The sequence below is a fragment of the Ptychodera flava genome, chromosome 22, assembly GCF_041260155.1.
Source record: "Ptychodera flava strain L36383 chromosome 22, AS_Pfla_20210202, whole genome shotgun sequence".
Lineage (NCBI taxonomy): Eukaryota > Metazoa > Hemichordata > Enteropneusta > Ptychoderidae > Ptychodera > Ptychodera flava.
In genome coordinates this window covers 27341235-27402182 of record NC_091949.1, presented here as the reverse complement: position 1 = coordinate 27402182, position 60948 = coordinate 27341235, and the positions used below count along the sequence as shown (strand labels likewise).

General features: G+C 37.0%; 1 protein-coding gene across 1 annotated transcript; it reads left to right on the top strand.

Moving 5' to 3' along the window:
• Positions 1–340: 340 nt before the first annotated feature.
• Positions 341–55267, top strand: LOC139123098 (substance-K receptor-like). The gene is made up of 6 exons (XM_070689086.1): positions 341–500; positions 37384–38335; positions 46066–46476; positions 50737–50955; positions 51518–51804; positions 52455–55267. Exons 2-6 carry the CDS (start codon positions 37823–37825, stop codon positions 52513–52515), a joined length of 1491 nt encoding a protein of 496 aa, XP_070545187.1. The 5' UTR covers positions 341–500; positions 37384–37822; the 3' UTR covers positions 52516–55267.
• Positions 55268–60948: the final 5681 nt, after the last annotated feature.

Here is a 60948-nt window from a genome sequence, read left to right as displayed (position 1 = left end):
AGATTCAGCCGTGTACGGGTGCTCCGCTCTCTCCTGATTAGGGTCGGAGTTGGCGTAAGTATCCATACACATGTCAATCTTTCAGTCCATCCAATCGTAAGTGATAAATTATTGCGTAAAGTTTTGCCAAATAACGAATCTATTAATTCTCACGTCATTAATGTTGAACGTGTCCATAAATGGTCATAGCTGGTCATCATGAGGACTTTCCCAAATATTAGCTTGTCGCTCTATTGTGTAAAACGTCCGTGCCATTGGTGACCGCGAGTGTACAGAGTGCATTCCGTGTACGCATGCGCACGATTACTATACATGAGTGGGCAACAACACAGACCAAATCAGTCACATCAGCGGAACTCGACTTGATCATTTCAACAGTTGTCTCGCTCACAGAACGTTTTGCAGAGGACATCGAAAAGACGTCTGTCTCTCCACCGTAGGAGTGTTTGACCAACGGCAACCTATTCACTCAGGCTGATGCTGTTCAATATATTGATGAGGTAAGGATTATGGCAACGATACATATACGAATCTTAATAAATAATGAATTGTATTTCAGATTTGGTAGCAACCGTTAATTTGCAGAGCTGACTTCAGGCATTTTGCTCGTGAGCCCAGATTTGAAAATACCATCGTAATGTAGATGTACATACAGACCATCTGCACAGCTGCGACGCAACAGCAAACACTCAAGCCAGGTGTATGTAGGCGAGGCATTGCACTCTGTTAAATATGCAGGTGTTTAGATCGCGTCCTTTCACAAATCACCCAACTTTACGCTGTTTGCATACCGCGGAAAAACGCGTGGTCGTTGGCCCGAAGAACCGCGACTATGAGAGATGCTGCCTTTGTTCGAATTGGAACATCTTCACCTGTTCCCACTACCTTTACGATGTTTTCAGGGGTTATTGACCATTTTGAATATTTTCAGGGCATGTTGTAATATATATTGCAGACAAAGTATTTAAATTTAATTGCGACGACTAGTGACACCGTATGGATAATACCAATGTCGTTTGAAACGAATTTATTAAAAAACAAGCTTCAGTTCTACATGAAGGATACTAAACACGATTTACACATTTGGAATCGAGTTTAACAGCACCAGTGTTTTCCTATAACGTTAATTCCTCCATACACACGAACTCCCGTCTGTACACTCTCCGGTACTTACAAATCTAACAGTTTTGCCAAAAGAGATTTTCACAAACTGTAAACCAGGAAAGTGAAAACAGCACGTAGTCAGGAATACGTGAGGCTCTATGTCAGGTCATCGAACGAGACACCATCTTCGGTTTCAAACTTTGAATTTCCTGTTTAGCGACACATTAAAACCAAATACTCAGTAAGCCCAAAGGAGCAAATAAGACACTCAGAATACCGTGACGTAAGACGGCGGAAAAGTAAACTTTCCTCCACGATGCGGAGTAAAAACCAGCGTCGTTCTTCTTTCTTCTATACAACTCTTACAACCATGTTGACGATAACATAGTTTCATCGTTTTGTTTTCATCGCTGGTAAATAATTTCAGTTTAATTTCCAACACGCCTGGTGTCTGATTTAAAAAATTGCTGCTCATATCCTAATAATTAATGGCTTTTAACCATCATTTATCGACGGACAATTGTCGACATACGCGTTGCAGTACCCTCGATCATAGACTTAATCGACTCTGTGAAAAGACACGGTATAATAGGCTTTGTTATAAAGACAGGATATCATGCTCATGTCTAAAATATGATGTTGTTGTTTTTTTATTTTGCGCCGAGAGCGTCCTCACATATACCCATTGCAGAATGTCAGCGACGCGTAAAGACATGTACCATCAGAAAGCGCCAGTGTCTATTAGAGTGAGACATGCAACGAGACCGATCAGCGCCTCACGTTATGCAATATTCATCAACCTCCGTGTAACAATATATGGCGATACGGCTGTTCATTCGTTACTCAGAATGATTTGTTTCACATAGAATTGACCTAATATATCTTACTACTGATTAGTGTACCTGTGTGAAGCTTGAAAAATGAGATGACACGTTGATGCTACGTCATCATAAAAAGGCGAGGCCTTGTTTCCTACTATGTGTATGTGCATCTCTCCGTGTTTCTCTCTCACTCTCTCTCACTCTCTCTCTCTCCTCTCTCTCTCCTCTCTCTCTCTCTCTCTCTGAGTCCATCAATAACTATAACTTGCATATCTATACTCTGGTAGTTTCGAGTTTACAGTACGTACAAAACCATTTCTAGTTCGAGTGCATTTTCGTGTCGCTGTTATTAAGTACTTCATTAGGAAGGGTAGTGCATGTATTGTTTTCAATTACATAAACATAGATAGCATATATCATTCGTCATAACGCTCGAAGACTCTACAGTACGCACTCCTCCTGTTTTAACACAAGATTACTGTATTAATTATTTAATTTTGCGGATAATATGTTGAACTCCTATAAGATCCCTGAAGAACGAGTGACTAAAACAGCTGCATGCTGCAAGTATCAAACGGATTTGACGGCTTTCTTGTCGTGAAGCAAATTGCGTAATTTAGCGTAGGTAGATGATCTGTATTCCATTAGCGCGGCTGTTTACAAGCCTAGCCGATTAATTTTGTAATCTCGTCAGCAGTGGACACATACTGGCTGAAGCTTGACCATTTATTAAGATAAATTCCTTTTTTGCAGTGAAACGTCCTATATTTCCCATTAACCCGTTAACCTTCTTCGCATGAGTAGACACAGCTATTGAAAACGTCATTTTTTGTTCTTTTCAACTGTCGAGTGTTTACCCCCCACAGCTACAAACCAGAGTATATTCCTCCGCCGAGACAAAATACTGGAAAAAATTTGCGTTTCAAAACTTAAATGATTTGTTATAGTAATCAAGCGGTGGAGGAGAAAGGTTGCCACTTTTGATTATCCTCACATATGAATAGAATTACAAAAGCTAATTTGATTTTGTCTGGGGGAGCTTTCAGTAATTACAGGGGGGTGGGCCGGGGGAATTTCGCGCACACCTGTACTGTAAAATGTGACCCTCCCCTATCCTCCTGTCTAAAATGTGACCCCCTTGTCCGACATTCTAAATGTTGACCCTCCCCCAACAACTGCGGTATTCTCCCCAGGAATAACTGAAACAGTATCAGCTAATTTACATAACAATTGATTCAATTGTTTTGTTTGGACAAATTACAGAGGGGAGGGCTTGTGTTTTTGGAGGGACAGTCGCAATTTATCATGCAAGAATTTTTGAAGAGATATGGTATGTCGTACATTTTAGGGAGGGTCACCATATTTTGTGCAACTATAAGAAGGCAAGATGTGGCTGATTTAAAGTTTCATCCAAAATATCAAATCATAATACATGGAGTCTATCAGGCAAATTATTGACAATTTTCCCCCACAAAACATGCTATATCTGTATATTATATACGTTTGATAATGTATTTAAATGTACTGTGCTTGAATTGGGAAGTAAAATGTGCATTTGTGTACAAGAAATTGATTTCTGAATTTCATCTAAAAAGTTGGTTCATAATCCATGGTGTCTATGATGAAACTATGAATAGTTTTTTCCAACACAAAAATAGCTAAATCTTTGCATTTGTGTACTCTTTATTACTGATATTAATGTTCTTGATTAGACTAGAGTCCACATGGCTACAAGTCCATGGTTGTGCAAGAAATTTGATTTTGAAATTTCACCGAAATGTCGATCCACTATGCATGGGGGTCTATGATGAAACTATGAATAATTATTTTTCAGTACAAAATTAGATAAATCTGTGCATTTATGTATGCTGGATTATTGACATTATTGTTCTTGATTAGACTAGAGTGGTTACAAGTCCATGGTTGTGCCAGAAATTTGATTTTGGAATTTCACCGAAATGTCGATTCACTATGCATGGGGGTCTATGATGAAACTATGAATAATTATTTTTCAGTACAAAATTAGATAAATCTGTACATTTATGTGTGCTGGATTATTGACATTATTGTTTTTGATTAGACTAGAGTGGTTACAAGTCCATGGTTGTGCCAGAAATTTGATTTCGGAATGTCACTGAAAAGTTTATTTACTGTACATGGTAGAGTCTATGAGAGAACTATGCACAATTTTTTCCAATGTAAAACTGACAATATCTTTGCATTTATTTACATTTCATAATTGATATATACTTTTCCACCTGTTGCATATGTTTTAGTCGCTTGTCTTTTATCAGTTTTAATTGTTCAGGGTGTTTAATGTAGGATACCACCGCATCTTCTTTGCTTATGAAACTTGTGGATAATGTGTACGTATTTTGTTGGTGATTTCCTATTCAGGAAATATCACACGGACAATCAAAGTTTTGGCCATAAAATCAGCTACGGTCAAAAGTGACCCTCCCCCAAGATAGGTTTATAAAAAGTGACCCTCCCCCTTGAGCTGTTTTCTAAAAAGTTACCCTGCCTCCAATTCCCCCGCCCCACCCCCCTGTAATTACTTAAAGCTCCCTAATGCAGACAGGATGTTGAGGAAATTGATGTCTTGACGTAGTAAGTGATGCTAATGATAAATTAGTGCAATGTAGACATTCAGTACGTCAAAATACTACATCTTTCAAGATACAGATGTTTTGCTTGCTATTGCTTTAAAGGAAGCATTCAAAATATCCTGATTATTAAATGGCAAACAGACAAATTTTCTAATTGCAGCTTGGGAAGTATCATGTGTTTCGAAATGGCAATTACTATTTAATGAAATGAAAGATGTAGATTCATGCTTACATTGCATTATGCGTATTTAAAAATCGAAAAAGCATTTCTTTGTACATGTAAATATCTGTGAAATAAAGCTGTCTGAAGGCCTCAGCGTTATATCACGGACATTGAGTATTGCAAAAGAAACTCACACTAAAATCTACTTCTGCTGTAGATTTTGAACTTGATACCCATCGGGAACAGATATTTGGATATTTCAAAGCACTTCACTAGTATACTGTTTGAAGCTTGTGGAGAAAATACAATTTTTTACCAAAGTTGAAACCTATGAATCTCGAGGCGCATACTATGAGATATGCCATCCACAGCCAGACTTTCAAACCATGCCACAATTATTCTAACTCCAGAATGTGATCAGTTTCTTAAGTGTGATTTGATAATACATACGATATTTCGCTGTTGTGTCCGCTTCATGTTGTGAAGAAAAGAACTGAAAAGTTTCAATAGAGCTACGTATCAACTGACCCTTTTAACTTCCAATCATCCCAATGATGCTGGCGCCATTGCTGATCCTTTTATTTTGGTTTTTCTAAATGTTGTTGAAATTAAGTGGTATCTTTAGATTATTCTGGATAAAGAGAACCGACATGTCTTTTTGCCGAGTCATAAAACTACCACTTGTCCAATCATCTCGTAAATATCTATACAACGCAAACTAAAAAAAACAGTTCAAGGACATCGGGCTTTTGATAACATTAAATCATATAATGGGGAATCGGATAAGCTATCATTCAATGAATAGTTGTCGCTCGGCGTGTACTAGTTAAACATGATTAATGACTTTTGTTCCTCTTATTTTTATCTGTTTTTATCCATTCATGCATACCTGTTTTGTTTTATACTATCGGGTTATGCGCAGAACACCATGCTGTCTGTCTGTCTGTCTGTCTGTCTGTCTGTCTGTCTGTCTGTCTGTCAGTCAGTCAGTCTGTCTGTCTGTCTGTCTGTCTGTCTGTCTGTCTGTCTGTCTGTCTGTCTGTATGTATGTATGTATGTATGTATGTATGTATGTATGTATGTATGTATGTATGTATGTATGTATGTATGTATGTATACGCCAGATTGTAGATTTCACAGTTTGTCTAGTCGTCATTTGTTATGATATGTACTTAGCATATGTTTTGTCCCGCTGTCTGAGTTGGTGCGAAGATCCGTTAGATATTCTGCTATTCCCCGGAACCACAGTACCAAACTGTTCAGATGTGATTGATAATAAGAAGGTATGAAAGACAGTTCATGATTAATGTTCGAGGGAAGGTCATTACATGGGCATTTAATATGTCATACAACTAGGAATGTGTAAGTTCGAGAGAGTATAAAGACCCTCTCACAGGTATTTCTCCGTGACCCATAACACTCCACTCCACGAGTATAGTCATTAGGTTATCATTAAATTGTGAATGGCTATAGCAACACATTACTGGAAAAAAAAAATTAATGGCAGGGAAAGTACTGCCAAAGTTGTCCCTAATAAATTACCTTGTCCTATTTAATTGACAGTTTGCATTTTTAATCAAAGTCAACGCTCTGGAGAGGTTGTACGATGGCAGAGATCACAGTTGCCTTTCTTTTTTCTAGTACTTAAGATCTTTTGAAAATGATAGATTTTGATTCTCAATTGGACAATGTATGGTAAGAGTAAGAAATCACACATGCATACAAAGGTTCAATGCCCAAACAAAGTTAATGGGAAAAACTTCTCAATAAACATCGCCATCGTGAGATTTGCACTTACATTCGAAGTTGATGGCAAACTCTCTCAGGTCAAAGAATCCATAAAATTCTTCAACCTTATGGTCATAAAGGTATCAAATTGCCTTTATAGCCATTTAAATCCGATATTGTCATGTTTATATCGTCAATAGTACTATCTGTAGCGAGATTTGAATATGACAACCTGTGCTAGAGTAGAACAACATTATGTCAAACATTGTTTCAGTTTCTGCTTTATAAGAGCCATGATTTGATAAAAATATTTTTCTCTCATAAACATAATAAAGTGAAATCATATGAATATTCAAATTTGCATTATCATGTTTCTTAAGGATGGTTGCATCTCGCAATTAATATTTTCATCATCTTCTTCGCGAAATTAATACCGACAGATAAGCTGAACGGAAAGTTTCTATCAAGAGGGTACGGTTCAAATACCTGATCGATTTTATAAGCGGTTACTTTGTCAGGAAGTGGAGTCGCTGAAATGCATACTGTGGTAGATGTAGAAGTTTAATTTGCCATTCTGCGCTGAAATATAGCCTGTCTACTCAAATAATGAGAACATATGGCACTTTTGAATGCTCAATATTTGACTGTAGAATTCGATCCACGTTGCATATGCCCCACTCAGCAAACACTCCATAATGACTTATTATTTGCTTCATATTCTAATGTTTCTGCGGTATGCGATACGTATGAGTTGTATTTTTGACTTGAAAATGCGCAACGGCTCCTGACGTTATGTGTGGAACAATGTTTTGTTGAGCTGACTTTATCCCACACAAACAACATATTCCTCCCACCATCTCTTTATAATATTACCATTATTCAAAAGAATATAATTATGGCGAAGGAATCACATCGATGTGATATTATGAGATGATTTCCCTTTTGATTCAGGTATCTTCCTTTTGTAATATGACTTGAAGGGACCAGGTGCTTAAACATATTCACAGCTATACTAAGATATGAGCACATAGTGTTCCGGGGGGAACTGCATAACACACGTATATCGTCAAAAAATTACGGATAGGATTACACTCTCTCATAGCCCCTCGTTCGCCACGAAGCTCTTCCTAGCAGTGAGGTTGACTGGGCCAGCCAGACTAACGAGTAGTGTAACTTGCTTCGCCGGCCCGTCTAGCTATTCTCGGCTGAATTGCCTAGGGTGCTTGCAGGGTCTAAGGGGTAACCGTCGAGGGGCTGTAAGAGATCCTAGAATTAGTTCTGCAACATTTTTATACCTTTACACTACTCTTGCAATTTTCTCCCGCTACCCAAATACTCCCTTTGTCCGCATCAAGCTAATCTATGCTAGTAGAGGGAGAAGTTTTAGCAATGTTGAACAATATTTTACAACGACCGACGTGAGCTCTCGTTCGATCAGAACGACGCATTAGCGTGACTAACACGTTGATAAAATATAAAGATTTTAGTGCTTACAGGGTTTTTCGACTGCCGCTCCAAATGCTCTCTCTTCGTGACTGTATTTTATTGTTTTACATGGTCACCGGCAAGGCTTCATACAACCGGTGTACACTTGTTGTCCTTCTTCCTAACTACACGGGGCAAGGACGATTACAAAGCATAGGGTATATGTACCATACGGAACCGACAAATCCATCTTTAAAGGGACATAAGCTGTAACTTGTGGCACGTTTTTCAATATTCTGCTTCTGTATATCATCTACCGTGTCTGGCCCTAATCCGTTTGTCATACTGAAATTTCGAGTATTCTTTTTGTCAACACAGCTTGTATGTGTGTAGTGATCATTGTTTACAAATGAATTCTAGTCCGGACTTGAATACAATTTTCAACAATAAAAATGTATATTATACTCATATAGGTTGTGTTGATATACTAAATACTTGGCATTAAATTAAAGTTTAGGGATTCAATGCAGAAAGTGTAGGGAAACCACAAAACAATAGTTCTGAAAAAGGGGCCAAAAGATACAGCTTATGGAGCTTTAAAAAACGTTTATTGATAAAACATTAAGATCTTAAAATGTTCTGCTACTACAATACTACTCAATGACCAGCGATTCCTGGAATTGCCAGGATTTGAAAGAACCAGTTTGCTGTCTTCCGATTTTAATGCCACTTTGTTCATTATTTTTATATTCTTTTAAGATCAAACGCGTGACATCATAGTCATTTAGAGTTTGTAAATGTACACTCAGTAGTCGATGTTTGCAAAGGGTTAATTTATATTTACTATAATTACCTATGTGGTAAAACGGCAGCGCTACTAATTGAAATGAAAAAATAATGCTTTGATTTTTCAATTTATTAATTGTTTGCAACTTAATAACACTGAACAATGAAAGCGTTGACACAATTATCTGTTATCCTAATATCGTGGTCGTAATTACATAATTACGCAAACCACTAGCACGATGGACTTTCAATAAAAAAGCTCAATAAAGAACATTCAATTAAATTTCTGTTGCAATATAGCGTTCAATCTATAGGTCATTTTCTAGGCCATGCATTGTTCTAACTTGATGATGTTTGCGCAATTGGATGAGCGTTTAGTGGTAGACACTGGAATACGCGCCAAATTTCGATCTTTTCTCTCCGTGTTCCGATTTCCCGCCATTTCAAAGTGTCGTATAAGATTTCCCATTGTTTTGTACTCGAGCATAATGACTGGACAAACGGTCGACAATTGCTAGGGACAGACCTGTGTGAGTGCGATATTCCGCATTGCAATCATTTGGTTAGAGAGGTATGACGAACGGTGAGTTCTGTTTGACATGCAAAATTACGCGCTGTTGCGACTTTTCTCTGCCAATATTGTATAGAGGAGGGGTCGACAGCAGATATCGCTTAGACGGTTATAGCTCTATGCACCTGTTTAAACAAATTCACCGGTACGACGACTTGTTAAGGTAGACGCCATATTCGATTACTGATCTACACCAAACTGAACGCATGCGTCCGAGTTAAATTTTACACTCTGAACAGTTTTCCCAAACGCACATTGCTAAAATACACATAGACGAAAGAATTGTTCACTTTAATAACACTCTTTTAAGCAGCGTTAGGAATAGAAACAATGCAAAATAGAAACTGTTGGTAAATGCCTTCTCACATTCTTGAAATTAAAGTATTATTAAGAGAAATTATATCTACTCGCAGGCTCTCAAAGGGAAGCCAGGAATTAAAGACAAATACTTAGACTATTGATAATGCTGCATCGGAAAAGAACTGACACTTATGAAATGGAAAAGACATATTGCGTACCCGGTCTTTTGAGTTTTCATCAAATTTTCGTAACGCATGATAGTCTTCTCATGTCTGTTTTTACAGTATATTATTCCGCAGAAATGATACTTTGAACTCACTTTCATGTAGTCTAAAAGTATCTTCAAACATGCAATGAGTTACACTAGCGCACTGCTTTTATCATAAAGGCGGCCATAGATAATTGATTTTGATAGGAAGATGAAAACAGTGATATCGGCACTGAATAAAATGTGAAAAATAAACGCAGAGCTCTCATCAGATAAATCACGAATTCTTTACTTCATAAAGGTGTTACTGTGGCATTTAGATGGTGTAATGATAGATGGCTTTCACTGTGTGCAATTTCAGCATATTGGGTTGAATTAACAACGTCAGGCTATATGAAAAATAAACGGCATGCTGCTCATATTGAAGAGGCACAGGCAGATGGTCGTAGCCTGTTTATGCTTTCAACTGCAAAACATATTGACCATCAGAAAAGATAATTATGAATGGGCATTTGCAAGGAAATCAGTGCCTTGGGTCGCCAATACCACATCGTTGTAAAAATGTTGAAGTGAATGTCGGTATGCACGTGTTTTAGGCATGGCTTGTAATACTGCAGTGAATTGTAGTGAAAGTAATAATGGAAAGTATTTACGTAAAAATATTAAGTGCACGTCGTTGCTTTACATATTGATACAGTGTATCAATATGTAAATTTCATAAAGACACACGTCGTTGGCGTACTGTAAATTGCAAACCAATATACAACAATTTCCTAGTTTCAATAGCGTCGGAGAAGCGAGCGAGGGAGTGTTATGCTTTTCTAAAAGAATAATCAGCGATCGTAGGTCTCAGTAAAACACTTTCAAGACTAATATAGTTTCATTTCATTAGCTACGTATTCGAATCAGTTTCTGTGTGCACGACTTATCGATGTGGGCTGAGCGATTTGTTTGATGTTTTTTCTATTTTTGCGGCCTAATTGAAATCCTCTCATTTCTGGAGTGAATTTTAAATTAAAATTTGAATCGGTTGACGTGATTAATGGGAAGATCTTCAGCGAATGCGCTGGAAATCATTGCAATTTACTCACGCGGAAATAGATCCGGAAGTCCCACATATTACGTACAGTTAAATGGTACTTTGCCAAGCAATTGCTTCCTGGACGTAATAATAATTGGTTACCTTCAGGCGTAAAATAATAGAACGTCTGGACAAGTCAAACAACATTAAACATTAAATTTACAAGTGTTATAATACATATTTTGAAAGAAAGAATGGGCATCAGCTACGGATTTTTGTAGTTTTTAGCTCCCATGTCAACATATGAGAGTCGTTCCGCTACCCGTACGTGCGTCTGTTTTGTTAGTTCGAGTTCGTTATCTCAAATACATTTGATTGGATTGGAATATGACATCTAGTACGGTGACAACAGTTTTTGTCGGGAGTGGATATAATTTGTTAAATTTTGTTTTCTATTGTGGTAATATTACGAAGTCGTCAACGCTCGCACTTTTTACCATAACGGCTGCCTATTGCAGCACAAAGAGACTTTGTACTATTGATAAATAAATAAATCGAAAAATAATAAACAAATAAATAATAAATAAATAATAAATTCTTAAAATAAAAAATAAGTAAAATAAATAAATATATAAGAAAATATCAATAAAAACGACATAAATTAATGAATAACGTAAATGCGTTGAATCTTGCTTTTCAGGTTCTCTCTAGTCTAGTCTCACTTCCATTGCCACTGCAAATTGCCAAATGACGTCATATGTTTTCTAGGGAAATCACCAGTAACAAAGTTGCCAATCTAGATAAATGTCCTTGTTGAGCTCCTCCTCGGTAAATTAGGAGCAGAATCCCGTGCGGCCCCTTATTAGTGCCTTCCGCACTTCTGTTGATTTTGACGAGTTTTGCAAATTATGGACATACATGAAAACAAAGGGGCTAACTAGCTCCCCCGTGTAAAACACAGCGAGACTTGCTATAGAAACAAATTGAATTTCATCTGCATCAGGAGATTAATGATCTATTTAAATAAAAAGGAAATCATTCAATCTGCGCTCAGATTGCTACAGGCAAATATAATTTATTTAAAGGTTAAAGCTCTACATGCCAAAAGAGGAAACTTTTAAAGATTTACACTATTTTCCACGGTAATAATTAGGCTATAAAATCCTCTCAAACCCCTTGTGAATATCATAGAAACACAACTTAGAGCTCAGCAATCTTAAAATAACTAGTGGCTAAGATCAACACAGAAGTTAGATTGGGTAATAACCAGAGTCGTAATTATCTTTTTGCCTGCTCGAAAAAACGAAAACTAAGAAATGAAATATGATAGCTTCAGTAGCTTTCTGTACTGTCGTCCCTTCCCAGCGGACGTAGATTGAAATATTCATTGCCCTTTGAATGCGGCCTTTGTAAAGATCTAGAAAACCGTGGGACTTCTGCGTACAAATAACACCGGGCACTTACGCTATGGGAAGATCACGTGTGCCTTCCGTAAAAATTGGCTCAGATGTGTATGGTGGATCTTCATTGACAAAAGATAAAGTAATGCGGAGATGCATTTCTTTCGAATTATCTTCAATGATTTCATTCACCCTCGTTTATTGGTCCTATAAACTTCGAGCCAGCTGAGTCGCTGAAGGATCGTCGATATTATAGCTTTTGTGTTTGTCCGGTCAGAAATCATAAATTTACAGGAGCAAACGCATTCGACCTGAAATGACATTGCCAATGCACTGTATGGAATAAAATATTGCTTTTACGTGCAGAATATCACACAGTATTAATGCATTTTAAAATGTCGCACGTCCTTCCTAAAACGTGGTTTCTATTCGCAGAGTCCGTAACTATTCTATATTGTGTTTCGAAATTAATGAACAAACATGCACAATCCTTTGGCCCTACAGCCATAACAAGGCAATCATATTCTAGCCGACATATAGCTTTATTAGGTCTTGAAGAATATTGTGGCTGATGATCCCACAATATAGACATCGAACAACTTGTTAGTCAAAAACAACACTCATGAAGTTGAACTTGGTTGGACAACAACATTGCTGATATTACCTCAAATAGAGTAAGCTGATGCCTCTACTAGTATGATTATGATTTATACGTGTAGACAAAATACACGTTTACAGTACCTACACTGTTTCGTCAAAGTACGTAAAATATAAAAAGAAACACTCTTTTTATATGCACTTTTTAAAAACACGGCTTGTCTTTCTTTAAAGCAAAGGAAAATAACATTGTTAACATTTGTTGGAAGACATAACATCGTATCAGTCTATTTGGTAGGCAAATAGCATCTTACTGCTAGATGACTCTGCGTTTACAAAGTGTTGAAGGTTATAGGCATCTGTTTAATTTCAAAACTGACTGAGCTTTCAAAGAACAGTAGTTTGATTGCCAGGTCCTGTCAAACCCATGACGACCATGTTACCCTGGAGATAGTCATCTGACATATACGATATATTACCAGACTCATCGCGCTGAGTTAATGCACTCATAACCAACATGGGGCTATGCATAGAGTGGTACATTTTATCTGTATGTATATCATGTAGCTGAATAAAGTGGACAGTTACAGATAATACGTCAAAATACTATTAATAAAACAAATTCATACCAAGAAGTACATGTTTCCATGGTAAGCCCAGAAAGAGAACATTCCATGCATCAACGGAGTGAGTAATGGGTTTTCACGACATGTTTTTATAAGGATTTTAACGTAAACCTTGCTCTTTTACAAAGCGTTTCGTGATGTGTGTCTTTTTCACATGTATGATGCTTGAGAGTTAGGAAAAGAGGCTTTCGGTCGCTGAAGTACTCGTTTTATGTAAAATGGGCCCAGTGGTGGTGAAACATTTACCACGAGTTGGAAAAGTTTATTACCCTTGCGAATCCTTGTTTTATACGATTTTCTCAATCGCAACATTGGCCTTGATCACACGCATTCAACATGACTAAGGAAAATCTTCGCCGGTGTTTAAAGATATTTTTATTTGGTTTATCGTTTCATGTAATCTCAGGGCTGACAAGCTAACCGTATCATCGTGTTAACATTTTATGTGGTATCAACGTCACGTCTATCTAAGGGTATCCTTAGTAACAACAAACAATCATATTTGTGTCGATCAATCGATTAAGTTTCTATTTGTGCAAAAATATAATGAAACAAAGATTCAATAGAGACACCAAACCGTTTGAATAGTAACATACGTTGCGAAAACACAATGTTAGTCTTTAAAATACCGTTGATGGCGCACTAATCTGAAGGGATGGAAAATCAGTTAGCAGATATGCCTGGAAGCTGTGAAAGAAATTTTGATGGTAACTGTCTATTTCGTCGGTCTTACCGTAAAGTTGCCAAATCCCTGGTTAAAATAACTGATTAACTGTGAGCAAACACTTGGTTGTCATTATTTTTACCAATTTTACCGAGGCGTACATTATCGCTAGGAGTACTGTACAACACAATAGATCACATTTTTATACCATATTGTCGACAATTAGACCATGTTTACTTGTATATATATATATATATATATATATATATATATTATATATATATATATATATATATATATATATATATATATATATATATATACATATATACGAATATATATATATTATATATATATATATATATATATATATATATATATATATATATATATAATATATATATATATTATATATACAAAATTTATACAATGTGCCCTCCTGGTTAACATCATAACGGCATTTTGGCAACCTCTGAACTTGGGCACAGAGAGTACGGTGTATATATATATATATATATATATATATATATATATATATATATATATATATATATATATATATATATATATATATATATATATATATATATATATATGCACACACATACATATACATACATAGTATGTTCAGACTTTCAAAGTAAGCTTCAACCATCTAATTGACCACATTGTTGGTTTATGTCAGCACACTTAAAGGTTAAGTTGGTAGGTGCAGTCGCCTCAGCTTGTTAAATATAGCAATTGTATCGATTTTTGTGTGTATTTTCATGGAGTAATGCGGTTTTCGTTTTAACATGAGTCATGTTAAGTATCATGCGATTCGCTTTTTCAAATCATTATTCTAGATTCACCGCAGGGCACCATTATCAACTTAACTTCAACATCAACAACTATTCTTTTCCTCAGCACGACATTTCACTCCCAAATTAGCGCATACTTTTCCGGAAATTTAACCGAAGCGCCTTGAAGTGTGATTTTTCGTGCGGCTCATTATTTTGTCTGCGTACATAGGTTAAGGGAATTATATCACACTAATAAAGCGATTCGGCAGACACAACAGATGTGACGGGCCTATTTTTTGTAAGAAGGTGTCCACACGTCTAAAGTGGAATGACGTTGACTAAAATCCTTGCAAGAATATGATGGGAGTTAATAATGCCATCATGAATTTGTATAATAACTCAACCTCTGCAGAGTTTGGACCATTTAAATATTCCATCACGGAAAAATGCAGCGTTCATATATGTCGCGAGTGCCTTGTTTGTGCTAACCACTATCATATGAGAAGTACACATCATAATATGAGCTAATTGGAGAGAACATTACAAGAGCATCTTCTCTGAGTTTGGTCAATGTCAAAAAAAGATAAATGATATGGAGACTAGATCACGAACGCTTTAGTGAAATATTGTCATATAGTACGTGTCCTACGAGTAGGCCTTCTTGTCAGAAATCATACAGATCACAGAATCCCTTGATTTGAAGTTTCTGTGCAGTAGAAGTAGCGAGAAAAAATTTATTCGGGGCGTAACTTTCTATATCTTATGAATGTGCACTGTGGTAACGTTGTATGTCGGTACTGGTGGAGTTTTTAGTCAGCTTCGAAGTTATATTTCGAGACACCACGACCCAATATCTGCGTGTATGACACTAATGTCCATTCAGACATTCACTTCACTGTCAGAAGACAGTCTCCTGATAATATGGAAACTGAATAAATAGCTTATGTAAAAGCCCAATTAACGAAAGCAATGTAAGGAAATGCAGTCGCGTAATTGAAACACTAAAGTGCGCAAGGAGGAAGAAAAGAAGCGCGTATGGCGCAGCTGTCGAACTGTTTGCACAGAAAGGATTGTGACAGACTCCGGATGCAGCCTGGCGGTTGCCAGGTGATTCGGCGGTCGTTTCCCTTGTACCAGAGTGTCAAGTGTTTAGAAACCTGCATAACCCACAACAATACTCAGAGAACTATTTAGTCGCAAGACATCATGACAATGCCTTACATCTGAATAAGGCTCATTAGACGCATTTTTAACATTGACAAACTACTCACATCTTCCGGCCATATTGTGGAATGCAATTTGCTAGAATGTTGTTCTGTCACCTTTCTTTACATCGCGCCTGTATTTCCCCTTGTAATATCGACTGTTCTAATAATACTCTGCATCTTACAATGTGCGGAGGGGATTGGACTATAGGTTCACCTCTTTCCGTGTCAACCTTAAGCTGCATGCATAACTTTGCTTTATTTCAAATGTCAGCGCGTTTCCGAATATGATCAGGTACAGCACATTGACAGGTCGTTAACATTTCGACCCCTTTTTATTAGTTTGATTTCTTTAGTTTTTTTACAAAGACTTGATACTATAAATAATGGCGGATCGCGGATAAACAAACTGCACAACTACAAGCACAACGGCTGAACATAAGCAATGTACCTTTCGCCATAGCGACATATGTAGTAAGGCCTAGGATTTTTGTTTTATAGGCTTCTTATAAAAAATATCGACCCATGATATGCAAATACGTTAGATGAGAGTTTCATAAAGACCATAAAGTAATTCAAATTGGAAAAGCACAATAAAAGTAACGTAATTACAGCAGTTTTTAGTTCATTTATAAATAATGTAAATATATATAAAGCTCTTCCGCTGAAAGAGCCCCCTGTCTTCTTGAAAGGGAAACAGAGTCTTACACCCGGAAGGTATGACACCAGGTGTTGAATTATATCGGAGGGTCCCTTGAGATATGTTCAGTGAAGAAAGATAAGGCATTAAGTTGTTTTGAAGTTGTGATAGGTGCTGGAACAACCGATGAAGATGATAGTTTACTATCGATAGCGGCCATGACGTGTTGGGTTAAGTGTACGCCAATGTTGCTTCGATGAACTCTCGTTGCCGAGTGAGGGTTTTGAAATTCCCTTCTGATAAGCATGATTCATTATGTACAATGGAAGGCATAGAGTATCAGCTTGTCTAATCAGTCGCAGTCATTCATAAAGCCTTCATTTCAGTATTTACCTGTTCGAAAATAGATACATTTTGTAAACAAGAAAAGAAGGCAGAAACATGAGTAAGCGATTATGATGATATATATATGAGACGGTGAAATTACGTCACACATCATTCTTCAGTATAAAGCTGCTAAAAACTTGTGCGACGAAAACACTGTATATGATAATGTAGTTGTCGTGGTATAAGATTATTTTGGGGTAAAATGCATTATATGGAGGAAGCTGGCTTTTATTCTGCTGGAAATCAGTAAAGTCCGTAATTTGCTTACCTGTAATCAGATCAATGTTACATCGCCCATTCTTCACATAGGCATTTTTTGAAGAAACGATCTTTAATGACAAAGCAGCACTAGGGGCCTTGTGAGACGGGCCTTGGCTCTTTCTCCGGTTTCACCAAAAATCTATCTGAGATGCATGAACATATATCATTATAAACTTGTGTCTATCAACAATGGATTTTCACCGTAAATTAAGTTCCGGTATCAGTGGACGCGAAGTCAAGTAACCTTGACGCCGAGTACAAGAACTTTTGATGTTATTGGACGCTATTTGACCTTTGACATTATAGCGCCTTTACTTCGAAAAGAGGGAAAACAAGAGAAGATTAACATTTGTTACACCAAAAAAAATACAGCTAAAAATTCAATTCTTCACGCGGTGAATAATGGTCAGGCCAAAACCTGTAAATTTTTGTGAAATTATGCTGCTGAACTACAACTTCTACCACGTGCACTGCGCTGCGCGGATTGAAATTTCGTTCCCGGCACCCTTAGCGGACGCACTGAATGCGATCCCAATCTACTCTCGATATCGCGACGAATTAAACGACGGGCATCTTAATATATATTATTGTCCAAACATGGGACTATGTGACTGAGGGTTTGTGAATATTTGCCCGACGTAAGGAGGCCAAGTGATATCCTGCCTCCAGGGAACAAAGTGAATTTTGTTGTTATTCATAAACTTTGCTTCTTGCATGAAGCACTGTAATTTCCATTGCAGATATATATATATATATATATATATATATATATATATATATATATATATATATATATATATATATATATATATATATATATATATATATATATAATTTTCTTACGATGAACATGAAAGTACAGATTTAATGTCCTGTTAAATAACAAGATTTGGTCTGATCTTGAGAAGTTTAGAAATGCTCGGTTCTCATGTAACTTAAAGGGAAACCTAAGTCCAGCGAGTTTGACCGTTTATCCCTTCCAAAATCAACCTTGAGTAAAATGCAGCTCAAATTTGCAACATAATTGCACGCGCTGATGGCTACGGCGAAAAGAGAAGTTGAAGTAGACGACATTTATGGAAATGAGCCCGGAATTCCATGGGCGCGAAAGGGCTCATGGGAGAAGCGTGCGTGACGTCATCGGCGATACAGACGATTGTGGCTTGCAGCTGGAGGAGTACTGTGTACAGTTCAGCGCGTTCGTAAGACGACTCTGGAGAGTTCGGACGGCGATATTTCTGACATCGAGTATTACTTTTCCCTGACTGAAATCAAACCATACTAATTTGAACCAAGATATGTAATAATTGGAAAGCATCTCAAAACATCGTTCATATCTTGGTTGTTTGCGTTTTGTGTATGATTCAGCGGAGGGAGTCACTGTGCTTGTACAGACCCCAAACTGGATTGGAGAGACTGAGTGACTCTGCGATCCTTCAACGCTACGTTTCTAAAACAGAGTTTTCTGTATCAGTCGCTTAAAATTAATTTTTGGTTCGTGAATGATACGGAAGGATTGACTGATTGTATGTGTTACCGTGTAACTTGAGCTTGGCCAGATCTTTAAGGTTGCGAAATCTCTGACAAATCTATTATAGTGTCGTCTATTTTTCGAAGCTGGTGTCGAACTTAGGAAGTCGGGCTTACTCAGATCTACAAAGTGATGAAATCGCCGATATAATGGATATTTGCCCGCTATTTAAAAAAATAGTATCGTCTTAAAGCTTGTTGTAAGGAATGTATTTCATACAAGACCAGCCCAAACTCCCGATGATTTCCGATATGTCCTCTGTTCAAGTCCCGATCGCCAAGTAAAAATGTTTACATGTAAAGAATGTAATTTGTGCAAGGGCCTCCCGAGTCCCGATGATATCCGATCGGCCCTCTCGACGAAGTCCCGTGTGGACATTTAATGAAAAAAATGCTTTACATGTAAAAAACGTATTTCGTGCATTAATAAATCTAATAATGTAAAACATACATTATTCTTGCCTACCGACCATGGATGCTATTTTTGAACTAAGAGTCGGACAGAGGTAGTCGGGTGGTCAGATCTGTTAGGTGGTGAAATCTCCGATATACATCGGATATTCAGTTTACCAACAATTTGACAAAGTATCGTCCAGTATCAGAGTTAAAGTCCTAAGTCGCCGATATTTATCGGATAAATATCCGTGATTTAGTAGACCCGGCGTGCCGACACCAAGTAAATCTAGGATCGTCTGGTATCGATATTAGCCTAGGAGTCCCGGCGCAATTGATATTTATCAGGTAAATATAATATCGGCGATTTCTCAGACCCGGCGTGCCGAGACACAGTAGGCAAGAAGTCATTCCAGTATCTTGTAATATCAATATTACCAGGTATAGTCCCGAAATTGCCTATATTTATTGGTTATATATCGGAGATTTGGCAGACCCGGGATGTCAAGATAAGAGACGCTTTGTGTAGTTTCGTCTTCGGATTTTAGAGTCCCGAAATCGCCAATATTAATATTTATCTGGTTAAAACCGGCGATATAGTAGGCTGACTCAGCATGTCAAGATACGAACCGCATTGTGTAGTATCGTCTTGTATCGGTATCAGAGTCCCGAAATCCCTTATAAAACAATCATCCTGAAAGAATTAGAACATAACGTTGTATCTTTTACAGATTTTAAAACTCGCCCGACTTTCTTTAGCCACTGACTGTCTTTGAAAAAAACTGTTCTGTGGGGCGACGATAAAAGCTGACTCCGTTTGTTCTTCTTTGAGTGATTTTTGCACTCAACTGAACAACAGTTAATTATTTTTATGCTACTTAGCATTAAAGAGTCGTAACATGCAGAACTGCACTCCTGCAGTCATAGACTCCAATGCTTTGGTAGGCTGTCACACACGTTCGTGTATCGCCGATGACGTCAAGCACGCTCCTCCCATGAGCCCTTTCGCGCCCATGGAATTCCGGGCCCATTTCCATAAATGTCGTCTACTTCAACGTCTCTTTTCGTCGCTCCGTAGTCGTCGGCGCGTGCAATTATGTTGCAAATTTGAGCTGTATTTTATTCAAGGGTGATTTTGGAAGGGATAAACGGTCAAAGTCGCCGAGCATCAGCCGTTGTTTATACCGTATTCAAAGATTTCGACCAGGTGTCGCAAGTCATTGCTCTGACAGACTGACTTACGTTTGGTGAATAATTCATCGTCGACTCTCATGGAATAATTTGCATATGCAATAATAATGATGACGTCGATATTGCGAAGTTGTGTGATACAATAGTTCGGTTTAAATTATTCATTATTGTAAAGCCTAGCCTGAAACTTTCCAACTCCCCCGTTGAGTCCTACCTTCTTTAAATTTGCGCAAGTATTCTGAGATTTTAGTGATTTTACGTCACTTGCTACGTAAGGAGTTATTAATTTCAGTTGCATTCAAAAATCAATAGTGTAATTCAAGTTCACTATGGTCTTAAAATTGAAATGTGGACTCAAAAAGCAACTCTGCTAACCTAGAAAGAAGATGACCCTATGCGTCATATGGTCACTATTATGACAGACGTATATTCATCTGTCAAGCCACCTAAAAATATATATTTCTGATGTATTTGTTTTTCGTATTTTTTGTGCGTCTCTAACCACTACTTGGTAATTAACGTGTGGCTCCTAAAATGCCAATGTAATTATTTTGCGATCAGCTGAGTGTAAGTTCTGTCCAAATGCCTGTTTGACCGTCCAGTCTTTAATAAATTAATGCTTATAAGCTAATTTATAAACATCTTGCTGGAGGACAATATTTTATATCTATAAATAATAATCATAAGATTTTACAGAATACATAATGATCATGATAAACATCATCGCCGAGTAAATGCCCAGTGATTTATAATGCATCGATAGTTTATATGTACGTGTTTACATGTATACCATATGTGTGTTATTGATAGCTGACTTGTTAATAACCATGACACTGTTCAGATGAATCTGAAGCATGTCGGTCCTCCTAAATATGATCTATCCATCCCCTTTTTGACCTCCCCATCGACTACCATTAGAGCTGAATGATTACTTAAACGATTGATGGCAAGTGCAGGCCCTAAGATATTTAATATATCAAATATCTCACATTAAATACTTGTCATATAACACATATAATGCCATTATAGCTCCACGGCGGTGACCGGTACAGTAAAATACCGTAAATTACGTTTAACGTTGATATATACGTTGAACGTCTTTACTTTTGGGATATTCTCGAACAACGCTTACGACTTGCGTAGTACCCAAATAAATACACCGCCACTTGTTGCCTATGATAATGCTTCACCGACATCTAAATTTGAATTTGAAGGGCTTTGGGGAAGATGCATGTTGCATCTTTTAATTTTCAGACACACAAACGTAGCTGTTATAGCATTGCATTATATATATATATATATATATATATATATATATATATATATATATATATATATATATATATATATATATATATATATATATATATATATATATATATATATCACCATTACACTACGGTTCTTCAGAAGTTAGACAAATAATAACTGCCTTTGTTGCAACGTTGGTTGCAACCATTTTGAGACCAATCTGGCAACCCTGAACAGAACCTTGAATATTAACGGCATGTATGTGTCAGCAATGATATTATTTGCTCACATATATATATATATATATATATATATATATATATATATATATATATATATATATATATATATATATATATATATATATATATATATATATATATCATTTCTGCTACTTAAGTTTCATGTATCCTACAATCGTCAAACAGTCCTCTGTGCAAGTTCAAAATGTGGTTGTTAGTGTCGTTGTCCGTCAGTTATGGAGCAACCTGTCAATCATCCTTTCGATGTTGCTTTGTGATACAAATGTCAACGATCAGCGTTCTCGTTTTGTTTTTATGGAACTTCCCACGCAGGTCAAAAGTCAACCATTCTGTACAATATGAACTGAAACGCCGAAGGCTATCCCTTACAAATAGTTGAAATTCTTCTATAGCTAGCGGCATAAACAAACAATATTATCCATTTCGCGATTCGGAAAAAAAACGGGAACATACTCTATTCTGCAACTCCCTACCTGCTTACACATGTGAATCATAACAAGGCACTTGCTCGTATAGTGTTAGGGAATTAGCGCACTGTTTACCTTTTGACATCTGCCAACGGCTACGTTCAACAGAGATCGACAATTCTTTTCTCTTTTTATCGGGATTTGCGTCACACGCGGCGTCGTAAAGAAAACAGATATCTCATCCACGAAAGAGACACTATCAAGTGAACCCTGAGAGTAAAGCATAGATTGAGTCCCCATACATAAATTTTCCTACGCGTACACTTTTCTTCATTTGCTTGCTACTCACTGTAGGGTCAGGTTTGGTCTTTCAAGCACTACTGCATGAATATTGCACACATAATTAACAACCGTTGTTTTTCCGTAATATTAACAAAAAATCCTGTGTTGTTCAAAATGTGTTTTCGTAGAAATAATCTTACTAGGGAAAATATGTTGATAGATATGCAAAAAGGTGAGTGGCATGTAAATTTCCCCTTTTTTTTCTATGCTCGATCATTCGTTGACGCCCTACAATAGCCTTTGACAACAAATTGCAATTACCAATACTCAATATGTACATCACACCATGTTTCTTCGTGGTCATAAACAAAGGTCTTTTACATAATTATAAAGCTGCACATGCATCGTATTTCACATTGCTTAATGCTTTTTCTGTATTTTTATTGACACGAATAAACTTCTATATGAACGACATTACCCCCACATTGTATTGGCGATGGACATGATATATCGCTTGGAATAATTTTCATTTAAAAAGGAAAGAGATGAGACGTTAGGAAAGCAAAATTTTCAAATTACCTTTTAATGGCATCGTTTCCTTAATCGTTGAGGATATGAACTATCACGTTTTTGTTAAATAATAATTCGTGCATGAGAAAACAATATCACCCTTTGGATTCACACGATTCGAGTTTCAGAGCTAACAAAGCCACGCTCCACATGTGTTGCTATCTTTTAGATCTGTAGGGAAAATGGCAGTGATGGATGTAGGCAAGTCCCTGACTAACACACCTACTGCATACAACCCAAGCATATCGGTTGAATCACGTAGACGGTATGTCTCAGTATACACCTGCTAGCGTTTCCGTGTAGGTCTATAAATTTTACTGATCTTTTCCCCGGGCCGTTTTAATAATTTTGCCTAGGTACCGCTCTCTACAGCGAAACATCACGCGTGTTGTCTTTGGATTTCCCAATTTCTCATAAACATCTTGATCACTGACTTCATAATGTCCTTTTCAATCTTAGCGATTTTTCCATGACACAGAGCCCACAACAAGAAAATTGCTATTCTCCAGAGTTCGATATTTCTTTTTTCACCTTTCACAAGGCGGAAACGCCACCATGGTAATTGCATATTTGATGTCATAGGGAGATAAGATCGTCATGATACGTCTGAACATCCAAGAGATTAAGAAGACTACCTGATCTACCAAGTGATAAGCCAACCAGATTTAACCAAGGGAATAGTGAATGCGATGTCTTGAAGTACTTATCAATTCAGGTCATACCTGAAATAAATGACACTTGTTGAAACGTCTGCGGAACAATAAAAAAGAAGGGGGAAACACATATCCTACACACTGTCTTGCATGTAGCAATTACATAGAAAATGCAAAGATGCTGTTATAGACGGTGTTTTGTACACTTACCTACAGCAAATTATACATACATACATACATACATACATACATACATACATACATACATACATACATACATACATACATACATACAGACAGACAGACAGACAGACAGACAGACAGACAGACAAGCAGACAAACAGACAGAGAAAGATCAAAATAAGTTTGTACATTTGTGTGTATGAAAGTTTAAAACTCGATCTTTTCGAGCCATACAGCTCGAAAACAAATAGCTAATGTTTGATGACAAGTAAATGTGCGAAAATATGTTCAGTATTTTTACACCAGATCAACTTTACCTGTTCTTGACCTTTGACTGACTGACTGGTGATATGCAAATGACTTGTGTTATATATTTAAAGTTTTGTCAGAATTACAAACTGAATAATCAAGCGCTGACAATGACTGCTGACGACTCGACAATTATCGACATTTATCAGACAATACTGGACACATGGAATAAGACTGTGTAATGTGTATTATTACATACGTTTGCGAATTGTGCATTGTGTGACTAGACAAATTTGCAAGGGTATGCTATGCAGCGTTTCCAGACTTCATTATGATAATGTTTTAGTAAACAGTAATGGAAAGAACGACACTGTCTATTCTAACGAACACTCAGTTGAGTAGGGTGGAGTGGAGTGGAGTGGAGTGGAAGGACTGCCATTGAACGGACACCTCTATGAGGAGAATCTGTCGTAATGTCTCGATACTCTAATCTATAAACCCAATTCTTTATAATATAATCGACAACACGTGATTATAAACAAATGGATATCTGTTGCATATAACATGCTTCAGTTCAAATATACTGATTAAACAACCCTCATTAATACTGTACACTGCAAATGAATGAATGAATGAATGGATGAATAAATGAATGAATGAATGCAGTTACAAAATTAAGCTTCAAAACAGTATGTATATCAAACGGGTGTTATTTTGTTTTTTCGCCTGATATTGACAACTCATCTAAGTGCCAGTCTGGACTTCTTTGCTGTGCCAAAGGGCTTCGAAATGATAACAGAATGGATGAAAGTAATGCACTTTCAATGGTTACAGAGTCATCGGAATAGAGATGCGGTTGTATTTGATAGTTCTCTTAATAAAAAAGCCTTGGAATAAGTCTGTGAATAACCATGTGATTTATTGTAATGATCCTACCTCAGTGGGAGGGGATCATAAATCACCAGTAAAGCAGCGGATATTGATAAATTAAAAACAAAATGCAGAGCGTTTCGTACTGATCACCGACTCTCGGCATTTGATCAAAAACACCTTAGTACGCCTGACTCTACTGGGCCAACCATCAGAGGGTTATCATTAAACCGTTCTCTTCAGTGTCATCGGTAACCGACAAGGACGCTATGAGGTGTTAGCGATCGACAACAGACAGCATCCAATCTGGCGCATGCGCATTCTGGTGCTCGGCGTCCAGACATGACATCAATCACTTACTTTCTGCTTCAAAGCGTATGAGCAGATAATCATCTCAGAAGAGGATGTCATCGAATTCAGATGCTTAACTATGTATCTCCACATTTATCTTTCAACTGCTGTCGAATACAAAACGGACACGATCATGTCTTTTTTACGATCGTAGATTCCCGAGTATACTTGTAGTATACGTTTTGGCCGCCAGTAAATAATACTTTCGGAGGAACGATTCTTTGCAAAACGATTTTCTTTAATATGAAAAAAGTGCTGAAATGAGATAGCAAGTGATGACAATGATTTTCATACCAATGATGTCATGTTTTAATAGTCTGAAGATCTCTTGTATAGATTTCTCACTTTTTGTGATTTCTCTCTTGTAGGTATGCAACAATCATCGGTTGAGCTCAAATATGATGTACCTATGGTAATATGAATCACAATTCTACGATTTAACATAACTGGAATAACAATAAATAGTATGACAATGTTATTTAGTTACAATGGAAGTTTTCATGGTACAAGACAAAGTATTCTAACATGGATATTTAGCTTACAAATTGGTACACACTAGCTTTTAAACGGTCACATAGGAGATGCCAGATAAATAAAATGACGCCGCTACGTTATTTTTCCTCCAACTCGTATCAGATTTTCCCTTATAAAAAATCTTTTGCGTCATTCATTCTAAAACTGAAATTTATGATAGTTAAATTCATAGGCAATAAAGTAGTGGACCGATACCCTGTTCATATATGGCATGCAAAAAAAGTATGATGATGCAACGGATGAACCATCTGCCTTTTGATAAAAGCCCGGTTACAAATGCGCTGATGGCAATGATTATGGGATTTGTTGCAAACAGATTCCCTTCATTTGGCTATTTCATCCAAAAATAGAAGGCAGGAGGGTATCAAATGTCAAAGTAGCAAAGATTCTACCAGGGGGAACAAGCCTGTAATCTAGCGTGTCCATGTTCTGTGGACATTCATGTCAAATTTGCTCAATGCCTAGTTTGTATGGCTTCCGATGAAACAATTTAATTTCATGCAATTCGATATAAAACTCTTCCCTGTAGAGTTATCCATGGAGACTAGATCTTTCTGCGTAGAAAGATTGATTCAAGCCCAAGGGTAATATCAGTACACTTTCGTGTTTGGTCATGTACATTGGAAACCACTGGATTTCAATGATAGGCCCAGTGATTGCAGTAGTGCTTTACGGTTGTATATTTTACGACCGTGGAGAGCCGGTCGTGTGCCGCTAAAATCATCGTTCGAGGTTTGAATTGTCTGACAATTAGATAACAAAACTTTATATTCCCCGAGGGACATAGAGACTACTGGAGGTTGATTGAAGTCGCTGGAATATCATATATTACGAGGCTCATTATCCGTATCTACATGCAATATGTTAGAGTTTGCACAACACACAGTGATTGATATGTAGGAGGTTGTTCCTGCTGTATCTCTGACTGTTCAAGGCAAAACCAAACTTTATAAAACCCATGCTCGTAACGTCAGAATTTAGTAAACAAAATGGTCTCCTTAAACCATGTAGACCTCTTTGAAACTATAATTTTCGATTGTCTCATGGAATACTTTGACAGATTTTTACAAAAATCATTGCGCACCTGATAGTATCTCGTGGCCAAGAGATACTATCTGCTGCGCACCAGATAGTATCGCGTGGGCACTAGAAACTAACTATCACGTGCGCACCAGATACTATCACATGCGTACGAGGAACTATTTCGTGGCCACGGGAAAGTATCTGGTGCGCACCAGATACTTTCCCGTGCGCACAAGATAGTATCTCGTGCAAACGAAATAATAATTATTTTTTTCTCACAAAAAATATCCCGAATGGGCTTTCATAGTTAACTCTATGGCGAAAAACAAACATTTTCGAATTTCGAAAAACTAAGCCGAAGAAAAGTTTTCTTACAACAAGAGCTTGAAAATGAACCCAAACAAGTGGTGTATCAGAAGAGAATTGCAAAAGTTTGAGAGTCCGAATGTCTGTACCCGAGGTGCGTTCTACCTTAATACATTTCGATGAGGTTGCGTACTTTCTGTTTGTCTCTAAAAGATATTATCACTTCGAGTCATATTTGTGATAAAAAATATGCTGCTGCAACTTTTCTATTCCCGAAGACTACCTTATCATAGAATACCATTTAGTCGGAATAATTTACTCGTTAACAGACGTGTTTGAAAGATGGAACAATTTGATTCGACAGGTTGAAATATATGCATCAACATGTTCGTCAGTAAATAGTCTATATAATAATTCAATTAACACCACGTGCAATTCACATGGAATCGCTTCCTGCAAAAATATGTTAACTTGGTAGCAATAAATATAACCCTGGGCATTCTTTGAGTCCAAAAGATTTAAACTAAATATCATTTTGAACTTTTGGTCATAGTCTTGCATTTTCGTCAAACTTAAATATTGAATATAATGATAAATTTATATTCCTGTTTGTTCTTTTGTAACAATTGCCACTTTCATCTTTGATGGCCGAATTCAGTCAATATACGACATCTGCATTTTGTGTTCACTAGCCGACATATCAACTTAGCGTGTGATATAAATACGTTGAATAATTACGTGTCAATGAAAATTAGTGAACGTGTATCCGAAAAATCACCAACAAAAAGTATAAAACTGCGATCAAAGTGGATATGAATAACAAACCTCTTTTGTCAAAATCGGTGTGAGGTTTCATCATTCCTGGTTTTCCTTCTGACACAATACTTTAGTTTATCTTGCCATTTATGACTATTCTAAACTTTCTTTTTGATAAACAGAACCTGCAAATTGCTACTAGAAAATAGACACTCGTTTTTCCTTCAACATGTTGCAATATCTTTGAAATTATTCCCGACTGTTACTTCAATTCCCTGAAAGCTGGTTTCCTCAAGTGACTGACATGTAGTATTAATAAGGCGAGTTTTCAATAAAAATGTCAAAATTGTTGACATACGCTGTATTTTTTAATCTCGCTGTGTATTTATTGCTTACACAGGCATGTACTGTGGTCATAGTAGCTTTGTTGTCACATATCAGCTGTCATCTCGAATAAGTATGTCATGAGGTGATGTATCCAAATTTAGTTACTGTCTTTCACCAAACGTCAACCTCGCAACCCCTCGTCTTTTACAAGTGATTTAGTTGTGAAAACTACAACTTCAGCTGAACAGTATGCTACTGAACATGCAACCGTGTGCCATTTTGACGCGCCTTACCAACCACTCAACATAAAAGTCACGTCCTTTTCTCTGACTACAGGTCAGCAAAACGAGCAAATCAATCCATGCTTTCGTGCATGTACGGCCTCAGTCGTTCAATAAAATGTAACAGTAAACGAAATACATGCTTTACTGACCTTAACATGTAGAATAAATGTGACAGATGCCTCTCTTTTCTTCTTTACTAAATATTAACGATATACAGACTAACAAAGGGTGCACTTCTTACTTACACTGGAATAACTCCTCCTCCACCATACGCCGCTGAATTGAGTTGTGCAGTTACCTCAAATTGGTCTCATGATTTCGTTAACCAGTGTCGGTTCTTTTTGTGATTCCTAACGTGCGTTTCCTTGTAAGTCACTCGGTTCCTATCGTATGCTAATATTAGGTTCTGTGTATGAATTCGATCCGTTAGAAAGGAAGATATCATTGATCATGTTTTTTGGGTCGACGTAGATACCTTTCAAGACTTGTTTTGTCCGGTTTTTGTGACGGCATCGCTGTCCATTGATTTTTAAGAATCGGCATACCGTTCAAGCCTAATCGTTTGCCTTGCGCTAGTTAAGTGACATAAAGGCTTTATATAATAATCATTTTATTAGACAATAGAAAATCCGATCTATCTATCTATCTATCTATCTATCTATCTATCTATCTATCTATCTATCTATCTATCTATCTATCTATCTATCTATCTATCTATCTATCTATCTATCTATCTATCTATCTATCTATCTATCTATCTATCTATCTATCTATCTATCTATCTATCTATCTATCTATCTATCTATCTATCTATCTATCTATATGTCTGTCTATCTATCTATCTATCTAGCTACATGTCGATCGATCGATCAATCAATCTATCTACTCATCTAGAGATAAAGTGAGATAGTTACAGACAGAGAGGCAGAGACACGGACAGAGAGATACTCATTCACATATATATTCTATCTCGCCTTGTCTCTTTTGTATAGAAAATGTGTGAAATGAGCGCAATTTTTCTTCGTCGTCTGAACATTGTCTGGCTGTACGGTATCTGTAGCGTGCGTTACATAAGAATATTCTAATTTGAATACAACTTTCACCTCGGCTCTTGAATTAGATGTAAGAATAGAAAGCTTCATTTGCTAGAGACGTTATCTTTGCCTGAGGGTGGATGTCATTGGGAGTTGACAGTCGCCTCGGGGCGACAAATTTTACCTGACTGCGCAATTCTCGTCTTTGGAAAACGATGGCATATAACACAGTCTTAATGTCGAATAAGACGTGCATTTTAGCAATCACAAGATGTCAAGTCAGTACGGTAATGTAAGTGCGGAAGACTGCCGCGGGAAAATGCCGTAAATTCTGTCAAGACTCTGAATAAATAACTAGTTTGTGGGTATTGACACTGTGTTCATCATCCATTTCAATTATCAAGGGAACAGATTATTCCAAATTGAAAGAGTATTACCATTATATTACATTCTCCGCAACCGTGCATTCATGAGTCCAATCAAGTCTGATGAAATGGATGTTAAAAATCAAAAATCACTGAACAGTTAAAGGACAGCACGAAATGGTAACGAAGTAGGTCAAATACGGATTTCATTTATATATCGGGCATTTTCTTTCACATGTTGATTCTGTAATCCCAGCCACTTTGTCGCCAAGTGTGTATAATTGTATATAACCTCGACTTTACAACCAGATACAGTTAAATTATCTTAAGTATGTCGTTAGTCTATTTTCAGCCTGTTTAAAAAGACCATGTCAAAGTTGTCAAACCTACATAGGTAAGAGAGAATGCTCTATCATAAAAAAATGAAGCGAAGGGAGTTAAACGAGAATTTCAATATTATATTAGACCATTTACGATACCATACCTTGTGTGGTGTCTTATTTTTTCTATAAGTTATCTATTTTTTTCTAAAACGCACCCTTGAAATCACAGTGCAGAATTGACATCGTTTGCTTTCACATAATCCTTGACGAAAACAATAAAAAATTATATATATTTGCAGCAGATCTGTGGAAGGACTGAAGCGCGATTGAAAATATTACATCCCGAGTCGCAATATTGTTTACGAAAGAAAACTCTATCTTTCTGCCAATTTGTGTTTGTTTCGGTCTCTCATCGGCATTTTGTGTTGTCTCTACCTCATTGTCTTAACGCTTCTGTCTGTGTATCTCTATCTGGCTTTCTGCCTCTGTTTCTTTCACTGTTTGTGTTGTTCTCGCCATACCCTTACCTTTTCTCAACCTCTGTCTGTTTTCTCCCATAAATCGTTCCGAACACCTCCACCTAGCCACTCATTCATCTCCCTCAATATTTCCGTCTGTCTTACATCTTTGAACGAATACATAGGCAAATTCGAATAATTGCACACCCTTTGTCTGCTTGCTGAGTTAATCTTTTAGTATGACGTACATATCACATTTACAAAGGTATTACCGTCGTATTATTTACTCATTACTCATATGAATTCATAAATCGTGCGATAAGGATGTTTTATTTGTTCACAAAGAATGGTTTTTAAGATTTTAACTGACTATACAATTTCTCCAGAATCCAAACCTGTTGAATTGCAGACTGATTCCCTTGTAAGCGTATTATGATAGCTGTGTGCTCATTTCACGCCGAAATAAAAAAAATCGGAGGAACATTAAAATATCTAAAACATTCTGAAGTCCCGATGCTCTTTGTGTCATGCTATTGACAGCATGCATTCATAGGTCTTCATTGAAGATATTAAAATGACATTAAGTTAGATCATGGATTGTATTCAACGATTATGTGCCATGTGAGCTTATTGTGCCTCGCTTTGACTACGTACAATACGTCTACTAAAGACTGACTGGGTAATTTCAGGGGGAAACTTTAGCTCGTGCAGAAACTAAAATTGTGCCCTCAGCGAGGCTTTTAAATTCTTACTGTTACCCTGAATGGTGAGTTCCTAATCCTGTAACTTTAGCTTCCGTAATGCAAAAATCAGTAAATCAAAAGATTGATTGCTCGATCAATCGATCGATTGATCAATAAGTCTATCAGGCGGTCCGCCTGGCAGTCAGTCAGTCAATAGTGAGCTGACAGATAACCATATAGATAAAAAAACCCCAATAAATAATAGTTTTCTTCTTTAGAGTTCGCTTGCCCGACATATTAACTTTTATCTGATTAGTAGTGACTGAATGCTGTCCGAGTGACCGATTTATTGACGACATAGCTTCTCCGTGCAAGGTCAACAAATGATTACCAAGAAATTGAAGTATTAAATTGACTCTTTTATAAAGTGGGAAAAGCTGCATTTCGAGAGTTGTGTTATACATTGTGACGAACGCTGACTTCAATTTCTACAGCTAAAAGAATTATTTTCATCATTTAATATTAAACACCTATTACCTGGTCATGAGGGCTATAGCGCCCGTCGATCACCCCGAGGGGCCGTGTTTACCAGAAACACATCGCTATTCCTACGGCCTCGGGGTATAGCGATGTGTTTCTGGTAACGCATGGTCACGAGGGGTAATAAACGGGCGCTATAGCCCGAATAAAGACCAGGTTATAGGTGTTTTATACGCTCATGTTGCATTATGTTATAGTAATGTGCTTTTATATTTTGCACCTCAGCAATCCATCATAAGTTTACTTTGCGATATTTCCACAGCGATTCGAGTTACAGAAGTAAATTGTACCACTTTCTTCCAAAAACATTCTAAGCATACCTAGGCAACATCCAGGGCTGCACTTGAATTTTGTTTCGTCTATGAGCTGTTTAAGATCCTACGCCGTTGGAATGGAAAATATAACTGTTTTAGAGCGACGCTCGTCGCTCATTCTGGGCGCACATCACGCTCCAGTCACCCGCCATTGTTTGAAAGCTGCAGACGACACTACGGTCACGTGACCGAGCATTTTCCAAAATTTGGTCAAAACTATTTCCCTAGAGAAATAGCTTTTCAAAAAAATACTCTCTGACGTCACTTTTTGGGGCTAGACTATCTATTTTCTCGTCACGTGACGTATTCTGGCGAATAGCGACACGGAATGAGCATGTGGTGTTTTATAACATTTCTTAGTCAATTCAGACATCAATTATACCTTTTCTTTTGAAACTGCTATGATGGTTTGCCCTTTCGGGCATTTCCCCGGAGATATAATGTCAGTCAAATATTTCTTGACACGTACGGAATAGCTAGAGCAACACTTGCAACCTTTAGCGCCAAAATTTAAACCCGTTACGATAATGGTTGCTGATGTAACGGAGTGAAGGAACAGAGTAAACCCTAATCAACAAACCTTTTCATGTTTTCGTTATATTTCTTTCATAAAGGTCCATCTTTGTCGTAGGTTAGGTTAGAATACATTAATTGGGCCATACTATGGCGATGAAGGGGTTGAGAGGCGTCGATCTTCAGTTAAGTAAATCCCACTTTTCTATTCAGAAACGTCTTTTGTCTATATGCCATCAATAGTATACCAGGAGTCTAGTCACCGTTACTGCAAATTTCGACCTAGATGAAATTAAAGTAGCTCCGTTTACTATCCTTGGACAAGTAGGAAATAGCACAGGAGTTGGTCCAAGAAACTGAGAAAAGATACCTGTATATGTGTAGCGTTGTCCCGCTCTAACTAAATCGTTTGTACCAAAGTGAAGCTATAGATAGAGTTAGTCAGCCGGATCTAACAGTGCAACAAAAACACCTCACGAGACATCTTTACCTTTATCGTCTTTTGTATAATTCATGTGTTGCTTGTCAACTCAGCGGTATATAGACATCCATCCTACGCATACTCGACCGAAGACTTTAAATAAAAACATATATACCTTCATGGAAAATATTTTCACGTATACGATCAGAGCTTTCATGTAATCTTCTGATTTACCTATTGACGATCAACGACGTTTGAATAAAAAGGGTAACTGTATTTGCAGAAAGAACAAATTTTATCAGAAACGGAGATACCGAGAGAATAGCATCACACTGTAAGTCTGCTAGAAGTGCTCAATGTCAGATGTCAGCCAGTAGCTTACAGGGGTAGATAGGTAAATCCATCTATAAAATATACTTGCTGCGCGATTAACCTCTAAAATTCATTGTGTTGATCCAGTGACCTTTTAAATATATTAAATCAATTAATGTGAGGCTGCCTTGGGCATATACCTTCCTTACGTAGAGGTTAATATAAATGAAGCGCAAACAGCAGACACTTGACTCTGTGGTACTGATAAGATTGTCAATATCGCCAATGTTATTGTAGCTTAGTATTTATATTGGTACAGACATGGGTATAATTGCGTTTAAATTACATGTATGGTGGCTGCTTGATAACAGCACCATTCTTACCTTGAAGACTAATGGAAGCGCTAGTTGTAATGAATAAATTGAACTGAAAGCAAAGCGTAGTGAAAACGTTCTACGCGAGACGTTTGTTTCTCAAAGCTCTTCCTTCGTAAAACCGAGTTCGTTGAGGTTCTCGAGAGTAAATTTAGATATCTTACACATCTGAATAAACTGAAAAAGAAAGCAATGATGTTTTACTTATTGTTCTATGCCACATTTTAAACATATAACCACAAGCCGCACGTTGCCATTATCACAATTGAATGCCATACTTCAAATTAAATATCAAAACGCATGTAGCCAAGCAAGCGTTTTGGTATTCCCTAAGGTGATGCGACCTAGGTCATAATTACCCGGTTTTAAGATTACACCTCATCATATATTCTTCTCATTGCAATTAAATATTGAATAGGTTCATTGGTTTCAATGCTCGGCAAAACCTGTGGAAATAAATATGGAATTTTGTAGCATGAGTCAAAGGTTAATTGGTCTGGTAATTTGTAAACCTTGCGAGTACACAATGGCCTGATTGTTGTAACCACTATTACAATAGTTACGTTTCAGAATCTGCCTATCGATCAATAACACTCACAATCAATTATGGAAGGCTTTTCTCATTAAACTGCTGTGGATAGTGCTATAGTGATCATGTATGTCAATAATGCTGATAAGAACACCGAAAGGTATTTTGACATGAATATTAAGCTACGGCTTGTTGTCAGGGAATTTATTGTTGTGCTAAAAGTCTCCCGGATACTAGACACAAGGTATCCCGTCGACAGCTGCCTTGAATGTGAAACGATCTTTATGGCATATGTCCTAAGGATATAGCACAATGGCTGTTTTTGTTTGAACGTGCAAAACACTTAAGAAGTGCTTAGAGGTAAGAGTTAATTGGCTATACTGCCTAGGTTGGAACTGCTGAAGAGCGTGATAAAACGGCTGATCTGAATGCATGCAAACGTCATCAGCACAACAGTCACCGTAACATAAATTATGAAGGTACAACGAGAGCCCTAATACACACAGTGTCATGGAAACGTCACGCAAAGTAAATGATGATTACTCAAATATGTATTAGTACGTGCTTAAATCCGATACCTGCAAAGTGTTGAGAATCGGTAATTTCATCCATCTTTTGTAACACCCTAACATTGGATACCAGATTCATGATACAGTTTCAGGCAAAGGTCATAGTATTACCTTGCAGGTGACAGCTAACCTTCCTAATGAATAACAGTTCATTCTCCTCAAATAACACTTTTTAAAAATATTTTAAATCCTTTCATAGAGGTCCTCAGGTGACTGTATATTAACCGTGATCTTCTATACGCTTGCTACCAGTCTTGGTAGGGGCCGAGTTTAAGCACATCAAAGTAATTTTTAGTTGAACATAAGATAGCAATTATTTTTTAGAACAAATAAACTTCGCGAGATATCAGTTGAGATAAATGCAATATACTTGATGGTACGCTACATTATAAAAGATTGTAAAATTGATTTTCTTCAATAGGCTGGGGTATCTTTATAAGTGTAAATGTTACGTCGTGTGAGTCAAGCATCCATAGAAAAACAGCAATTAAGCTTTATTCAGAAGTGTGCAGTCTCAGTGGCTATTACATTCGGAGACATTACGGGAAAGCTCCATTAACTTAGGAATACCCTACTTCCCTACTTAGTTATCAGAGGATCAATTTCACAGGCCTGCCTTTCCTACAATGGCACCAACTGGATTAGATAAACATAACAATCGAACATTCACACCTTGGGGGATTAAAAGTCTTCTGTTTGTCACCCGAGTTGGTCAGAAAAGAACCCGGGTTTCAGGTACCATGCAAGTTAATGCAGTCTTTCCCTAATGATCATTTGTAAAATCACAGGTTTGATCCATTAAGTTAACATAATGTAACACACAATTACATGACATGACATGACATGACATGACATGACATGACATGACATGACATGACATAACGCTGAGGTATCAAAAACTTCAAGTCGCGAAAGGTGATGAATTAACATATTGAGCGAAGAGAAAGTTTGATAAATAAAGTAACTACTTCTGATGTTACGAGACATTTCACTTAAAGTTGAGAATATCAGCTAAAGTATACACAAAATAAACTTTTCAGTTGTTTCATTGAATTTGTGACCCATCTGATCCTATGACAATGTGGCAGGATATTTGTCATTTATGCATACAGTTTTGCTCTAGCCCTTTTGCCTATACATAAGGTGCTGAATTGCATTTAGACAATCACACGCGTAACGCAATCGAGATTCACGGTTCTGGGCGGAAAAGAGTATGGTGCGAGGCGGTTTTCTGCACTTTCAGTCCGAAGTTAAACAACTTTTCATATAGGTTACTAACTTTGCTGCATAAAATTAACCGTTAGGGGAAACTGCTTCTGAGAAGTAAACCTTCCCTGAAATGTGCTGAAGCGACATTTTCTTGAGACTGAAGGGTTCAGATTCTTTCCAAACAATCATTCGAAGATGTTTTTCGATGGAAAATAAATGCGCGTAGGAGTACATTCTTGCATAAATCCATTAACGGATCCAGTTTCCCCATTTTTGCGGCAAAATACCATTTATCGGCATATAATCAAAATATACTGAAGACCAGGGTTGTTTTTTATTAAAATTTTACCTTACAAAGGTTTCAAAAGAAGAAAGAAGCACAAAGATCGCTCATCTCGATGGCGTCGCAAACCTTGTGTCCATGCATTATAGAAACTTAGACTGTACAGCTACCTTTTTTCCCTACATTGTTGCGCCACCCACGGAAAAAAACATGGCCGCCTTTTTGACATTTCAATATCGGTAACTTGTTGGTGATCGCTCCTCACCAATTAAAAATGCATGTATTGTGAATTCAACATCTATTGAAAAGTTTAAGCAGTTTTCAAATACCTAGCTCGTTGATTACGACCACGTCAATCGACCCTTGTTTCTCATGTGGAATAACTTGCCCTATTATCAAGGCTAGCAGGTACGCTAATTTGACGGTTATTTTGAGAGGTCTTGCTCCTACTTTCGATCAACACGTTATTCTCGTTTTACATGTTTTAAATTGGTACCTGGCACTATTTGTCGTTCGTATGTGAGTTGTTTTCGAAACTGAAAATAGAAACATTTGCACCCGTAAGCATCATGTTAGATTGTTGCGTGCATGGGCGTTAATACATTTTATGCCTGAAGAACGCAGTCACCATTTGACGCTTCCTAGCAATAATCCATTGCGCTGTTGCTATGGCTACCCCGGTGCATTATTTATACCCTGTGCAGTCTTACATGTAAGCTTTTTGTCTTTCCGCAGGAAACGATAGCTGTCGTTGGGGACGGTTTTCTATGCTAGCCGCCAATCCGTTCAATGCGTCACGTTGATGAGAATCCATGAAGGGCATTAGTACGATGATGCATACACGTCGTCATGGTGATCTGTGAAGGCGATTAAATCGTTCATATATCCGAAGTCTGGCAGTTGAATCTTCCGATTTTGGGAGTCGGAACACTGCGGATGATCTTCGAAAGTGCACGACTGCTACTGCCGATAAGGAAAGTGATCGCACTTTGTCGGCCCAAATGTGGCGTTGATAAACGATGTTAACGGGTTCGTTTGTGAGGTGCTAGGAATGCCTTAAACTCTGGTCCATAGTGCACAACTGGAACCGCGACTTCTACAAGACTTTCATCGGGCGTGAGGAATATTTCAACCCTGTTTACCTCTATCCTAACTGCATTTTTTCTGTCGGAAAATGGGCTTCTATCAGAACCAAGCTCTTATGTCGGTGACAGAGAGTCCTATGATGGACTTGATCTTGAACTCAAGTGCAATAGACAAAATTCATACCTGTCTGTGCAACCTCAAAGAATGCGATATGCCTAACCTTGACAGTCTTATACTAAATGTACCCTTTCTTTTCGACCATGCATATAAGGTTATGGACAATATCATCCGTGACAATAACCTGACCTGCCCAAACAATCCGTTCAAACCACCCGCAATCTTGACGGACACCAAAAAGTACGCGCTGATGGTCCTCTTCTTCGTCACGGTAGCCTTATCGATAATCGGAAACGTGACGGTGATCTGCGTCTTGACGTGTGGCTCGAGGAGGAAGCGGGAGTTCAGCATGTTTCTACTGAACCTTGCGATAGCCGACTGGACACTCGCCATATTCTCGATGCCTTTCGCCTTCATGAATGCCATGCTTAATGAATGGGTTTTTGGGGACGTTATGTGTCCTATCACAGCTTACATAAAAAAGGTAGGTAGTCTTACATTTTGGACTATGAACATCGAATCTGACAGGCGTTTTGACACGAGAGAGCAATCGAGGAATGCCTTTTACACGTTGTCATCATTACCCATTGTTGCCATAACGCATACAATCAACTCGAAGTTTCCCCATGGCCATCTACTAGAGGAAGGTTATTTTTAAATTAGGAAAATCTTGAAGCTGCCAGCTTTCATTAGCTCGCAAAGTAATGCGATATCTTGTATTTATAATCCTACCTTATTTTCCTATTGAATTAAGTTGCAGTAGCATTGTAAATGATTGCAATGCATGCAAAGTGACCCTGGAATCGAATTGACTTTGATAAACATTAATCTAAATTCCGTTTATGCCACTGTCACTGAGCATATTTTTCAACGAAATGATCATGCATTTCAAGTTATGCCATTGAAGGAAGTAGGAATTCTAAAAGACTCTTTCAACAATTTTGGTGAGATATAACATGCCGTACTCTGAAATATGCCCGTTTCAGGATGATCTTCCTATATTTTCTCTTCATTTGCTTTCGCACCATAGAGTTTTCATTTTTCGGCCTTGAAAACGCATTGAAGTATTCACACGCTTTGACAGTCATTTGTTTGGGTTAATTGGACTGTGAATTCACCCTTCTGCTCTTTTATTCGACATCTCTTCTTAATTAAACATAGAAGAACGATGAGAGTGTCCTCGGCACCTACTCTCGTTTAGTTTGTATAGGGTGATGTGATCAGATTAATTGAATAGAATACTCTCAGCCTTTTCCCCTGCGTCAATGTGTAGATTGACCAAAATGCCGTGGTGTACATTTTATCTTATTCGTCTGTAGTAGTAAAATTATTGATGGATGCTGGGAGCCACAATGCCATTTATACCGACAAGCTGATAACATAATCTTTGTTCAAATATAGTCTAGCAACCTCAGCCTTCCTCGAAAAGTGCAAACCGTTTGACCCATGCTTTTTCTTCAGTATTGTTCGGCCCAGATGAAGCATGAATGTCAGCATTCCTGTGAGCGTTTGCGCTGCATTTCAGCAGTGCTTGAAACATTGAAGTCCAAGATAAGAAAGGTTTTTTCGGCCAATTACGCTCGTCTTTTGGTAGAATAAGCACACTCATTATTTGTTCAAGCATGGACGCAAACGACATCAAGGTAAAGGCCGATATGTTTACGGGAGCAATATAAAGTTTTCTGCGGTTAATGGATATAAAGGCATATCGAGGAAGAAAAATTGCTTTGTCTGGCTTCCCTCTGTACTCACGATTCAGATTGTCTGGATTGAGCTTCAAGACACCGGAATCGTAAAATTGCAAATTCAGTACAGAAAGGATGTAAGTGAAATTTCTGCACTATTTCATCCTTTTAGGAAATGAACCCTTAGTAACTACTGCAGAGTGTTTTGTCTGTATCTTTCTTTTCGGTCCACAATCACGCTCTTGTTCGTATTCCTGAACGTGCCATATTCCTGACAATTGGTCTCCTCCCTCCCCCCCCCCCTCCCTCTCTCTCTCTCTCTCTCTCTCTCTCTCTCTCTCTCTCTCTCTCTCTCTCTCTCTCTCTCCCCCTTGTGTCGGTGTAGTATAACATATATTTTACGAGAAACGTTAAGTTTTACTGAAGGACTGATAATGGTAATTATAGGATTAATAGGTACGAATGAATTGCTTGTTCTCATAATGAAGGCAAATAATGCATGATCAGGGTCTATACCATAAAAAAGGACAAAATACCCTTAAAATTGAAGCATTAGCCTACATCTTGCAGTCTACATTTCTCCGAGATATTTCTAAGAATGGGTGTTTTTTGTTCGTTTAATACCATACATTTTGCGATATAAAACCATTCGGAAATATATACTTATAAGCGACCTGGAGGTGGCGTCGCCGGGACAGACGACATAAGTGTTATGATATTTTAAAATGGCCTCGAGACTCCATGAAAAATACTTGCAAAATGTTTCTCTCTATGTAGTCTAAAAGTTAAATATTGCAAAGGGTAGTCGATATACAACAATACTAGTTCCGCCCGTCGTGCTGTGAACTTAATGAGGTCACTGCTAAAGGATCATTGTAAGTGGTAGTTGGATTTGCTGTCTATTGTGGTGATAGAATACATTCTTAATCAACAACGCCGTCTTTTGTTCCCCTTTGATAGAGAGGGACTATCATCAAGAAATCCGTTTGTGAAACGCGCATGTAGCTTACCGTACTTTGGCGAATATTTTCCGTTTCATGTTTGTGCATAAGTATCGCGGCTGACGTTGTTCATGTATATCAGGTGTGTTGTCCTCTACGTCACACATCAACACATCAAAGCCTGAAATCCTCAACACCTTTGAAAACATCTCAGTGGTGAGAAAGTAGGACAATTAGAACACGATTTCCGTCCGCTTCAGTCAAAACATTACAGGCAACAGCACCTGAATTATCAAATTGAATGATATTTCAAAGCAACCCTTTATAACTAAGATGACATCATATGATCAAAATAGTGAAAATGTTTAGGTTCATCTTCCTGCTTCCTCTTATTTTCACACATTACATAGAAACGTTCAGAATGCTTACAGTGGTCAGAGTAATATTTCTTGTCTCCAACACAAGTTTCAGAAAGTTAAGGAAAAAGAAAATGTATAGATGAATTATGACCTATGGCAGATCTATATAAGTTCATGCTAATGCTAATGCATTGGGAGATATTGACCGTTTCACCTTTCACTATCGTGTTAATATGGGTCTGATCTCTATTCATAATCTCTTCATGTACGGATATATGGAGTTATTTTCATATCTCGACCAATCGGATTGCTGTATTTCTGCCATCAATATATTGTTATGACAAATTATATTACCATGTCCTGTTTATCGCATTTTAATTGGTCGAGCTGAACCACTTGACTGACCACAAATACACAGTAATGGATTGTTTACACGCCCGTGAATAATATGAATAATAATATTTAAAACTCACAGCATCGTAAACATTGTTACTTTACTGCTAAAACATAAATTGTAATTTGTATTAAGATTATAATCAATCTCAAAATAAAATGGAGCACTTGTGGGCCAAGTTTTGGCACTTTTTTCCAAAATACCTTCGGATTTGCAAATCTTTTACAGCGCGCGAGACAGTGCGAGCTCGTATGCAGCGCAGCACGTCACTGTTGGGTGAATACAAGTTCTGGGCTCTGTTATCTTTCGCGTGGGAAATTTCGTAAATTTTTGACGGTTTTCTGGGGTTCGTTGAAAATATAATCGAAATAACAAACTCTGACCTGACCGTTAACGTTTATGGGCGCGGGCGAGAGGAAAGCCAAAATTGACGGGCACAGCAAGCCTCGCCCGTTAATTTTTAGCTTTACTCTCGCCCTTGCCCATAAATAAACGTGAATAGTCAGGGCGTCGCTCGTTATTTCTATAATAATTAACATCAACTAGAATAATAGTTTTGTTAAACACACTTGACATGATGTACTTTTCGTCGATATTTATTTCTAAGAGAGGGCACGAACATTTGAAAATCGGTATCCTTATATTGTTAATCGCGTAGAAGTACTGATTTGTAGAACCTTTAGAAGATTCGGAATGATATTGAGATGCAGAGGACAATGGCTGTAAAACCATTATTTACGTCGATTCAAACTTCAAATGCATAGTGTTCCGTCTCCCGGGGTAGTAGCATTTGTTTTTTGTGAATTCAAATTGAAAAACAGTGAAAACGGTGATATATAAGGGTTATAAGGCTTGACTTTGTGGAAAGTACAACATCGACAACTGAAAGCCGAGCATCCCTGCATATTAATCTGCTGTTGCAAAGCTGTGCAGGGAAAAGCTTGTGAACTTATCACGGTTTAGAAAATGTCAGCGAATTTGCACGGCTAAGAATTGACGTAACAGTGCTGCATATACAATACCGTATCAGCGAGAAAAACGTCTATGCTTACTAGTCTAATCAACATATGCAAATTCTCCCGCCCACATTTCCACGAAAAGAACAAGATATTACGTGCCAGGACGCTGGGACTTCAGAACGGCAGTGTCGAAAATAGTCTTTTGTAAATATACCAGGCTAATATCATTAATAATACACAATGAAACACATAAACACATTAGATCTTGGCATTTTATAATCCTTTATACTGAGAAAAGACTATGATCTTTCCGGGAATTCCTCGTATTAGTTGAATATTCTAGATTCGCAAAAAGCATTTCTCCAAAAGTTTACTGTCAGGGATTACTAATGTCTCCGTCAAGAAGATAATCGCGGTACAACGTCAGAATATATTCATATACATAAGACAGTATCCTTCATATGAAAAATCATTAAATATGGCGTCTCTTACATATTAAATGTCAGAAAAATGTTTTCCTTTTATCATATTCCTTTTTTTTTTATAATGCCGGGAAAACACACTCGGCTTTTTACGAGACGTCACTTATGTACAACAGGTGTTTGAACTTCGGCGGGATTTTTAAAGCCTCTTTTGTTTCACGTACAGTTTGATGTTGGTTAATTTAGTGACTGTGTGACGTTTTCAGGAAATTCAGGGAAGAGCACTTGCTTTTCTTATAGTAAATACCATCTCTCTGTCAATCTAATTTGTATGGTGACCATCATTTGCCAGCTGTAACACAACAACATATGATTTCTTGAAATATCGTTCGCTTTCACTATCCGTACCTGGATTTTTTAGTCCGTAATTGTCACCGATTCTGACAAAGCTTCCCCAATTTGTTCCACGACTTAGACGATTTAGTATTTCTAGAAGAAGACGACGGTGAATATGGGCTTCAAGGTGGAACTTTCTTCCGTGTATTACAAGTAGTTAAAAGCATGCTTTCTCGAGTGCAAGAGAAGTACAGTGAAGTCCACTCCACTGCAATGTCTACGGCACGGAGAGCTTGTCAAATTAATAGGCAATTGTTCCTATGGTTAGCTGTAAGGTTCGATGTGGAAATTCCTCAGAAGTCTAGAATGTACAAGTGTAAGAAGTGATGAACGCGCCTCGGGGATAGATAGTCGGACTCTCAAATTTTCACAATTCTTTTCTGATCTACCACTTGTGGGGGTTCATATTAAAGCTCTTGAAGAAAGAAAATTTTCACCGGGCTAAGATTTCCGAAAACCCAAAATTTAATTTTCCATACAGAGTTAACACAGGAATAGTGGTCACTTTGAATTTCAAATATCGCAAAATATTGGGTAATTTGTTTCGCTAAAAAACTTTGCTCGATGACCTCCGATTTTCATCGTCGATTTGGTAAGAGAATGGTTGAAAGCTTCATTCAGGAAAGTTGAGCAAAAGTTTAGGTCTTTCACTTTCGAGGCGCATACTACCTTAATTATATTTATTTTTCAACAATTTGAGCATCATCAGGCAAGTACTTGGCAGTCAGTTTCATATATTAAACGGGACGCACAAAAGGTTACAAAGAGAGCATCCGAGATCTGAGATCCTGTCCAAATATATTATAAAGTCCCATAGAGATGTGAATCATTAAAAACATGAGTAAATAAATATCAAACAGTTCAAATCGTGGAGGTAATAGCGGCGCCTTCACCGGATGTACATCAACTTTTAGAAGAAACAAACATTGGACTGACAGTTGTAGAAGTATGTTTAATGTTGAAAAAGTAAGGTATTTTCTATATGTGGGTAAAACTTCTATTGTTTATAGAGTGAGCGGTTGTAGAAATAAAATGGTATGAATACGCGGTTTTTATATGGGAATAATCTGTACCAGTACGCAACTAAACGAAAACCGATCGTGACAAATATATCCAAACTTGGGCTGCAAGTACATTAGGAGTAAATGCGTCATGGAACAAAAAGTCGAATCGGCGTTTTGGAAAGCTGTTGAACTTAATTAAATTAGTTTTGCTTAAATGAAAGTAAAGGCCAATAAGGTTTCTATGACGTTTACGGTTTCAAGTTTCATTGTAAAGTAAACCAGACCTAACTTCTGGTCTAACTTAGGGTGAAAAACCAAAGTTGGGCACAGTCTACAGTTTTCCATCATTCAATAGGTGTTAAATTTGTGTTTGCAGTGTTCATGCTCTTCAGAAAATGAACGTTTAGACACTGGACTTGCGGTAGGCCAAAGTATCGTACACGTGAATATACTAACAGTGTCACATGCGGAAAGAATTTACATGTGGAGTGTGTTCCCAAGAGACAGTGGAATGACGCACTAAAAATGGGAAATTTTCAATGTGTCACGTTGTCCTGAAATTTGCTAACTTATAGGTAACGTAGCGATACGTGTGATATTGTTCTCTACCACAAAATTACCAGATAACTGGTATGTTTACCGAAACCAAGATAACGTCACAAGAGTCTTGTGCGATCCTTCAAGACTGATTTGGAGCATAGCAGAACAAGAAAGACTGGGACATTCCAATGTAGGAAGAGGGGCATTTGACTATTGTCAGGTGTACAGATTTTAACGAAACTTACACAACGTCCATTTCACACTCAGGAAATCGCTTATCGATATTGTAATCTGCAGAAAACACCGTACCTATTTTATGATAATGAACCTTTATCATTTATCTCGTCTGAATCTTTTTAATCTCAGCTGCTTTTTCATTGCCTAACCTTGTGTAAAATTAATTTAGGCAGACACGTTGAAAGTTGTGGAGAAAGCATCTTTTATTCTCTGACTGAGATTTACACTTGTAAGGTTTCAAATTATGTTCCATTTTTAAAGTATTTCTAGGCTAGTTGTCACTCGTACATACCGATGACTAGTCTATATTGGGTAGGATTTCCGCGACGATGTCAATGTCGACATCTATCTAACAAGACGATGCCATTTAATTCAGCGGAAGTTTATAACAAGCGTATAAATGTTGCGGAAACGCTTTCAGCTTCCTGCATTTATGTATGTTCTGGTAGAGTTAACTTGAGCGAAGGACAGGCAGCTTAAGAGCTTCTGATATAATCCCGAAATAACCAGTATGGTTAAATATAACCGTAAAAGTAAGTTTTATTACTAAAAAAACATCATATTGCGCGAAAAAGAAGATATAGCGTGTGTTGGCCACCAAGTAAGCAGGCGAATTTCTTCGGATAGGAAGAACCTAGGGTATCTAAAATGAATCAAATTTCTTACAATTAATTCATTGTACATGTGGCCTTACGTGTAGCCCAACTTGACCCAATCAGCCTTGAAGTATTCCGTATTGCATTTTGCTGCAATCAATAATAATCTATACTGGCTTGTAAACATTGTTATTTTCGGATTCGGATTCACTTGCACATCTTAGTGGCCCTCCTCTCTTCATTTGAGCAAATGTACGATGGATGGGAGTTCCTTTGAAAGAAAGCTACTGACAAAGTTTATTGCAACAGAGGTTATATTTCAAAAAGTACGATTATAATGCAAAGGAAGGCGCACTGTATTTTCTCAGGCTATGTTAAATGGCAAGTGAATGCTTAGATTAGAAGTGGATTCAGAATGCGTTGTGCTGAAATTTCAATTGCAACCAAATACCTTTAGATATTTTCAAATAAGTCTACGGCGAAAAGTATATTTCATAATCGTATTAAGAAATTTTCGTGAATATATATGCTCTGAATATAAATTTTATATCTAGGCTCTAGGCCCACCTGCTATTTGATGATATGAAACAATACAGTGTTTGCCAGTGCTTTCTCTCTAGTCCACGTAGATAAAGGGCACTTCTCTTTAACACTAGCCTAATTCATCTAATCTTATTTCAGATATCGGAATGTGTCAGCATCTTTACCCTGACAGCCATCGGAATCGATCGCTACTATGCTGTGATGTACCCTCTGAAAAACCGCATGTCGACGTCGAGACCGAAGATCATCATAGCCGGGATATGGTCAATCTCGCTGAGCCTGTCACTTGTGAAGCCTATAGTGTCTTACACGAGGACCTTCTGGCTGGACAAAAACACAAACAACACGCTCACCGTGTGCAAGGAGTGGTGGCCAAACAGAAAACTACAGATAGTGTATGAACTGACCTTATTCATTACAACATACATCATACCGTTGACGATACTATCCTTTACTTACACCAAGGTGGCGCTAAAACTTTGGGGGCGGAGCCTTCCAGGAAATGCAGATAAAGGCAGGGATGCGACACATAGGAAGTCCAAGAAAAAGGTACACTACAAAATAGTCTTACTTGTGTTTCAATTCTTCATGCGACACACTGCGAATTACTGATCATGATAGGTTTATTCTAGGCGTGATTATGATATATCTTGTCACATGTCGCTATGTCGCATTGTATCGTGCTGTTATATGTCATAGCAAAGTATGTAGTATCGTGTCATGTTGCGCTGTATTACATTGCATGGTGCTGTGAAATGTGTCTTTTCATATCATATCATATCATATCATATCATATCATATCATATCATATCATGTCATATCATATCATATCATATCAGATCAGATCAGATCTTATGTCGTCATGTCATGAAATGTTATGTTATAATTTCATGTATGTCATCTTGTGATGTGCGCTTTTTTATGTTTTTGTGATATGTGGTATGTTATTCTATATAATATTATATAGTTTTATTTTTGTTTTGTGATGTTACACTGTTTTAGGTTACATTTGGTTCGTTTGAAGTTCGGTAAGGTTAAGTTATGTTTAAAGCCTCGATAGCTGCTAATGTGTAATAAATGGATCTCAGAATATCTTTAGTTTTCCAAGAGTTTTCTTTGAATATGACCCATTAGACCTAGAGACTGAAAAAATGTATAACACTGTCATAATTGTCGAAAGTGGCATGTAAATTCAAACGTTTTAACATAACTTTTTTGATTTCCCCGCGATTTTCAAAAGCTAATAATGTGACAGAGAAAATAAAGATTATAACAACAAAATGTTGGCCGTCGTGTGTTGTGCATTCAAGTAAATGGCATCATGCTTGTTTCCTGTATGATCGCTATGTGTATGTGCAGGAAATACTGCACTTTTGGCTCTTTTCCGTGGGGCGCCATTTTATGAGTGTGGCATCCGTTTATTATTTTACCTGATAAGACTCGTAGGCATAGTCAAAATCAGTGAGCAGTGATACTTTTATATACGTCCTTCAGTTCACACATTGAAACGAACAAAGTTTGGTTTGAAAATAAAATCATAAAAATAATGCATAAAATTCACAGCTATTGGGGCTGTAAGTAGCATACGGTTTTGTTAGTTGAGGTCACGGCAGTTAATGACGTGAATTTCACTGCGACACTTTGTAGATAATAATTGAACGAAGAATTGGTCACAAATTTGTTACTAGTCATACCCAAACGATTTGAGTTTTCAACTTTAGATATTCTAACAAAAATTGCTAAAGCTATAACCTGTAAAGGTCATGGAAGAACATGCAAAGAACATCAGTTACCTGTCGCTACTTTGAACAATGTCTTGGCCATAGAATGAAACTTTCATTATACTAAGCATTCTCCAAGCTGTTTTCTCCATTATGCGCCGTAAGCGGATATTTCAAATATGTATAAGAAAACTGCCAGAAATAAGGGAAGTTTTCAACGATGACTGTTGTAGAGATTATCTCGAGCGTTTTAATATTATCATTAATTCATCGATCAAAACAAAGTATGAAAACATTATTATCGATTGTATGGGCAAGACGCATGATAATATTTCAAGTTGCTAAATGTCAATTGGGTATCCCGGAGGTTTACACGCTGTAATCGAATGTCAACCTTTTAGACACCGAGGGATATGTGTTATAGTTGACATATTTTTTCCTTGACTGTGATCAAATGAAGAACTTCAATGACAAACTGTCATGCCTTTAGATAAAGCATACTTTGCTTGATTTATTTCGATTTTAGTACATATCTCGATAAACAGGGCTGACTTATTTACTCCGAGTTATGCAAGCCGTTGAAAGAACATACTTGTGACGTAATGACTTTTTGACCACTCGATTTCGACCCGTGGGGAAGCGGTCATTATGCCACTCGCATTTTCCACTGTGGAAAGAAAGAAATATATAAGGAAATGACAAAATTATCACAACAAGCCAAGTATCCATTATTTTTCTACAAATTACTGTAAATTGAGATCATTCTAAAAATTCTGCGTAATCTTAAAGTTTGAACTATCTTTATTAACGATATCAATTCGCCCTTTGCACTTTGTCAGTCATTTTGAAGTGTCGGTCGCAAGCGAGGATCAGCGCTCGATTCACAGGGCAAAGGTCAGATGATAGTCACTCAGTCTACACGTAACTCCCGAAAAGTTATACACGGTCTCAAAGTTATCATAGGCCCCAAAATTTATCTCAGACAAAGTTTCATCATTTTACAAGAACAAAATTCAATAGGAATTCCCACGGAACGGACACTGTCAGGTCGTTTCAGCTGGCCAAGGCCAACGCTCAGAGATGGAAGGCAAAGTTAAACGCTTACGTACGCTAGAGCGACCTGCTGCCAGTTTGTTAATTTATTCGTGAGTTTGCTATTGCTCTGCATGCTCTAAACTGGGCCAATTTATTTTCCTAGTATTCGGCGAAAATATTAATGTCACGACGACTTCGATGGCTAAACATTCGGTCTGGAGGCAGTACACCTGTATCCTAGGGAATTGGAACAACGTTCGTCGGAGGAAGTGGTATGGTCAAGGTAGTATGGTCATAGGAACGCTAACATGCGCGTTGGCAGCATAAGTGAAACACGGGACTCTGAGTCATTTTTTTCCAGTCGGATGTACGTTGCTGAATTCTAATAATTATGGGTGATTATTACGAATTTTCCCGTCGGACGTAAATTTCGACAAAGGAGAAATACCAGCCGTCATGTTGTTTGTTTACATTGACTAGAGCATCAAAGCAAATCGCAAGCATGCGTGTCTCGGGACTATATACGCGCGTTGTCGCAAAGTAGAATGACTGACGAGAGTATGAATTTCTGATTTTTTGTCGAAGAGGACAAACTTGGTCATGCATGTGAATAATGGGCTAAATTAAAATATCTCATAGCCTATCTGAATTACCTCATGCAGTGGTAGACTGGCACGTTACATCATGTTTCTAGCTAATTTTAGAATTTGAGAAAGTCTTCGACTCTTTTAAGGTACTGCAACATCTGCTCGTTGTGAGCATTCACATTAATAGTGAACAAATGATGGCAAGGTTCATTACAACGACACGAAATGTCAACAGTACATGAAGAATCTTCTTGAACGAGATGACTGAGCGAATTCTTAGACACGTATATCCTTTCTTTTGATATTCCGATTTGAAAGTAGTTTTTCGTGTCGGAACGAAGTACTTTCTCCATTTCCACAGATATACTACTGCTGCTCTTTTGAAATCGTAAGGGACACAGTAAATTACTATGAAACTAGTTTTTGTACGTCGTAACAGAAGGACTCGAAATGAGCAAATAAGCGTTTCCTTGAAATGATGCGGATAATTAGTCTGCGACGCATTGCTGAAAAGGTCTGATCACAATATTGAGAGTATAAGAGAATAAACTTTAGTCGCCATCTAAACGGTAAAGTTCCCCTTAATGACTTTGCTTTAATCTAGTTCATCTGATGCCTGTTCAAATTCAACGATGAAGAAAATATCAATGATATTATTAAGTAGGTCAAACTGTATACATATACGTGTTTGTTTACGCAAGCTTCTTGTAGAGTATTGACAAGATTGTGAGTCTGTCAATATTTGTAAGTAAGGTACTTCATCTCCCGTAAATTTCAGCAAACTTTCACCAGACATCTAATGGTGTGTCTATAAATAGGCTTCCACTGAGTATATTACTCCCATTCTCGTATAGAAACTTAATGAAAGCACGGCTTCATGTTATTCCGTTAATGATCGTTAAAACCTTTATGACAGTCACTGCCGGCTTATGAGAGAAAAACAACTAAATGTATCAATTGGATAAGTCATGTAGTCGCCGGATCATTGAGATGCCTTGATAGTAATAACTCGGTAACCAGGTCGACTGAGCGAATGTGTTTGTGAATGGGGAGCAGTGTTTCATTCCACATCAAAATTAAAATTGTGAAAAATGTCCTTTTAATCTTGAATATTCTTCGTCTAATTTCACATGGGTGTTCTATTTCATTGACCTTGTGCCAAATCGCCAGGGTGGTTGCCTATATTTTGACATTTTTATATTTGGAGTGGCATTTATATAGATACCGATGCAATTCAATTTGCAATTTATATTTAGACTTAATAATGAGGGTCAACAGCGATACAGGGTATCGAAATTAATTTTACTTTTTCAAATGTTCCATAACAAGCATTTGATTTACAATAACATACCCTTTGCATTTTTCTATGCAACAAGTGAGAGAAATGTTGAGAAGTTTTTAGGTTGAATCTTTAACCATCATTGCATATTTTTTTCTAATGGTAATCTCTCTCTATTTAATTCCAGACTATCAAGATGTTGCTATCCATCGTAGTCCTGTACGCTCTCTGTTGGATGCCCTTTAACTTGTTTTATCTGGTGACATTGTTCAACGGAGCAACAATTCACGATTATTACCAGCAAGAAGCTACCGTCACCGCCTACCTATGTGTATTGACTTGGATAGCTATGACTGACAGCTTTATCAATCCTCTGATATACGTCTTTCTGAATGACGGGTTTAGGGTGAGTAGCGAAGCGATCAAAATTATTTTGCATCTTTCTGTTCATTTCCATATTCCGTGCATGAAATCAATCGGAAAAGAATAAAAGTATGACGTACATGGATTGACGTAGTCTCCTAACGTTTTATTGTTCACATCATTAAATTTTGTGTCATGATAACAGAGAATACCAAGAATATATCGTATTAGAGCCCACGGTACAATGGTTATGAAAAAGTCAATAAAATTATATATTTTTTCAGTATTTTGCAACATATCCCTTAATAGTTTAAGTATATAAAGTTCTTAATACCCTCCCTTTAGATGCAAATCGATTCAAATTCTTGAATAATATTCTCTTGAATATGACAAGATTAATTAGACTGACAATCTTTGAGATAAAACAATTTTTGTATTGTTTTTGTAAATTGCCAGTTTCTTGCCTTCATGTAACAAGTTATAAGAGATTCTCTAACTTCGAACCAATCTCATATTGCATTGAAAGAAATCATCGATGTCTATTGCGAACATAAACAAATGCACGATTTTAAAATGTCTGTTTGCCTACCTTTTATTGACTGTAGGAGGATTTGAAGAGATTCTGTAGACGGGTTTGCAAGTTTGGAATGGCACCAGAGAGGAGAAATTTTAACCCTTCTCTGCGCATGAGCATGTCATGTCGATCTACGCTGACCAGAACGACAAGGCAGCGAACCACTATACAAGACGTTTGCTCCGTGAAGGACCACCGTTCCTTGTCGGTAAACACGTTCCAAAGCCTGAAGACGAACGGTACTGGCGCGTATAACACAACCTATGAGTACAAATCGGCATCGAGGAGTACTTCATTTACATCGGAGACCATTAAAACGTAAATTTAAATCATTTTTCCCAACCAATCTATCCTGCCTGTCCCCTTTGTTTATTATCTTTGTTGTGCCAGTGTGTTTCTCAGTGTGATTTTGTGTCTGTATGTGCGAAAGAATGTACGTATGTGCGTTATGTGTGTACAATGCATGCACGCATGAATATATGCATGTATACCTCAGCAAAAACCTGATAAAGTCTGTACATCTCCCCTGGGTGTTGATGGATGATCGGCTTAAATATTATACTGAGTTTATGAATACACTACTGAGAAAATGTACAAATCAGCTAAAATATGAAAGGTCAAAATCGGAGCTACGGCTGTAGATCTCACAGTATTTAAATGATTACATGTGCTATGCATTAATAAAACATTGAAGAGTTCTTAATCATACTTTTCATATTTCATATATTCAACGCATAGAATAATTGTTCTAGAATGACATCGATGTCACATAAATATTAATTGCAAGAAACAGGAATCTAACAATATAACCTGTTAATTTCACCATTCATATGAATAATGTTTCCTGATCTGCCAATGCATCTTTTTTAAAAATTGTCCGAATAAGTTCTTCGTATGTGCGAGATAGTTTGAAGAAAGACTGAAATATAATGACTCTGTTTTATGTGTAATTTCTTTCTATCTTGTAGACTGTCTTTGACGTTAGACAAGGAGTGTGCAACGAAATTTCATGCAACTTCGAAACCTTGAAACGGCGAAGAGGTCCACTAAAACCACTTCTTCTCGGTGGAGATCACGACTGGCTCAGTGATAGGACTCAAAATACCAAATGTTGCCTGATGTTCTTGGTTAATTACTAATATGCTCCTGAAAATTCTTACAGTATAATATATTACGATACTTTAATATTATTTTAACGGTCGCAGCCTTTTTCTTCTGAATGTCGGACCTATGTTTGGACAGAAAGTTACTTGTGATGTTATCCACATGAACCTTTTTTCACAACGAGATCTCGCTTGACTAAGATAGTTTCGGTAACGTTGGCTAGCTTTGACAATAACGTCCAGCTTTTGTGAAGGTTATAGAGTCATTTGGTTTTACTAAAACGGGAGACTTGTGTGACGTCTTAACACCGTATATTATGAATTGTATAGTTTGGGCCGCATGACCATATGTGCCGAACCTATAGCCACGCAAGATCTCGAGAACTGTCGCTCAGTATAGAAAATGGATCATGGCATGTGCACATTGTGATGATATTTGCTTTTACCACACCCTGGGGCAATATCATATTTTCGAAATGAGTATTATACAAGCTTGAAACATTTGGAATAAGGATTTTTGAAATTATCATTTTATATGCGGAAACGTGAAATATAGGAAAATATAAGAGTTCATATAAGTGAGCACGTGAAACATTTTCGCCGTCACGTAATCTGTAAATAAATGTAATTTGTAATTTAGTACATGTAATATACTTTGTATTAGAAAACAGTAAAGTCTTATAACCTTCAGAGTGCCTATTGTATGACTTATTAAGTTGATTAGTTATATTTATATTACACAAGAGACATTTTTGCCTGATTCATCTCACACCAAATGTCTTAATCGGCGATTTTATCAGAAATCGAGGGTGACGTCAGTGATGGCGTCATCTTGGCTGAGTCATCACAAATTAGACACTACACTACTGAGTCTTTCAAGCTACAATTGTACTTTGAATTTGCCCTTTTCCCGTAGTGGAAATACGCGAATTGCATAAATACTGATCCACTTTTTAATAAAACTTTTGTACGTAATTGTAAACTGAAAGGTTGCACAGAATACTTCGGTGTCATGTCTTGTGAATATTGAAACATATCGGCTGCCATCATTTTGGATTTTGGTCTCTTTTCCCAGCCAGGGACATGATGGTGTACAGCACTGGCTATATCGCATGAAATGATTACACTTCTTATTAAAATTAAGTGTTCTTTCATCGTGCCGAATTATTGTCTAAAAATGCATGTCATTTCATCGAGGGGCAAAGTATTGGCTTCTCAGGGGCTATTTGCCACAGAATGGCAAAGGATGGGTAAACTTTCAACAGCAGCAAACATAACTTTATTGGAACTAATTCGGGATGATTGCATATTTTAATTGTTCCAATTTATCAAAAGTGATAGGTGCCATATAACTTAAATAAGAAATAGTAGAAATGTCTCATAAAGATAAGTGAGTTGCAAAAAGGAAAAGTAGATGAACTCACCTTTGCTGATTAAACCAACATTAATACGATATATAATTTTCCCAAATTAGTTCCAATCGTGTTAAATACATTTCTTTTGTGAATGTCGACTATGTTACGCGCTTTGATAACTTTTTTCCATTATCTTATGTCATGTCAAAGTAAATATGAATCGAAGCTGCATGTGATATATGTCTGAAAAGTGTTGCTTCTCCTTTGACAGTGTAACAAATTGTATTTAATATCAGTAGTTTAAGTCTAAAATGCACAAAATATAAATAGCACGTATATTTAAGATGAAAGCTTCAAATTTCGGAAGCTGACATTCATAAGAAATTACGTTATGTTCGATTGATTCACGTGTTTATCAGATTCACTTAGTGTTCTCTGCTGCTTTGTTTGCCTTAAAGTAAAACATTAGCTACAGTATCATTGCATTCTCGCCTCCAAAAATTAAAAGTCCTTTCACGACTTTCTTGGGAAAGAGAACTCATTACTTGTAACTTATGATTCATTTCAAGAACTATAGGCGGAATTTGAACCAGGTAATTCATATAAAAATGTTTTAGAGAATTGTAAAGAATTAGTGTTTTGTTCATATAGGTACTGTTTTCCCCTTACACTTCGAAATTTTAGCGGCCGTTTTACGTTGTTGTGTCGAAAGTAAGAGTTCTCAAATTTTATAAGGAACAGCTATAAGATGTTGTATTTGTACTTAAATAATATCAGCCCAGCTTTCGATGAAGAAGACACGTCTCTTGACATTTAAAAGGATTGATTTATTTACAAAATAAAATGACGAAATGGATTTTTCATGTAAGACTCAATCGATTGTAAAAAGGCATAAAAAATGTCGCTCTAACATGGTGTTTATGCCATATTTATACCTCGTGCTTATCACATTGCACAATATTCACATGCAAAGCGACTTTTTAGTGTGTAAATTTCAACTTCGGCGATCACGTAAATCTGTTTGGTCTTTCTGTAAAAGGATAGTCCGGCTGTTTACAGTTGATGATTGGCATTATTTCACACTTCTTGCAAAATATATTCTAATTGCTTTATGTGTAATTTTCTTGATATCATGTCTGTTGATATGTTTCTGGTTATTTCATATCCTTAAGAAGTTCAAGACATCAACATTTTCGAATAATTTCATAATGAACGTGTAAGAAATGTCATACTTTGTGAATGCACGCTTAATTAATAAGTTTGTACTTGTAACTTCAGGATGAAAACTAATTATCTTTCATTAAAACCGTATATACCCACCTTTGAGCAGTGTATCCTTTTACTGTGTCTTTTAAAGCAGAACTGAAGAACTCTTTGTCCAGTTTGAACAATTTTGCAAATCAACATATCCCATTTGTTCCAGTTCTTCCGCAAAGGTATGGTAGGGCTGTGGTAAACAAAACCGTTTTCTTTACGGATACTGGGCCTGGGGTTCTTCGGGTGTGCTGTGTTTAAGACATAGACGACCGAGTGAGCATGTGTGAACCGCCGACCACGATATAATAGTGTTAGCTAGAATATTGCAAAAACAACCGTATTTACCTTGTGTTTTACAAGCAAAGACGATGTATTAAGATAATATCTGGTGCCTACCCAAGATTTTTGCTTTCAAGAGTATTCCAGTGCTTTTTCGAGCCTCCCTCATGGAACCCTTGTTCACATTTATTCAATAAACGGACGTAACTACCTCAAACTTATTGTGGGCAATTGTTAAAATATTGAATACTAAACTCAAGTACAGTTCGAATAATGCGTATTTTAACTGCATGTTCCATATTAATATCAAGTACCGACGAATTTGCACAGAGATATTTTACATTAGTTGGTAATCATCTTTTTTTGACGTTTCTGGAAAACAGAAAACGGTGGAAAATGATCATTGAACATTTTTCGCAACTGTGAAAGGTTTTGCTGGTAAGATTCCGCCATTTTCGCTATGGCACACAGTCGCTGTATGACTTAAATGATCTCCTTCGTGTCAAAGAAGATGTGTTCATAAACTGACCTTTATCATTTATTTAGATACATGTAGTACGATAAATACCTGTATCAATGTTATCATTATACATAGATGTAAGCCCCTTGCAGCGGATAAGGCTCAAAACATGGAAAGTAAATGTTGAACATGGCGTCAGCAGTCGCTTTGGCAATTTCTTAAAAATAATTCCACAATATTTCTATCACGTTGCTATTTCCTTTTGTCAGAGAAGCAATATCATGGTAAGTAGAGCGTGCAATTTATGTAGATACGTGAGTTCAAGTGTTAAAGTAGGGTGATGCCCCCTATTTGATCAGTATGTCGAGCGACGCTAATCACTCGGCTCAATCAGTTATGGGAGTAAGGGAGGAAGTCGACGTGAGCTTTTTGTCTTATCTACGGCAAGTGGTTTACTTTTTATCCGGGGAAGCTGTCATTTGACCTGAGTAATGTGGACTTCAAGGCGTCTCAGAGTCGTTGAACATTATACATCTCCACGAATAGTTGATCGAGCGATGCAATTTGAATATCAAGTGGATTAAACTGTCGTCGATGGGTCGGAAGATTGTTCATTATCTAGCCCTTCATTTAAGAAGAGTAATGTGAGGTCAATCGTGCGTAGTCATGGTGTATATAGGGTCGCGATGGCAATACATTTACCTTGTAGTTAACATCCGAGAGCCAATGATAAGTAACGACAATCGATTTTGAGTGATACCAGACCACAGATATATATATATATATATATATATATATATATATATATATATATATATATATATATATATATATATATATATATATATATATATATATATATATATATATATATATATATATATACGTACAATTGAATGTGTTACAGCAATGAGCGAAGACTGCAATCCCTGAAATGTATCAACTGTTTCGGACGCGTTTCATCATCCTTTCTGGTGGTTGTATCAATCACTGAGGTAGACTTGTCATGCTCAATCAAGAATATTATTTATTGCGAGTCAGTTCGAGGTCTTCATGGTTATTATAAGAAAAAGTATTTCAATCACCACTTTTGCCTTCTCTCTGTCATTTCCTGATTTGACCCTAGGGTTTCCCAAAGGCGTCATATCCAATTACTAGAACCCCGTTTCTAATTTTTTAAAGCCATAAAAAATTCGACCGTTCCGTTCCTTTATTGCTTAACACCAAAGGTGTGATGGTACAATAAGATGCAGAAGGAATAAGATGTTTCCAACACAGCGCACTGAATGATATCGTAGTGTAATTGTAGAATGTACACTTCAAAAATCCTGAAGTAATTTTTGTCATCAGGTTAGTACAAATATATTGTTCAACAGAATAAAATATTCATTTCAAAACTAATATATATGATTGACCTATAAAGATACATGGAGGTTTCACGAATGACAAAAACATGGGAGTTACCCGAACAATGGGTAAAATAATCTTTGCAGGGCTCAACTATTCGTCAACACGTCGACAAACAGCATATGATAACATGAAATAGTTCTGTTAAAATGTTTATTTGATTTGTCACTTTGAGGCATACTTTGCCAAATTACCCCATGGTCAAATATAATCGGCCGACTTAGGTCTTCGAATGAATGCTTTCACCCATTTATTCATTATAAGCTATGGTAGAATGTCAAAAATTATGTATATAAAGGCTATAATGATTAAAGGTACAACAAAATCAGTGATGTGTAACGGTGATTTTATAGTGCCAGCCGTTAGTTTTACAACCTGAACTGTTAAATCGATTTTCCGAAGTCAGGAATATACCATTTGTCGACACAGTTTGGCGTATCTCACCATTACTATACTTCTAATTGATGGTATATCCTTATTTTGGAAATAAAAAGTTGTCGTAGTCTCGCTGTTCCTAGCAGAACTGTTCAAGAAATGTTTGAAAGTATGTCGATGAAGGCCGTTAGCTATTCAAAGAGGTGTCAGTTTTGAAGGTATACGAAGGAATGGCAAAAAGTTTATTTTAAAATCATTTGTTCGATTCAGATAATAGGGAAAGGGTACTTATACTAAGCGTGAAACAAATGATTTTACTCATAAAATTTAGATTCACAAAAAGTGGTATAGGGAGATGTTTTCCAAAATATTGCTAACATAAATACATTGGTGGTGAATTAACACGAGCTAGCTGTAGTTTGAATGAAGCAATATTTGCAGCTCACGAATAAAAATGTACTAGTAACTTTAGGTTATTAGTGTTGATGAGACTGCAACTTTCATCGTGGCTGGTAGCAGCAACATATTATTATAACAAACATTCTACATGCAGTCTTTTTTATAAAGAGTTATGTCTGTAGAGTACGTTCATGGTAAGCTTATTTTTTCCATTAAATATAATTTTGTCTGAAGTAGTGACAAACACGCCCACGTCCTCTTTCTCCACCAATCGCAATAATAATTTCATACTGTGATCTTTAGTAGTCGGCAGCCAATATAAACTTCAGTGGAAAGTAACTTCCCAGGTGTCCCGATTGCTGCATTCTAGGTTGATTCTTACTGTTGTATCCAACAATAACTTCCAATCGAATATATTCGATTTACTCGCAATTCTTTTAAGACTCTGTATAATGCTGTACGAAATTCAGACTGTTCACGCCCCCTTACTTACGTCAATGTGGTGGTTTGAATATGTTCTAAAATCGTGTTCGGCAGTATTGCTTTTTTGCTAGGAGAAGTGTTAAGATCTAGTATCCTTTTAAGATGTAACATACATGGACCTATCATATTTACATGCTTAAACGTTTACGTACGTTAGTGCGCATGTAGCTATGGATTAACCTGATTACAGTTTGGAGTCAAACATTTGACCCCAATTTCCCTTCAGTAACGTATCCATGCATTTAATGATGAATAGGAAAAAATTCATGAAATATCAGTGGATAGGAAATTGGAGTTAAAGTTTAATTTGACAATATACCTGTCAGATGCCTATCTGTGGTTTGAAATGTCCCTAATAGGTAACCTGCTAAAGTACACTTAGATTTCTGCCGTTTCCTGCCAACGCTAGAAATGACCTTAGTGACCCCACTGATTTATAGCGCCAGGATCATTACCGCTAGAATTCCTCATATCCTTCCTCAAGCATTCAATAATGAAGTTGAACAATTTCTCAATATTTTCCATCTTACCACCACAAAGGTATAAGAAAGTGGTACGTGCATGGTTTCTGAAAACCTGTACCGAGACATTTTGTGAATGTGCTTTCAAAGTATAAAGTGGACTTACCAGAACAGAAACGCAAAGAAGTTTAGATTTCTAGACATATATCAAACTTGTATACTTCCAGGGTGCCATGTCATTTGCAGTACGCATTAACAAAGTGTTAAACATAATCACGTAAATCATAATATCGTAGATGACAGGAATATATTGTTCTTCCAAAGATGCTAACAGTTGTGAGTACACCATTAATTTCTCAAGTGTTTTACTGGACACATATTATCCTTTATGTCCCAAAGTTTTATTGTACAATCCGATTTAGTAATACAATACTCTAGACTCGTATTGTCCAAAATATTATTTCATGGACCAATTTATTTTTGTAATTAGTACAGAGAGCACGGACATGATAGGTCATTAATAAATTATAAATTGATTTATTTTTCAAGTAACACAATATATGTTGTTTCATTTAGCATGCTAAACTTAGATTAAGTCTTTATCAGTCATGGTTTTTAATCTCCCGGAGTATAATTGGTTTTATTAAGTATTAATTTTCGACATATTTCATATTTTTGAAATTAATACCTAAGGCAAATGATTGGTGCCCATGGAATAATAACCAATATGTTAATATTTGCCTTCCGCTAGAAGGTATGGTTTCAGCTAGAATAATTCCATGATTAGTTCAAATGCTTAGGGCAACTTGAAGACACACAAATACTTACAGGTATCTGCTTTATTGGAGACCGTTTCTGTAATGCTGTATTCATTCAATGGAACAGGCTAGGAACTCGACTGATAAACAACTTGCAATTTGTGTGAAACACGCGTACTGTGAGACACGATCATTGTAATTGTAGCGTCAGCTATCCTGATGCACGCCACTTGTAACATCCTTAGATTCGGTCACAGGTAGACAAAATTAACGCGGGCAAAAAAATATATAGCGTTCATTATAGGTTTAATCATAACTGATAGCTTAACCTCGGAAGGGGTTGAGTGAGATATCGAACAACACTGTGCAAGTGTATTTGTCTTTGATATAGATACAGGTATCGTGTCTTCTTTCTGTCACATTTAACTTTAAGAATGCTGCAAATACGGTCACTACAGAAACAGAAAATATCCCTTCGACGGTAAATTTAGCACGACATTTCTTAATGTGCTTCACAGGTTAAAGGGGAAGATACACAGCCGTCATATACCCTTTATTTTATATGTTTTTGCCTCTGTATCTTAATTGTTCTTTTCTCAAAAATTGTCCTTATACAAGAAAAGGTTAATATGATTAGTGTTTCAGTATGCAAATTCATTGATATTGAGTCATCGGCATAAGTATAAAATCAGCAATTGGCCTATTTTGTTGCACCATCAGCATTCTTGTGTTCAGTTACATTTTTCTTTGTGCGTATTTTAAGGTGTGCTTGATTGATGGCTGTCGGTTTGAAAAAGATGATATAACAAAATGTTTACTCAGCAGCCACTTCGATTCATGTCGGTAGATAAATTTATTCCAATTAGTATGCCGTGGTATTCTGTACTCTTAAAAACTATGCATACAATTAATTTACGGATAATTAATTTGCATGTGAATTTGTTTTTTCGTGGGACCACAGTGGAAATAACTTTTCTGTGTTATCCCAGCACTTTCGTGTTTGTCTTTTTTTCTTGTTGTATTGTATGTTTTTAAAGTGCAAAAAAACTCAAGTCAAATAAAAAAATACGGAGTGACATAAAACAAAATGTCGTCCAATGGCTATCTGCCAGGTATAAAATGTCT

What these genes read in the sequence shown, in the direction of transcription:
- LOC139123098 (XM_070689086.1), top strand. Translation starts at nt 37,823, where the DNA reads ATGGGCTTCTATCAGAACCAAGCTCTTATGTCGGTGACAGAGAGTCCT. An exon ending in ATAGGAAGTCCAAGAAAAAG is followed by an intron (nt 46,477 to 50,736) that starts GTACACTACAAA and finishes ATTTAATTCCAG; the next exon opens with ACTATCAAGATGTTGCTATC. An exon ending in ACATCGGAGACCATTAAAAC is followed by an intron (nt 51,805 to 52,454) that starts GTAAATTTAAAT and finishes TCTATCTTGTAG; the next exon opens with ACTGTCTTTGACGTTAGACA.